The sequence below is a fragment of the Chaetodon auriga genome, chromosome 21, assembly GCF_051107435.1.
Source record: "Chaetodon auriga isolate fChaAug3 chromosome 21, fChaAug3.hap1, whole genome shotgun sequence".
In the NCBI taxonomy this organism is placed as follows: domain Eukaryota; kingdom Metazoa; phylum Chordata; class Actinopteri; order Chaetodontiformes; family Chaetodontidae; genus Chaetodon; species Chaetodon auriga.
This window is the reverse complement of record NC_135094.1, coordinates 5,321,540-5,380,710: the sequence shown is the minus strand read 5'-3', so window position 1 is coordinate 5,380,710 and position 59,171 is coordinate 5,321,540. Positions and strand designations below refer to the sequence as shown.

General features: G+C 43.7%; 4 protein-coding genes across 5 annotated transcripts; 2 read left to right on the top strand and 2 right to left on the bottom strand.

The window, feature by feature from the left end:
* Positions 1-861: 861 nt before the first annotated feature.
* LOC143340015 (F-box/LRR-repeat protein 7) lies at positions 862-24,914 on the bottom strand. Its single transcript, XM_076761601.1, has 4 exons — positions 24,513-24,914; positions 19,530-19,619; positions 3,453-4,070; positions 862-2,299 (listed from the first exon to the last, which is right to left on the bottom strand). Exons 1-4 carry the CDS (start codon positions 24,547-24,549, stop codon positions 1,563-1,565), a joined length of 1,482 nt encoding a protein of 493 aa, XP_076617716.1. The 5' UTR covers positions 24,550-24,914; the 3' UTR covers positions 862-1,562.
* A 1,900-nt stretch (positions 24,915-26,814) lies between these two features.
* On the bottom strand, positions 26,815-32,078 carry med1l (mediator complex subunit 1-like). Of its 2 annotated transcripts, none has more exons than XM_076760881.1 (17): positions 31,800-32,078; positions 31,467-31,558; positions 30,348-30,423; positions 30,217-30,271; positions 29,956-30,082; positions 29,855-29,883; positions 29,630-29,701; positions 29,448-29,522; positions 29,043-29,119; positions 28,913-28,972; positions 28,701-28,830; positions 28,463-28,587; positions 28,246-28,367; positions 27,927-28,125; positions 27,738-27,833; positions 27,416-27,518; positions 26,815-27,214 (listed from the first exon to the last, which is right to left on the bottom strand). In XM_076760881.1, exons 2-17 carry the CDS (start codon positions 31,554-31,556, stop codon positions 26,857-26,859), a joined length of 1,794 nt encoding a protein of 597 aa, XP_076616996.1. In that variant the 5' UTR covers positions 31,557-31,558; positions 31,800-32,078; the 3' UTR covers positions 26,815-26,856. The 2 variants fall into 2 exon arrangements, with proteins under 2 accessions (XP_076616996.1, XP_076616998.1); XM_076760883.1 differs by having other exon boundaries at positions 28,701-28,812; positions 31,800-31,937.
* Positions 32,079-32,108: 30 nt separating this feature from the next.
* On the top strand, positions 32,109-39,417 carry ralaa (v-ral simian leukemia viral oncogene homolog Aa (ras related)). Its single transcript, XM_076760884.1, has 5 exons — positions 32,109-32,247; positions 34,128-34,383; positions 34,518-34,726; positions 35,535-35,709; positions 35,833-39,417. The coding sequence occupies exons 2-5, from the start codon at positions 34,270-34,272 to the stop codon at positions 35,953-35,955; spliced, it is 621 nt and encodes a 206-aa protein (XP_076616999.1). The 5' UTR covers positions 32,109-32,247; positions 34,128-34,269; the 3' UTR covers positions 35,956-39,417.
* A 1,029-nt stretch (positions 39,418-40,446) lies between these two features.
* cdk13 (cyclin dependent kinase 13) lies at positions 40,447-49,396 on the top strand. The gene is made up of 14 exons (XM_076760880.1): positions 40,447-42,536; positions 43,069-43,635; positions 43,719-43,877; positions 43,980-44,119; positions 44,256-44,426; positions 44,534-44,723; positions 44,826-44,882; positions 45,003-45,104; positions 45,210-45,287; positions 45,887-46,003; positions 46,096-46,227; positions 46,318-46,514; positions 47,175-47,675; positions 47,868-49,396. Exons 1-14 carry the CDS (start codon positions 41,389-41,391, stop codon positions 48,566-48,568), a joined length of 4,260 nt encoding a protein of 1,419 aa, XP_076616995.1. The 5' UTR covers positions 40,447-41,388; the 3' UTR covers positions 48,569-49,396.
* The last annotated feature ends 9,775 nt before the right edge of the window (positions 49,397-59,171 follow it).

Genomic DNA, 59,171 nt, shown 5'->3' with positions numbered 1-59,171 from the left:
CTGTCACCTATTTAGCTGAATCATTCAGTGTGTGCGGGTAGTATTTCCTCAGAGGCAGTCCCAGTGGGTCTGTACACATTAAGGAAATCCTCGGACGTGTCTACTGATGTGTGCAGGGAAAGTTTTCCAGACTTCCTCCACAGATGCTGTGTCCTGCAGACAACTTTCCAGGTGAGACAGAGAGTAAGCAAGTCTTCAGTCTAAAGTACCACTGAGGCTGATGGGAGCCGTGGTGGATTTTTCTGTCAGCATCGATGGTTAGAACAGGTGCACGTCTGGTATTGACATGTGACACACACATATTTTATTTTTGGAAGTAGGCTGAGCTGAGACACCAGTAGTTAAAGAAAGCATCTCTGAGCTGGCATGTGGCCACGGGGGGAGGTACGTGGCAATGAGCAAAAAACACAACATAATGGTGGAAAATCTCTAAGGGAATAAAGTCAAGGAGAAGGTACCTGAGACTAAGCTCCACATGGGGAGGTGCTCAGCAAATAATACATATAATACATATACTTACCTGCTGGAGCTGAAGGTGAAGGTTTCATACAGCTGGCAGATGCCCAATTCTGGTCTCTCCAGCACTCTTAAGTAAAGATGAACCCAACTGACATTCACCAGTAGCTATAGTTTTATACAGAACCGAAAATGCAACTCTTTCCCAAACCTGCATTCAGCCAATGGCCTGAAAGCAGGAAGTACCGTTTCCACCCACACTGCCCTTAGAACCCACACACATCGATCCTAAAAGTGGAAAACGACACTTTAAATCCATGTATCCTAGATATTCCTCAGTTACCGTAATGACTCACAAACGCGCAGCAATGACTGCAATGAAGGGTCGAGGGAAAACACGGCCATGGAGGCGGATTTTGAAGAAGTTTATTGGCACAGTTATAGCAGCAATGTGTTCTTGTTTATTTTCAACGATGATCTCATAACAGTTTTTTTCTACTTAGCAGTAAAAAGTCTCGGGCTAATAGTTCATTTACGGCAAATCGGTCGACAAAATGATGACGCTTTGAGCTCAGCTGAAGTGATTGTCTGCACAGTTCCATAAAGTGCATATGCACACAACATAAAGAAAGTGAACCAGGAATATCTCAAATCACCAAATCTGCTTCAGTTGCTGCTCTGTAGCTACATTCTTAGTGGTTTAGTCTGAAGATACTTGCTGTTTATAAATAGATGAAGTAATGCATGATAATGGTTATGTTTCAGGGCCTTAAGGTGATGACCTTTACAATAAAAATATATTACAATGCTTTTAAATGGTAACTGTACCCAGTGCTCAGTGTTGTAGCATGTTGTTACACTGTGATGTTGAAAGAAGTAATATACTGACATACTGCACTTCTCTGCCTTTTTACAGATAAATACGTTAAATACATTCTATGGAAGTATTTTCATTAACAGCCACCAAGCGGATTCAAAGAGACAAATTCTGGCCAGTATTGCACACCAGTTTTTAACCAGTTCTAACACATTGGCCGCTGAGCTCTGCCATTGCAGGAATACTAGAACATCCACTTGTCAGAGGACCAGTCCCAGGACTCCCCGCCTCAGTAGAAAGCGGGGTTTGTGTGCTCGATGACACAGCGCCGGCAGTGGCGTCTGACAAACCGCAGAGCCTCTGGCGACACCTCGCAGTCCTGCACGTTGAGCAGCTGCAGCTCGCAGCAGTTGGCTGCCAGAGCTTTGAGTCCTCTGCCCGTTACGCTCTCGCAGGCTCTGAGACTCACTCGCCTCAGGCCTTGGCAGTACATCGCCAGCTGCTCCAGCCCGCTGTCCGACACAAGCGGGCACTTACCCACATCCAGGGACTTGAGTTTGGGGCAGCTCCTGGCCAAGTGGCTCAGGCCGTGGTCTGTCAGCCCCTCGCAACCCCTCGCATTCAAGTAGCGCAGTCTCGGGCAGTAGCGAGCCACGTAGCGCATGCCCACGTCAGTTATGCGGGTGCAGTGGGCCACGCTCAGGTAGCGCAGGCAGCCCTCCAGGCGGGCGACTTCACGCAGGCCAAAATCCCCTACCAAGCGGCAGTCACTGAGACTCAGCTCCCTTATTGAAGGGCAGTGGAGAGACAGGTGGCGCAAGGCTTCATCCGTCAGTCTGGTACAGCGGCGCAAATACAGATGTGTCAGGCGGGGGCAGTGGGAGGCGATAGTTCGCAAGCCCTCGTCCTCGAGGGAAAAACAGTCGGTCATGTCCAGGTAGTGAATGGAGATCTGCTGGCCATGGAGGGGGGACAGCTGGAGTGAGGCCTCTTGGGTAAGGCTGATGCACGTCACCTTGGAGCAGCCTGGAGGAGGAGGAAGCAGAGTCTGTCAGCTCAAAAACAAATTATTCCTTAAGCTTTTAGTCCAAAATTCCTACATTGAATTACATGTGAGTGCAGTGGTTTTTGAGATAGACCTGGTTTAATGTGATCTGGTCAGAGAAAATGTAGTGAAATCGCCCTTTGTTTGGTTTTCATGAACATAATAACAGCTGGTCTTAAAAAGCAAAAAACTGACACTGGACCTTTCATTTTTGAGCTAATTTCTAACTAAAAAGAGTGTGACCCACTTGATTTGTCCAATTCAGCCCACTGAGGCCTGAGATTTGCTTCATATATGAAACATTTTTCAGTGAAATGGACGGTGTACTTTGTCTCCTCCATCATTTCCATTAATAGCACATTAGGAAGGAAACTCTCAGTGGACAGCATCATTGACCATATGAGCATGTGAGCATTGTCTTAAGACAAACTTGGAAAAATGTGAACTTATCCTTTAAGACAATTTCATTCTTGAGGGTTAAACCCCATTAGGAGCAGTAGCCACTTGAGGGCGCCAGAGTGAAAGCAGCTGTGTTTGACTCCATGCATGCAGTGAGAGGCATGCAAAAGTTTGAGTGCAACAACAACTCCATGAAAACCAAAATTGTAGTCAATTTTCATGGGGAAAAAAAAATCAAGGGCAGATGTCCTGAGCAGTTAAAAAAAAAAAGACTTGATTTCATTATTCTGTGCCTTTTGAATAAAAGCCACAAGCTCTTTAAAGGTTATTTTTACAACAAAGGGCTTGCTTCCTGGTGCTAATGGTGCAGACGTTGCTCTGCCACCGGACTCCTGTCCAAGTCAATGTTATTTGTGTCGCTTCCTTAATGAAAGCAGCAGACTACTCTCCTTACTCACGTTGAGGTAAGTTCTGCTTTCAGCTAAAGAAAGTCTTTCTTCTCCCACATGGGAGCTTAAGGCTGGCAGCGCTTGTCTTGCTCCTCTAATGATTTTACCAGCTTGAGCAGAAATGACTGAGAGAGACCGAAATGAGGAATTCTTTGAGGTAAAGCCACACATGTGCATGATGTAGGGTAGCAGATACTCCTTCATAAAACTGAGTGATCATTAGCCGCCAATCAAGGTTAGATGATTGTTTCTTGCTCTAGAAGGTGACAAACATATTTCTTTTTACCTGAGAGGTTCAGGTGTTCCAGGTTGGGGCAGCGGGACACCACCTCGAACACAGCCTCATTAGAGATGTTGTAACAGCCAGCAACCTCCAGGCGACGTAGCTCCGGGCAGCACTGAGCCACCACGTGCAGCCCCCGGTCGGTGAGCCTTTTGCAGCCGTTCACCATCACCGTCTCCAGGGTCAAACACACGTTCGGCGTGTCCTGGCACAGCCGGTGGGTCAGGACCCTGATGGCACGGTCGACGTGAAGCAGCTCTCCGGTCAGCCGGACGGTGCCCCACAGCCTCGGGTCCCATGCCAGGTTGTACCAGCGGCGGCATACACGTGCACAACGGCACAACTGATTGGTGGGGAGGTGGGAGAAGATCTGCAGAAGGGAGTGATCGGGGAGGAGGTCAATGGGGGCGTGGTGGTGGCTCTTGGACTGGCGAGAGCGCGTGTGAGTGCCGGGTTGAGGGTGGACGACGGCGACGGTCTCTGCGGGCGCGGAGGAGGAGGAAGAGGAGTTGGTCTCATGGCCATTACTGGAGAGGGCAGGTGAGGAGAGAGAGGAGGACTTGGACGGCAGGATAAGACCAGGACTGGGGGTGCTGAGAGTCCGTGTGCTGGAGTCTAAACCTGAATAAAAGGAGATAAGATAGACGTGTCCAAAGACAGAAGAGAGGGACAGAATTAGTGTTTCCAGTCATGTTAATCATCTTGCAACACATCAGTCGGTACACATCAGCAAGTCGTGCAAAAGCTGAGAATGGGCCCTGAATTTTTTTGGATGGGAAGCCAACATCAGCACCATCCATGAACGTGGAGTCGACTGTTCCAGCTTCTATTCAAGGAAAAATCCTCAAGAAACATTTGTTTTTGTAATCAATGATGTTCGGCGCTTTCCAGGAATGCGGTAACTTCGCAATGAAAAGTGTGATTTAACTTTTTGCTGTACTTTCCTTAAATATGACTCACACACTTTTAATTACATTTCCCAGAATGGCTCCTGACATGTAAAAAAAACATGCCCTCAATGACTGTACTGTCATCTGCAGAGGGAGCAGCACATGGTCATCCTGTTAGTTAGTTACCACAAAGGAAAGAGTGTTGCACTTTCATAAAGTTAGGGGACTCAGATGAGACAGATTGAAAGAATTGTGGTCAAAATTACAGCAGCAGAAACTGAGATATACGGACTTTTAGGGGAAAGTTTACTTTAACAGCACATTTCATCACAGGGGAACTCAATGTGCTTCGCATTAAAGTGCGTAAAGCAACAAGTGGCATGAGATTATACTAAATAATAGGCCCTCATAGAGTCATATCTCGAAACCTTCGGATCCTACATTTCCCATAATGCAACCGACTGTCCTTTCATTAGACCCTCCCTGCCTGGCAAATCTTTTGAACTCCATGCCCCCAGTTTGTAATGCAGCTTTCTGTGAAAACGCTCTCCAAGCCCAAGCTGAGATAACCCTTGGGTTATTTTCTCAATACTTGTCAAAGCTCCTTTCAGAGCCACAGAAGACATGACACAGCTGTTTTCACAGGCTGAGCACAACTCCCCTTAAAAGACAACACCACCGATTCAGCCGAGCACAGATGCCGCAGAACGAGAGAGATCTTTTTTCCTTGTGAAACCTGGTGCCTACACCACCCACAATGCAGTTCAGTGGGTGTGTATGCTAATAGTGGCTATCCTTGAGCAGCTAGCCTCAAGCAGAGATGAGGAGCGGGCTGCACAACACAGCCACAACAGGCTTTATACAACTTTTTCCCCCTCATACGCAGTCGTGCTCCCAAAGAACTGTAAACAGACTTTGATATGTAAAATTGGTGGAGTTCCCCTTTAACCAGTGAACCGATGTTGATGTGTTAGAATGGTGGAAGGCCCCTTTAAAACACCACATGCTGTTGCTGCATTACATTCAGGACACTGTGATTAATTTCTTGCTATGACTCTTCAGTGTCGTGTTTCATTCTGAAGGACAGACACAAAATCATCTTTAGCGTTGCTGTTATTCCATTAATCTTAATCATAGCTGGAAATGACATAACGTCACATTATATTTGGCAGCTGTTTGTGGGAATAAGAAAAAGCCAAGAAAGTGGGTCAAAAGGTGCAGGCTTCAACATGACGGTGCCATAGCCACACCAGCTCTTATCACCAATGAAGAGGACTTTCCATGGATCTCGTTATCATGTTTTCTGATGTCGGGGAAAAAACGTGTCACGTTTATCTTCCCGGCATTTGGGCAGCAGTCACGGGGCCTCCACTTCTGATGAACTCTGCGGCTTCAAAGCGACCAGCTGAGGAGTTTGGTGCCGGGGCTGACAATGTACTTTTAGGCCTGTGTAAACACTGAGGCCCTCTGGACAGATGTGCGCTGATTGCCGCCACGTCTGTAGACGCAGCTGTGAGAAGCGCTGGCTGGATCCCATCACTGTGGCGTGAGACGGCGGAGGCCCCTGCCTCATAAGCCCGGGCGTCGGATCCGATTCCCGGGGTCGACCCATCACACTGGGACACTGAGTGCTCTTCTCTGATGCTATCTCTGTCTCCTCTTCACCTCCTCCAATTCGTCTTGTCCGATCTCGAGGAGTTCAATTGGACTGATAGTCATCACTAAAAGCATTTCAAGTAGTCACGAGTATGATGTCACGTACAGCTGTCCAACCACGAGTCTGCAGGCTTTGTGGTCAAAATACAAGGTGTTATTTTTCAAAATAAAGATCATTTTGTGTGTTTGAGACTAATCACTACGTGATGATAAGGTTCATTTGTTCTCAAGATGAGACTATTATTCCAAGATGAATAATAAACTAATTTGACCAAAGGGTTTCACTTATGTACTTAAAGGACCAGTGTGTTAGATTTAGTGGCACCTAGTGGTGAAGCTGCAGACTGAACACCCCTCATCTCACCCTCCCTTTCTTCTAATTTTCAGGAACCTTTTTAGGTGCTCAATAACTTCAACTTTTGACTGCAACGGTTGGACCTTCGGTTTTAATTTCCCGTAATGTTTTTGAGGTTTAAACAAAATTCCGGAGCTAAATTCCCAACAAGCCTTAAATAACAGCAAGATAAAGAGAGAAGATTAGTGAGAGTAGCTCAGCTTAATTTGCTAATTGTCTCAATGTGGTTACGTAGGAACCAACGGAAAAAGTCACTCAGCAGAACCTTGATACTTTGCAGAGAGGCCATGATTACTGCAGTGTCGCCTCATCGTGTGCCAAAACTGCAGCTGAAACCAAGCCGTCACTTTTTAATCCTCTATGGCTCTAATTTGTCTAATCCTGGTGTTTCAGATGCTGTGGAAATGCAAACAGGTGTGGGCTGAAAGTGACTTTTGTTACTTGTTTTTGAGCTGAGTTGAGCTGCCGGGCTCCTTATTTCCTGGAGCAATATTCTGGTCAAAAATATCGCCAAAATTAAGCTTACAATGTCTGTTTTGTGTTGAAACTGTCAGAAAGCGTTGAGTCAGCTCTGAGGACATAGTTTGCAGTGTTTTGATTACATTACATGTAATTGCTCTGCTACCTGCCATTCCCCTTAAACTGTGCTGCACACTGATACAATCGCACACCTACAGTTCCAGTCACATGTCGGTTAATGGATGCTTCAGGCCTGACAGTCAGCTGGTTCTACACAGCGTATGTCTGCATGCTCTTTACAAATTCACAGCGTCCTGCCTGTCATGTGGATTTGTGTGCAGGGACAGACAGCTGGGCAGTGACACCGTCCTTGCGACTGTCCGGCCGATCTGATTTCCAGGCTTTGGCTCGGTCCGCCACTGATGACATCCGCAGACTCGTCCTCTCGGGAACATGTCCACCGATTCACGGCTACTTTAAAACTCGCTCTCGTGCGCCTTAAAATTCTCACTCGAGTCCAAATTCGAGCAGAACGACGAGTCCTGCTGTCCAAAAAGCGCTGCGTGTTAATCAAACTCATTTCAGTCAGCTCACAGGAGGACGCTGGGACTTAATCATCCTTGTGTGATACGGCTGACCTCAGTTTGGGTTTCATGCATCACGTTCTTGTGGGTGGTCTGCCTGTGATTAGTTAACCTTTAAATGTGTAGGATTATTACCTTGAGGTCATCCAGCTTATCTTGGCCTTGGTTCTTTAGCTTAATACAAAGGATTTAATGGTCTGAGGTCATTATAAACACCTCATCTATTTCGAATTTCACACACCTGTCCAAATATGTCATGACAACAGTGGTGCGGGGGTTTTTATGTTTATTCAAGTACACTGCAAATATTGCAAGATTCCTGAGTTAATACCTAGTGATTGTGGATTTATCCAACATGAACTGGAACCACACACTATGCAACACAGAGCTATGCAAACAAGTGGAAATCAATGTATTTTTGCCAAATGTTCCATGCAAGTTTTTCACTAAATAACAAGAAGATTAATGACATAAGGTCACAAATCGATGCTGAAAAATCTGAATTCAAGTATCAATCCTGTGACATCACAACAAAAAGAGTTCTTGCAATGCAAAAATCACAACATCCAGCAGAAGATCAGATTTTCCACAGCGCTGTGTGCAGCCACGACACAGACACATTTCTTGAGTCATTAGCTTTGATGGATGAATGAGGCATTTCTTTATTGTCCAAATCCAAACTTTTGTGATGGATTCTGCACGCAGGAGACAACCTCATCTGCCACTGGCTAAGGAGTAACTTCCAAATTGTGTAATTACATGTGTCATTGATCAGAGCGCTCCAAGGCTGGAGAAACACAGTGCTGCTAATTAGACCACGTCCGCCCCCGTCCCCTCTCTCAGGGTCGCACCTCCACACAGCTGGTGGGCGAAGTTAAATGAAGACAGCTTTGCAATTTCTTAGTGAATTTTTGATAGATAGCACCTGGGTCTCTTTAAGGACACCCAGGTGTCATCTATCAGTGTTTTCTAGCTGAATCCAGCAGCTGTTTGCCTGATCACCACTGACGATTGATGCTGCACACACGAGAAGCACAGCGAAAGTTGCTGACAATGATCTTATGACCAAAATATTCACTTTAATTTAACATTTTTCACACTTTGTCACGTCTGGATATGAAATACATTTTTCCTTCTGGCATCTGAAGAACCTCAACTCGTTTTTCCTTTTCTTTTCTGATGCATTTGTAATCCTCATTTTCCCATATTCTCAAACAACAGACATTTGCAAAGACATACAATCTTAGCAATTAGACACACAGGCCCATCTCTATAGCGAGGCAAACACATTGTTTCAAAGCCAGCCATGCAGGCTCAGTCTAAATAAAGAGCTGTAGAGTTAAGACACAAAAAGTATGAATGCAAGTTTGCCAAGCATAGCAAAAAAAAAAAAAAAAAAAAATCAGATGAAGCATATGACTGCACCCAAGTAAGGAACAAACAATTCATGAGGCACAGAAAGCTGAAGGTGAAATCCTCAAAGCTGGAATCACATTTTACTCTGAAGTGCATACACACCTATTAAATGTAACTCTCTTTCTTACTTCTAGTATGAATACTAATATAGTGACAAACTGTGTCAGCAGAAAAGTTCACTCTGAATCTTGGAAGCAATCGTAGTAGACAAAAAAAAGCCCTCTTACTGGTTCTGTAATAGCTATTTCCATCTTGCAACTGTATCGCATGTAAGTGGCCCTTAAGTTGAGAAGTCTACTACAATTTCCAAGGACAAGAATAAACTTCATGCTTAAATTACAAGCCAACATACATGAGAAGCCATAGACATGCTATGGATGAAATCATAACAGCTACTCAGCTTGCACGATGACTGCAAACTCTATCCGCTAACAAGGACCGTCTGATACGATCGAAAGCTCCAGAATAAGGTGGTAAGTGCACCTTGAGTTAGGAGTGTGCAGCGTAAGCGTACCTGCAGCTCCAAACTCTGAGCATGAAAGAATAAATAACTGTCTTGTAGCTCTCAGTTCCTGCTGGAATCTGTATAAGTCAACCAGTGGTGTCGTGTTTTATATCTGTATCACTGCAAACCTATCATTAACAGTACAAATACCATGCAGCTGTTAAACTGCTCTTGAAGGCAGTGTAAGCGCAGATGGTGGAAGATTCAGTTTGGTTTAGGAAATCAAAGGAGAAACAGTGGAACATCTGGTCTTTAGCCTGGACAAAGAACAACGGAACAGTGGTGAAATGAAAGAGAAACTCATGCATTTTGAATGTGCATATAGCCACAGCAAGGCATACTTGGCTGAAATCATTTGCCACTAATACCCAAATCTATGCTGATCCGCAGCAGTGCTGCAGCAGGATCCCATTAACATCAACTTAGCCTTACTTCTGAGACACATCTGGATCATGCTTTGAAACCAGAAGTTTAAAGTAAATCAATCGAAGTGATCACTGAAAAGACAGGACGAAGAGCCGCAGCTGGATGTTCGGAGTGATGTCGCCTTAATGGCAAAAACCTGATGAACTTTCAAAAAAAGCTACGCACAAAAACAGATTGTCGGGAGTCATTCGAGGGCCTCTCAAAGAAAATAGGGGCAAGAGGAAAAGAAAGAGGGAAGATAAATTGGCAAAGGAGTCTGCAGACTTTACCAGAGACAGAGACAAGTGCACAGGCAGGGTCAATCCAGACTTTGACGCAGTCTGGTCATAAACTAAAGCTACAGGGATTCTTTTCAGGATCTTGCAGCGCTGTGAAGCTCTGCTAAGACCCTGTCTGGAGCTCGCAGGATTATTACTGCTGCATCTGGCAGAACAGACCAATCCATTACCTCAATGCCATTAGCCCTGTGACATGTTCCTGCTCTGCAAGCTTCGCTGTGCTCCTCCCTGCCAAGACCGTGACAGGGTGGTGTTGTGCATGTGAGGGGATCAGAGATGCTCGTTTTCTGCTAATAAGTCCGGAAATCAAATCCCATGGTTCAGCGTAAAGGAAAAAAAAAAAAAGGAAAAAGGCATCAGCTAATAAAAAAACAACCAGGCAGCAGGGACTGAAAGAGAATCAAAAGCACAATTGATTTATCAGCACTAAACTGTTACGTGCTCAACTTTTTTAAAGGGAAGCATCCGACTGAGAGGCAGAACTCCTGGGATAAAAAACATCTGTCTGTCTTGGGTTTTATTGAATACATGGAAGTTGATATTACCGTACAGTGTGGCGGCTGGGCTATCAGCAAAGCCTTCACTACAGGAAGGTCTTACGTCACTGGACAACCTGAAAGACAATAGGGCCTGCTGGTTCCTTTACAATGTGCACACTTGGACAGGAAACAGACTTCTTAGCGCCACACAACCCCCATAACTGCACTACTTCTGGACTGCAGCTATTCTCACACTCACTCAGTCTTGATATTCGGTTTTGCAGCTCGTGCAGCGACAGATTTGGACATACGTGCGCCAGAAACTATACACGACTAATTTCCTCAAGGGGGTTTTCTGCCTCTTAAAGCCCTTCTGTCAGTTCAAAAGACACAAACGACTCTGCCCTGGTTACTTTCTAAATCCTCAGCTGAGGAGGACAGCAGACGCTCAGATATCTTAAAGCCAAATTTGAAAGGCGTGATCGACTCGAAGGCACTCCTTCAAAAATGAGCATTTGTGTGTGTGTGTCTATTCATCACAGCACAAATTTTTCCAGAGCAGAGATGACAGCTCAGATCCAAAAGCAATTTGGCATCATGCAAAACTGATCCGGCCTTTGGCAAATCACTGACACTGAAGATGATGTCATTCTTTTGCAGGTTGTTAAATCAGGATGTCAAAGTCAGAGTATGAGAGTCATGTGCGTGAAACGCCTTTCTGCAGAGTTTGATCCTTTATGGCAGCAGTGTGAGAGGAGGGTCGCCGTGTGGAGCGACAGTCGTGTTAAATGACTGTGGAGGGTAACGCTGGCTCCACGCAGCACCCAGAAGAAGTGCACATCAGACAGGAATGGAAAAGCGAGCGCTGGCCTGAACGGTTGATTTGGTCGTGATGAGGAGCAAATGTAATGATCTCATGTGGTTGAAGCAACAGAACAAGGGAAGTGCTGGAACTTTTGCGGTTAGAAACTCCTGACAAGAAAAGGGTTCGCTTGAACTCAGAAAGAGGCTATTTCATCTCAACCGGTGGACCAGCCTTTAGAGGGGGGAGAAACACTCTTCGATGAGGTTTTTTGAGTAAAAACACAAAAAATTCTTGCACAGAAATCTTCTATTTTTTGTGGTTTGTAAAGACTTGAAAGGAATAATTTGAAGTTTGAGTTCTTGTGCTTTCTTGTTGAAAGTTGATAGAGAATTGGTTCCACTCTCATGTCAGTGTGCTAAAGCTACAGTTAGCAGGTGATTATCTGACGTTAGCAGACTGGAAGCAGAGGTCGAAACAGCTCATCTGGCTCTGGCCAACGCTTAAAAAACACGAGGCTAACAGGCTGCTACCTGTACCTACCGTACATTTTTCCATCTTAAATAACTGTCCTGAGAACGAAATGTCAGGGGAAACTAGCTCAGAAAGCCATTGTAACTCGTGCTAGCATGTTCTTGGCAGGCTAGCGTGTTAGCAGTTAGCCTGTCAGCTACAGTTCTTCACCACTGACACGCAGCTTAGTTTTGCTAGGCCAGTTTCAAGAGTCTCACAAGAAGGTTGCCCACCATCCAGTGAGTTTGTATTTTCAACATTCTCCCCGTAACAAATTTTATTAACGGCTGAGCCACTTAAGTGTCCCAGTACCATGATGGCTATCTGTGATCTGACACGTACGATGTTCCTGGATCAGGCCTGAAATGGAACCTGAGTCATGAAAATGGCAGAAGGTTTGATGACCAAACTTTTGAGAGCGATCTTTCTCCTGCATATGAAAGAGCCAGGTCTTAGCTTATTTGCAACCACAAATTCATTTAGTTGTTCATGGTTGAATTTAACCAACCAAGACCTCTTCGAGAACGCTTTAGATTTTCCCCTCATTTTTGTGCCATTGCAGCTTCAGCCACAACTGACACTTCCCTGCTTACGTAATGAAAGAGCCCACAGAATGAAACCAGGGGAGGGGAAGTCCAATGTGTCAGTTCAGTTGGTTCACAACTGTAGTCATATTGCCACATAAAAGCACAAAGACCCAGGTGTATCACAGTAAAAACATCATTCTGGAGCCAAAATCTTACAGGAAGCAAGCGTGCCTTTCGGCCAGGTGGCGTCTTTCCCAACTCCTGTCAAACACGCTGCTGTAGTAGAGCAGAAAAATGCGACCCTGTTGAAGAAAATGGCAAAAGCATTCAAAACAACAGGGCCGGCGCTTCCTGCCCGAGACGGAGAATGAGAAGACAGAGCAGTAATCAGAGAAGAGTTATGAGATGGGGCTCACTGAACTGCCTTCACTTCGCTTCCCCTCCTCCTCCTCCTCCTCCTCCTCCTTTGCTAAACTGCTTTCACTTGTTTTCTTTTTTCTTTTCACCGCCTTGTTCTGTGCTTTTTCGCTCAGATTTCCCTGCTCTAGGAGCGGTAGGGAGGAAGGGGGAGGAGCGAGGACAGCTGATGGAGAAAATCTGGGGAAACTAGCTTTGGCATTCTTTGCCTCTCTGTGTTCTCGCTTCACGTAGACAATTTCCATCGAGGATTAGAAGTAAAGCGCTGATATTTCTCATTGCAGTTGCTATAGGCTTGTTGAAAGACTCTTAAAATAACTGCGGGCTGCTGCTTTGTGTCCTAAGTCAAAATGGTGAAAAGCACTGCCTTCTTTTATAAATCTGACAACAATCTACACCACTATTTCTTCTAAATCCTCCCTAAGATAGTCAATCACCTGCCAAACATTCCCCTCCAAAAACAGATGCTTCATCATCGTCATCTCCGCCAATGTGAGAATTTCAGAGCTGTAGAGCAGCAGAACAAATGAGGCAGTCTTCGAAAAGACCAATTTGTGTGCCTAAAGTGAACGAAAGTGGGGGACAACTACTTAAAATCTTCTCTCCCCAGTGAAAATGTCCCAGCGACACACACAAACACCTCACTGCAGCCTCTTTCATATTTGGCACGGCAAAAGTCAACAGTGAAATACTATACATCTGCTTGAGTAAACACAAGTAAATGGGTCATCAGCGCGCGAGCTTCGTTTACAGATGGAGTGTGAGGGATCTGCTGCCTTTGGGAGGGCAGAAATATGAACATGCTGGAGACAGGAGCGTTGTGGAGGGGCTGTTTAGACTGCACGGCTGACCCTGACGCTGCCTTCGCAACAGCTAAGTGCGATTACTGTGAATTAAGACTGATCAATATTGGTAGAGTGTGTTGCTATAATGTGATTACGTTAATGGCTGTGATTCCATCATTGTCTTCTCCAGCCAAATGAAAAAACATGAGGTTTTTAGTAGCCAGAGTAATTGAGAGTGCCTGTGCGGGTGTACAGAGCATTTCGACAGCAAAGACACGGGTAACTACAACTGTGAAATTAATGTCGTGAGGCAAAAAGTAAAGTATTTCCTTCTGAAATGTAATGAAGTACAAGAGGGAAGTTGCGTATCATTAACATGGGGCCACTCTGCAGTGAAAACCACAAATTTGGTGCTTTAGACTTTTTTGACTGACTGTTTATTTTCATGTGTGAGTCCAGATTTCTCCGTCCTCTTAAAGAGTAACTTTACACCCACCCTCCGGTCGTTTGACCTTCTCACTTCGCTGCAGTGATGCACAGGTGCACTGACATGACTACTGGCTGTAGTTAGACATGTGACAGAGCACAAGTCTGACCCCACCCAAAAGGTGAAACAGGCTTTTAAACCACAGAGGGTGGTGAAACATTGCTTTTCAGCCTGTTAAGTTAGTCTTAAGTCAGTGAAGAACTTCTGTCTCACCCTTCTGGTGGTAAAAGTAATCACCCAACATTGACTTATGCTTATGACGCCATACACCGCCATGCTCCTAGCTGCTGTACCCTACCCTTCAGCTCTAACAAACCAATCATTGTTGCTCATGTAAAACATATCACCAGTGCAGGAACGTTACCGCAGACACCTTGTTTGACAAAGGTTTGAATGTACTGGATGTTCATTCAGGTGTGAAAGATCCACACAAGTTAAACCACAAATTATTGTCCACTTTACAAATCACTGCTGAAAGATAAATCCTTATCTTATGATGTGAGAATGCTTTGGTTAGGCACAAATATGACTTGGCTAGGTTAAGGAAAAGATCACAGTATTTTTCTAAGGTTTAGTCAGAATTTAGTTCAAATGACAGCTTGTTTGACATGCAAAGCTGAACAGGCGGATCCCCATGTTTACTTTTCTGCAGGATATTTTAAAACTTTCAAATTGCTAACATGCTAATCTTTAAGTCAGGGGCTTGTAAATCATCCTACATGCAGAATGAGTTGTCTTCTATTATGATAAAACGACTAATTGACGTGCCTGGTGTCCCATGATTGGGCCATACCATAATTGTGCGGTCTAATCTTGGCTTCTTGTACAGTGAGGCTGTAACGACTTAATGCAGAAAACAGAGATCTGTAAAGAAGCAGAATGTTGTACTTTGATGAACAGATGGAGAACTGCATGTAGATCATGTTTACGGTGTAATCTTTCCAGTGTTTTCTGGTGCGGACAGACAGAGTAAGACTTTCCTCCTCACTGTTATCACTGTTTCTTCGGTCCTTCAGAAAGGAAGTCAGCATGTTCATTGTTCCCACCATTCCCTGTTTCCCAGCTACCTTCCTGGTGCCTTATAAATGGGTGAAGGAGCTGACCTTGAAGCATGGCTGCTTTGACATGATCAATGCCCTCGTGAGTCTGCGTTACATCAACGGCTAAAGTTTGGCAAAGGCTCCAGCTGATACAGGACGATCAAACCGGTTTTGAAGAGTCACACAGGCCCAACATCTCAGGGTGTTGTTGGTTGAGCTCCTGCCATGTCTAAGCCACATTCCTAACGTACCCTGAGTTCGGCTGTGCCAAAGCAAACCCTTGAGGCCCAGACAGGGTCGCAGCGTAACCCCTGCTGGGAGATACTCAGTTTCATCCCACAGGAAGGATTTACTGTCCGGGACTGTGCCTTTCTGTCTGCAGCTAATAAGCAACTCAACTGGGTCAGGCCACCACAAGCCCGTCTAAATAATAAATGAAAACAGAGACACGTTGCAAAAACTTGCCAGATGACTGCCCGGCTGGGTTTGTTTTCAGGAGGAGAATGAGTGAAACTTTCTAATGTTGATTTTGTGGGAATACATGTTGGATCGGTGAAGGGAGACAGGCAATGGCCTACTTTCCATCTGTACGCTGATATTAGGGCTGGACCATATTTCAATATTATGATTTATACACTTTAAAGCCTCTATGTGTTTTGAGATGATTATAGCATCTTTCAGATTCTTCTGGGGGCATAAATTTTGATTTGCCGAAAAATGAAACAATTCTGGTTGGAACTGTTGCAGCAGTTCATTCTCAGCGGCTCTGGTTTGGATCTTACACGCGGAGCTTTAAAGGGAGATTTTGTATCTTTTGAAAGAGGAAATAACAATCTTTCTCTTATAAATGAAAAGTTGAATCCATAAGCATTAAAGCGTACTATTTTTCAATTCAGTGCACTCCAGGGTTTTGCAGATACAACCTTACTTGGTCTGGTATGACGGCATTCTTGGCTGTGTCTGACATGGGTCGATGCTCTATAACGTCAGTTGTCGTGTCAAAATATGGAAACGTGGGACGACTGGAGATGAATCATTTTGCTTCTTTGCATCAAAACAGGATTTTTTTCAGTTTTCTATTGGTGGCAGATTTGTTCGACCGAGCGAGACCAGCCGTCCGCTTTCATTCATTCAACCACCTTCTTGAAAAGGTCAGTGTTAGTGATATTTATGCATATCCAAAAACCTGTTGATATCCAAGTCTTTCATAATCTTAAACTGACGGTAAACAAACTGCAGTAAAATCCCCAACTGAGATGCATATTCTAAATGTGCTGTACACATGTCCACAGAACACTGAGTCCACTCAGACCGAATATGGAATATCCAAACAGAACATGCTGTTTACATGACCCATATCAAATGTGAACATTGTCTTTGGAACAATAGTGGAAAATTAGTGTGTATGTAAATGCGGTCGACAATCTAGGAAATGACTTTGTTGTCTTTTGTACTTTTAACTGGGAATCACAATATGTTGCTTCATAAGATAAAACCAGGAACAAAGTTGGCTGACATATGATGGGAAAAGTCCTTCATTGTCTTTCTTCTGCTATTTGGTGAACAGTTTCTTTGAAATTGTGCATAAATACATGTTACCTCAATGTATACATATACAGCGAATGATGCTTGGACTTTCCCGAAAACGTCTTGTTATATTTTGATGTTTGATATAGCGGTGAACGATCTATCTAAATAACTGTATTAGCGCAGCAGTGACTGTGCTGCAGCATGAGGACGCTGTGTAAGACCCTAACATGAATACTCCCAGTGTGTGGTGGGGAAACAGCCCAGACTGCTTCCTGATTAGTTTAGTGGACCACAGGACGAGGTGGGCAACGGCTGTGTGATCTGCCACTGTGTGTGAGTATGTGAACGCAGCTATGCATGTGTGCGTATTTGTGTGTGTATGCATGCGTGTGTGTCTTTTTAAGGAGGGGGGATTTGCCTGTGGCCGTGGTGGTTCCAGACCATGTAATTACTCCCACTTAGCATGGAGAAAAAAATAACAATTTCAGTCATAACACAGGAGGGAAATTATGGTCGGGAAGCCACTGGCCATGGTCTATGCTATATATTTCTATCTGCACAGGTTGTTCTCCAAGCAGACACATTCAGGACAATTATCAATTTCCCCAAAATACTCTGGGTGCACTTCCAGCAGCTCCTCAATGGAAGGAACCAAGTGAGTCAGCATTTCCAGCAAAGTCGAATGAGTAACGGTAATCTCCCTCGTCCGAATGCACGGTCACAGGAGGACGGTACATCCCAGGCTATATTTAGTGAGGTTAATCAGTGCATTAACCTCACTAAAACAAACTAATTGACACACATCTTGCGTGAAACCAAAAGCACATCTGATGTCTCGTTCGCCTGGCGCTTTGTTCTCTCTGCTCCTTTTCTTCTCGCTCTGAGAAACACCTTGAAATCTTCGGCTGAGTGACACTTCTAAACACAGGCTGAACTGGTATTTGTTTTCTTGTGGGCAGCTGCAAGCCACAAGAATACTACATTCATCATGCCAGAGCAAATTTAAGATTGGTGATGACAATGCATGAGAGGAACGGGCTGAGTATATATGTGTACATGCATGCAAAACAACCGGTGAGTCACCGGTGAGCTCGGAGAGAGACACAGATACCACATCACAGGCTGAGGGAGGCTGTGATAACATTTTTGATGAAAATCAATGAGTCAGCAAAGACTTCCACCGGGTTCAGGGCTTTCATTTTTACTGTCTGACTCATACTATTTCAAAATTTTCTGCCCAAAATACACTCCCAAAACCTGTTAAACCCTGTGAGATATGTAGTAAATGAGCTGTAGGATGCCATATATTGTTATTTATTAGCCAAAGCATATCCAAAAGGTGCTAATGAGTCTGCTACACAGAAATGCTTAAAGCGGCAGTAATCAATATTTTTAATAAATCAAATTATTATGTGTAACGTGAAAGGAGTCGCTTGTGTCAAATCCACAGGGAGTTAGCATCCAGCTGCGCAGCTCTACTTAGCACTTTAGCATCTTTCAGCTCAACTTCAGTTTTGTGATTGTTTTGATTCACTCTCACGCCTCTTGTCAGCCTCATTTCCAGCAGCAGGCAGGTGTTCACAGTGATAAAGCGCTAAAAATCCACTGTACACTACCGACCCAGCACCAAACAGCAGGCAGAGAGTTAGCGACTAGCTGGTGAACAAAGTGGAGCACTTAGCAGCTAAAGAGGCAGAAGTTTTTCCTCAGGAGGTGGTGGAGACCAAAAACAGAGCTAAGAGAAGAGTGAATATTAGACTGCATTTATGAAAGATGTATGTGGTGATGTTGCTCTGTGTCTGGTGGATATGAAACCAAACAACTGCTTGCTAACACATAAGCTAGGCTATAACAACATTATAAGATAATATGTTCATGCTGTGTTTCTGAGCTTGATGTGCTGCCCCCAGTGGCCAAAATGGTGCTAATGCAGGTTTAAATGTAGACTATAAAGTGATATCCTACAATAAGGTACAAATGTTTGTAACCTCAGCATTGCTTTTTCATGCCTTCTCATCTTTTTCTTTTCTGTTTAAAGGGGCTGACCCTTCTAAAACATTGCTCCATAGCACCACTAGTGGTGAAGGTGTGGATACAATTTTTATTTTAGTTAAAACAACTTTTTCCTAGAGAGCCCAAGCTCAAATTCAAGGTTTTACGAGACAGAGGAGATACTGGAGTACTTTTAAGCCATGACGTTGAGATATTTTGTTCTGTTCTTTCAAAATAAAAGAAACCTGTGCTCTGACAGATTGTTGAAACTGTATCAGACAGATCTGCATTTAAGATATCTGCTGACAGGAGGCTTCAAAAGGCATCTGTCAGCTGCAAAGTATTTTTGAACCATTACAGCGAGCATGCAGTTTACAGTCGTAACACACACACTCCTGATAAAGAGGAGTAGCTCCCTGCAGACAGTCTGCCAGGGTTGAAAGATTGCCTGGACGGGCAGGAGGCTGGGGAGACGAGAGGAGCAACAACAGCGTCTGTGCACAAGGTGAAGCTCTCTTTCCCCATTTTCACTCCCCACACCTTCTCCAGCAAAATCCCTCTCGCCCTCCTCTGTGGAGCTCACGTACCTCCCTCCCTCCCTCCCTGGCAGCGCTTTGAGCCTGATACGACCACAGTTTAGATAAGCATTCTTCCACAATGAGAAGCCAGAAGTGTTTTGTTTTTTTTTCTCTTCTTCTTCTTCTTCTTCTTCTTCTTCTCAAACAAAGCCCTCGAAATGCCTTTGGTTTCTGGGTTCTGATGGGAGCTGTGAGTTTGTTTTCAATTTAGGGTTATCCCAGGAACACGCAGGTTTCTCTCCAAAAATAGGCACTACAGAAAGTGGATGGGGAGGAAAGAGAGGGGTGGGAGGAGAAGAAGAAGAAGAGGAGGGAAAGGAGAAGGGAGGGGAGTTTGGTTAATGAGCACCAGATGCCTTACCTTCGGTGGTAGCCACATTCTTTGGAGCTTTAGTTGGTGTATGATCTGTGCTCGAACTTATGTCAGAAGAGATGCTTGAGCTCCCTTTACCTGCAGGGGAAGGAGAAGAAAAACAACTGCTGGGCCACAGTATAGAAACTCTGAGATGATAAACTGCAGTCATGACGTACCGGTTTTAGCCGTTTCATTTGAGAGAAAACTCTCTTTATGCTTAAATCTGTCTGTCACAGATAAGTTGGAATTGCACTTTGATGATGTATTAAATATGGTAAGGAGGTATTAAGTGTAAGGAAATATAAAACCCATCACTCTCTGCTTTCATGACTTTTATGTTCCTCAGTTTTGGATGAAGGGTTAGCCTTGGCCCATGCACAAAGTCTCTGCTGGTTTGTTTGAGTAAGTGTCCATTTTTTGCTATTTGGAAGAAGACTAAAGTTTCCTGAACTCCCATTCAGCCTTCCCTTCCACGGAGGACGAGAGAGGAAACACTCCTGCGCGACATGCAAGCAATCACTGTCTTTAACGAATGATTTCAATTAAATGCAGCATCAGCCGCATACTTCTTAGGTTGTGCAGTCTGCACAACTGCCACATGAAAGTGCTTTTTTATGAAGTTCAAGTGAATTTACAACTCTTACTTTATGAGCTATCCTTGTATTATTAGATTTAGGATTTGGATTTCTATACAGGAGCACAGGAGAGCTAATTTCTAAGAGATATTCTTTGAATGTGAGCCTCTGTTGCCAGAGCACAGCAGGCCTGACTGCCGTGGTGACTGCAGGCTGCCTGTGGAGTAGTTGTTTATGGCATTTCATTCCTCTGTCAGATCATAAATGCAGCTTTGTGGCTTTCCTGAGACTAAGTATTCGCCTTTCACGCAGCACGACAGGCCGAAGAGGTGTTCCCAAACAGTCACAGCCACATGCACATAGTGCAGCCACCTAAACAGACAAGACAGTCCCGAAATAAGTCCTAAATATGAAGGCTTGCGTAGGAAGGAAAAACACAACCTATGACTCCAAACTCAGCTGCACAAAAGACACATGATCACACAACAACATATAAAAGTATTTTAAACCAATGCAGCTCATATGGTATGAGCATGCATGACATTTAGTGGTGACATCACTGAGCCGGCACATCTGCTGCGGCTCCTCCACTCCCCAGAAATGACTCAGAATTTCATCAGGAGCTCGCAGATGTCAACCTGAGACCGCTTTCCTAATATCTAAGCAGAGCAGGAAGCATGAGGCTGGGTAAACACCAGCAAATGCACTTTAATATTTAGCTGGTTACAGCATTCTTTTCCTCAGCGTGAGGGACTCTGCAGGGCTCTTGGTTTGACGCATATGTGGATCTGTGCAAGGCGGATTGTTTTCTGTCTTTCATGGAAAAACAACTTTCAGAAAAGCTCCTGCTTCCTGTCTTATGCTTATATAATGTGTTGCTGCATAGCTGTGACCAGTGTGTAATTAATTGTGGAGTCACACTTGAAAACAGATGTGGACAGACCGACTGCAGAATTCTGCACTTCTAACTAAGATACTTGTCTTAGACTCCACCAAAATGATGACACCACAAATGGCCATGCTTTCCTTTGAGAAAGAAGAACACAGTGCTTTAAACAAATTCAAAAACTGAGAATATTAAAGCTACTTTAAGTTTGATATGGTCAACGTTTTCTCAGCAATTCAGTGTATTTACATTCTGCGATTACCTCACAATGTACTAGTTTTCGTTGTTTGTGGCGGAGTCCGCCATTGCCAACTATATTCATACTCCCCACCTTCGCATGAGAATGATTCAACAGAAACTGCAACGACAACTCGATTAATCAGTCTACAGAAAATTCATTTGTGACTATTTGGATTATTTATAGAAAAATGCAAATATTCTTGAGGTCCTGCTCCTCCAGTGTCAATATTTGCTGGCCTCTTTAGTCAGTCAACATTGTGTATACTAACTTCTAAGCCCCCTCTGATGCAAACCATTCACTAGGCTGCTGTGGGTGATTTTTTTTTTCCTTAGGATGGCGAAGGCACGACCCACCCAACATGCCTCTGGCTGGTAGTCATTGCCTTCATGGGATGTGTTGGTTAGGTTTATGAATGAGGACTGGTTAGTGTTGGGGTAAGAATATCAAGCTAATCAGAGGCAGAGTAGGGCAGGTCATGCCTTCACCACCCTGGGAAAAAATATCTCCTGTGGCCTGCTTTCCCTGTGGGTTTACCTCAAATAACAAGGCAAAAATAAATATGGCCTTTGGAATACTCAATTAATTAAATTAATAAGAAAGCTGACACAAACTACTCAAACAAAAAATGCGCTTCCAAGTTCATACAACCTTGCGATGCTACATCAGTGCAGTTGGGGTTAGAGAGATAAACTTGTGCATAAATCTAGAGTATGGATAGTGTAAATAATAATGAGTTGCAGCCCAAAAAACAATGTGAGTTTGTTTGGCTGCATTATAAACAGCAAACATTTACCCATCTGGAGTATTTCTGAGAGAGTAGCTTCAAATAGCCACTAGTACCTACTGGTGCCACCAGACCACTGAGGACTGAAATCTTAAGGACCATAACTTTAAGATGCAGTGCTTTTTTCAACCGAGATAAACTGTGCATTGACAACCTTGAAACCCCTGAAAAAACCCTCATCTGATGATCAATAGTGCTTATATTTGAAGTGTTTTCATATATCCCTGCACTTAAACCACAAATTGAAGCTGCATCAGTGATAAATCATATCAGGAATGTTTTCAGCATTAGTCCTCATGAGCATGCAAGCCTGATTTTAATTGGGGGAGTAAGCCATCAAAGCTCATGTTTGCACCAGTAGTTAAACTGCGCTTGGAGTTTAATGTCTGCGTTTCATGTTGTTCACCAAAGAGGTGCAACGTTGCCAAGCGTTAACCAACAGATACTCTTCTATCTTGCAATGAAAGGGAGAATGGATGCTTTGTGAATCACTAGAGATGATTACAATCTGCAGAGCCTGCATCATATTTTTCCCCCTCGTGACTGTTAACCTGAGAGTTATATATATATATATTTTAAAAAAAAAAGGTTTGCATGTTGCAAATCCATCTGCAGGAGGACTCAGATCTGCGACAGAATCCCTTCATGCACCTTAACAGGCTGGATTCCAAGGTGGAGCTGGCCCACTTTGTTATTTCTAACGTCATGAGCTCCAATCTTTTCTCTGCAGCTATTGACTTAGGAAGAGAGCACACTGGAATGTTATTTATACAAACATTTCTGCTCTGGAGGCAGGAGCAATGTCTTGGGTCGAGTCGGACCACAGTCGAACACAGTCTGAACGAGTAATGTTGAAGATGAGAACTTAGAGGCTAATATGAGGGCTGATATTCTGCACTAACTGAGCGAGGTGTAGCCGTGACTATAGCAGTGGAGGTGGAGCTCGTCAGGGCTAATTAATGCCATGGTTGGAGATTTTATCAAACTTGTGGAATGTGAGTCTTCAGATATGGATTCAGGTTTTTGTAATACCACAAATATGTTCTTTTCCACGGATTTAAGCTGCATTCCAGTTAGGTGAAACTGAACTTTCTGAATATATCTGATAGCTGTGAGATGGACAGTGAAGGTCTGCGTGGCCATCAGCTCTTCATTACTTATCAGTTTTTCAGCCTCAGAGACAAAGACTGTCCCATTATTGATATTGAGGAAATGAGCCAAAAAAGACTGTTTTCAATATTTCTTATCATTGATTATTTTCTCTAATAAATATCTGCGCCTTTGCAATACTCTGTGTATTTTCCTTATGATCAGAATCTCTGCTTTGCGAGTCAAAGTCAAGTTCATCATTTAGTCAACTTGTCCTCCAAGAAACCCTGGTTCTTTGACTCCACCCAAAGACAACAGTCAGCTGAAGAGAAGTCAAAAATACACACTGAACTCAAAGATTGCTGTTAACTTTGCAGAATAAATCATTTTTAGGTGCATCCAGTGTAAGGGACCGCCTGAGGAGCGGCTGTTTTCTTGTCAGCATGGCATCTTTTCACCAACATAGCTATTTAGTGTCTTTGCAGCGTGTCCACTCCATAGTTTTGTTTACATGAGGATCATATGGCTTTGACCAATACGCACAAAATGGCTGCCAAATCAAACAACAACAGGTTGAGGGGCTGTGGACAAAAATCCCTGGAATTGGCTCTTATCAAGATAAGAAGTGCTCACATGCCCAAACACTCCTGTCCTCTGACCCACCTCTGCCAAACCTGCAGAACACACTTTCAAAAAGCTGCCATAAAGCAGACCATTTGGAGACGAGTGATGATCTCGCTGCCCTGCCAAGTCAGCTGAGGTGATTTCTGATTGAAACTGGATCTCTGACTGCTTTAAAGCATCGCCTTTGCTTCTGACTTGAAGTCAAGAGGTTTGAGGAGAAACTGAGGCTAAAAACTCGAGAGAAGTGGCTGGAAAGAAAGCAGCTGAACTCCCTTTTGTTTCAGCTTCAAAAGTTTGTGCTGTCCTGTTACGAACTTCATCTTTAAAAGTGTTTAAAACACCACCACCAGATGTCACTCTCAGTTTTATGTGAAGAAAAGAAACGTTGCACATCTTTAAAAAGTATAAAAAGCGGTCAAATAGTGAAACGTTGCTCTCAGCTCCGAATCCTTCACACACCCTCAGAATCTGCAGATTTTTAAACGGGGTTCGGAATTAGTCCAACTCTGCACACAGAGACAACAGTGAGTGTGAGAAAATGAAACACATAAAGGGGAATAATGGCAGTTTTGAGTCGCTCCCTTAAATTAAGACAGAAATCAATGGAAGCGTCACAAACTGCTGCATTGTTTTCTGTTTTCGGCTGAGTTAGACAACAATGAGAACAATTAACGCTACCGCAGCAGCCTTTGTGGAGTCCAGTTTGATTAAAAAAAAAAAAAAGAGAGAGACTTCCTTCTATGTGGAATTCCAATAAAACGTGTTTTAAAGTCGTAATTCCAGCACTTACCCTCGCTTCCATACTGTTTTCCATTGTTCGCACCCATTTTAAAGAATACATAATCTATGCGCAAACCTCGGTTTATCAAAAGGAGTTAAATTCCAGAGAAAAGGGCAGTCTTTCCACAAAGATAGGCCAGACAGGCAGAGTTTTGTGCAGGGCCGCTAGCTCTGACTCCAAATAGTTAATCCAGATGTTGAGCAGAGGACGCCTCAGCATTACGCAAAAACCTAGAATCCGGACTCGAGCTTCCAGCGGTGCAGACTTTCTATATCTGAACATCCACAAACACACACACACAAACACACACACGCAAAAAAAATCCCGATTCGAGGAGTTTGGAGCAAAGTTTTGTGAAGTGCCCTAAATGGTAAGCAGCTGTTTATCAGGCTGAGTGCGGGCAATCACAGCGGCCAGACAAGTTTGAGAGGACGCGCAGCTCCCGTCCACTGGATCTGGATTTAAAGAGACCGCAGACCAGAGAGGAGCTGTGCATGCTTAAAAAAAGAGAAGTCAAAGAGAAGCCGAGACTGTGACTCAGATACTGTGGAATCACAACGGATTTCATTATGCAAATGCCTCGAAAAGGAGACGCACAACGCTCTGTTCTCAGTCTGCAGCTCAGACTCTGTTTACTGCGTGATGGAGTGAAGTTTATGGCAATTTAGACTTTTTTACATTCTGGAAACCAATATTGCACTTTTTACAACAGTAGTTCCCAGTTCATGATGATCAGATGATCACAAGACATAAATCAGCTATTATTATTATTATTATTATTATTATTATTATTATTATTAAGGCCACCCAGCAAAGTAGTTTTAATGAGCTCCGTCTTTACCAGCTGCAGCATTAATATATAACTTTCCTGATCCCACACTGGGAAAATTAATTAATGCATCACTAATTATAATCCAGCAGTGGTGGAAGAAGTAATCAGATCCTTTACTTCAGTATTCCTGCAAGTGTCAGGAAAATGTACTTAAAGTATAAAAAGTACTGTCCTCTGTGACTGCTATACTATGAGAAATGATTTAAAACCAATGATAATTAATAATCATCCTCACGTTTGTGAAACTGGAACCATGAAATGTTTTCTCTTACATTTTCGTTTGGCACTTGAAGGATATTTTGATGCTCATACTTCCGTACTTTTACTTCATTAACAGGGTATTTTCATTGAGGTATTGCTACTTTGACTTAAAACATGTGAGTACTTCTTCCACCACGGCCCTACAGCGGCACAACTGAAGCCATGACGTTATTTTCCATCTTATATCTCGTTCATATTTAAGTACTGTGTCATCGCAGGTGTGACTTCCACAGATTCACGCTGAACCAATGAGACACTGAGGACACATAATCTCTGAAATATTCAGAGGATATAGACACACTGAAAGAAGAGAATGGTTTGACTGCACATGTCGGAACGTTTCTATGAATAGCGGCCATACAGGTCATTGGATACTTACCAGTAAAGCCAGTGGACAAAACCAGTTGTTTGCTGTTGACAGTTGACTTATATTCTAGATACATGTTGGAGATCCTTTCTAAATGCACACAGACTACAGAGCTTCTGCAGATAACGTGGTGTTTTGGCTTATACTGACTTGCATCCTCGAATGAGATACATGGGTTAATCTAGCTCCTGCGTTTATCTCAAATCTACTATTCAAAGCAGGTCGGAGGTGACTTTTCTTTCAACGTGCAGCTAATTTAGCGTAATGGAGCTTTATGACGGCATGTTCTGCCTCTCTGATAGAACTGGGAGTTTCCATTCCCCAGAGGTATTTAACTCCTCCACTTTCACACCATTTCCTTATTGTCCAATCATTGTGTTTTAAAGAGGAAAGTCACGACACATCGCTCGCATTCCCACACAGCCGAGCCCTGCCCTTGATATTATTTATGCATCCATCCAGCCGAGCCGTTTCTTATTTTAATGTGCAGTGTGTGTTGATCTCTACTTCATTCTTACAAGCCATCAAGAATGCATCATGTACTTTAACAATGTTCGATTGGCTCACATGGTACCAATCAACCGGGCTCTTGGCTGTTTGAGAGAGGTCAAATGCCAAACCTCAAACCTTTACAGCCGGCAATCTCTGCCACACTGGAATGCATAGTAAGAAACGCTCCGGCATTCTGCGGAGGATGGAGGAGGTGGATGTGATCATGCACTTACTGAATTACCCCAAAAATAAACTCAAATGTGAGCTACACACGACATGTTTCACTCTGCTTCTGGTGTTGCGTGTGAATGAAACAGCTGCTTTACCGAAATGTTTATTAAATTCTAAAAAAGGCACATTTCAAAAAGGCTTAAATCATCTCATGTGACGCTCATACGGTTTCAGATCAGCTCTGACAGATGACCGTTCCTGGTCATCCAGTGTGGACACACACCCGCAGGGATGACTGGGTAAAGGTTGACAGCAGGACTTGTGTTTATTTCAGGAAGGAGCTCAGATTTGGCTACAGACATGGCATGGAAGGCTGAACCAGAAACGCTGAAGTCGTCCTCTGGCACAGATGTGCTCTGGGGGAACGCGGTCAAGGCGCTGCTGGTGTCGGTCACGGTGGTGCTCGAGGGAGCCGAGTGGTCATTTTCAGCCTCTGTGGTGGCTGGACGGCGGGGAGAAAGTGGGGCAGAGGTGATCTCCGCTAGCTTGCTGTGTAACGTCCTCAAGGTCACAGGAACGGACATGCACCTGAGACAGTATTTAAAAAAAGACATTAAATCCTTAAACTGCTGATTTTACATTAAAGTCAATCCATTTTATACGACTGCATGTCAAAACTATCTCAATCACGATCCAAGATGTTGATCCTACAAAAAGGAGGGAGGCCCAGAGCCACGATCCTCTTGGCTGTAAAGAAAGAAGCGGCAGACGTACGTCATGGGGCCGTACCTCATCATGACAGTGGAAATGTATTCAGCCAAAGAAGGATCCTCTATTCCCTCTCCGAACAAAGTGCAACTGATCTGACGAGAATCACGTACGTTCACCAGCACTGTGGCAAAAAAAAGAAAAAAGCACCAATTAGTCATTCAAGTTTCTATGTCATTATCTTAAAATTATACACCCCGCTGTCTAAAAAGATCCAAACCGAATCGGATAAATAAAGGCTATTGTCGTAGACTGTGAAAACCTGACATTTCTCATGTGTTGAGGCTCTCAGCTCTGTCTAAACTGACACTTCAACCTCAGGAAACACATTGTAAAAGCTCACAAACGGCGAGGGAGTCAGCGTCAGGTCGGTGGAAGGTCACGGAAAAGCTCGTCTCAGACTCCGGAAGGACTTCGAAGTGGAGGTCACAAACCGAACCTGACGTCATGAAAGCATCAGACACCGATTAATGAAATGTGTTCATTTCTCCTGCCAGCTTTGCATGCATGTCCAGTTTTAAAATTCTCCTACTTGTCCTGACATGCTGTGAAGCCAAACAGCTCCCCAGCAGAGCGTTAAAGGCGCACTGATGACGAAGCAGCTCCAGCAGGGCCGGGACATGGGCAGGGTGGGTGAAGGGAATCCTGTCCGCTGCAGCGCTTCTCTGGGCAGGCACCTCCCATGCAGCTCCAGGGAGAACATAACTGTGCATCACACCACCAGGAAGAGGCTGCACAGAACAGGCGTTCAATCATTTTACGTGGTGCACATCACCTAAGGCCTGCAGAATAATTAAGCTTGGAATTTCCTTTAGCATCGAGCTTAAAACAAGCGTGTTGAACGTGCATACCAGTGTAAAAACAGCATCCTGCTCATCCATCGACTCCTCGCGGCCGCTTGCACTTTGTGAACGGCTCATCAGAAGCTTGGGTAAGGGTGCCCACTGCAGGTCAGCATCTGGTATGATCGCATCTGTGAAAGATCAGAGGGAAAGCAGGAGAGAGCATGGGACAGAGGGAATTTTTGAACACATTTCACACAATATTTCTGGCATAAAGCTGCCTGACCTGTAATCTGTCTGAGCTTGTCCACAAAAGACACCGTCACCGGCACTGCCGGCTGCAGTTTGAGGAGAAAGCAGGCCGGCAGCGTCTCATGCGGCGCCTCACTCAGCGGCAGGAACACAGGATAGCTGCCACAGGACGGAATTTCACTATACTGAAACACCACCGGCGCTGACATTCACTGTGGGGTGTAAACTAGATCGTATCCTGTGGAGTGAGAGTTTAAACAGCAACACATTACCCCTGTGGATCCAGCTGTGGAGGCTGTGGGATCACTGACGCCATCTGAAGGTTGTGAGTCACGTCACTGACGCCTACAGTCACCTGGGCCGCCTGGACGACCGCGTCTGCCACTTCATCAAAAACAAGAGCTTCTCAGGAAATCGTTAAGGCTCTTTATGGGAATGTGTCTCATGCATTAACAGGTCTATTAGTGAAGCTTTGACATCTTACAGGAATCTGTGCTCACTTCATTTCTCGGGCTGATATAGAACTGGATAGTCAGAGGGCAATCTGAAATGATAAATTAAATATCAGCTGAAGAAACGATGTACGCATAACTTGAGTTCTGGCCTCTTGGTACCTTCTTTTCCAGCAACCAGACACCCAACCCTGCCATTGTTAATCAAGTCCACTTTGAGGTCAGAGTCCTTCGGCTCCCTGAAAGCAGAAAAACTGCTGATTCTGTTTGTTTTCGGGATGCAACAAACAATTTACAATGAATCATCTGAATGTCAATTATAAGATCCCAGGGGTCAAAGGGAGGTCCTTAAATTGCTATTTTATCCAAATTTCATTTACTATAAAACAAGCAGCAAGTCCTCATGTTTGAGAAGCTGGACCCAGGAAATATTTGGCTTTTTTCGCTTGAAAAATGACTGAAATGAGCAGATGCTGATTAATTCTGACAGATCAACAAGTCTCCTCATCGTCACAGCTCTTAATTGTAGAAGAAGTTTTCGGACATCCTTGTTTTCATGTCACTTACCTCTGTAAATGTGATATTTGCTGCAAGTCTTTCCAGAGGCACTGCAGCGACGTGAGCAATTTTAATTTGACTTCACTGAAACAAAACAAATCCAAAAAAAAAAAAAAAGACAAAAATAACAAAAATGACTGCAGGAGGCCCCAAAATTTTAAAAGGTTAAAAAATATTTTAAGAGTAGGCACTTGTCTCCAGGGATGTTATAGCGGGTGGAGAGGCCTGCCAACTTCACGGAGAACTCAGCAAAATCTTTCGACCTGTGCAAACAAAACAGCGCAATCAGCATCCCAAACTATGTATCTTTAGGTAATCATTTAAAAAGCACTGATACTTCATCTCTACAGTTCAGGGGATTAACTGTGCTGCTGGTTGCAGGCAGAATGTCAACGTAGAAATTTACCATCGCTTACCTCAGCAGCTGGAGAAGGGACTCGCTGGGCTGCAAGACAATTTCATTTCATTATCGCTCACAGTAAAAGGAGGAGTAACGTGAGCAGCGCGGTCCACTTACAGCGGGGGATCCTCCATGTGGGGCCACCTTTACGTCCTCCACGCCGCCGCACGGCAGCAACACCACCTCCAGGTAGAACAGATCTGCCGTCAGGTAGCATGTGGCCTCCGTGATGTGAAAGCCCATTCTAGGCAGGATGGAATAAGGAAGGAGATTTGTGCCAGTGCATTATATTAAAACATACATAAAGCTCTGTCATTAAAAAAAAAAATAAAGGGGCGACATCACAAGGCAACAATGCCAAAGACAGAAAAACTCTACCCTTGTTGTTTAGCAATCAGTTCCAGACGAGACTTCATGGTGTTCATGGAGGACACTGAAACATGCAGACACGCATTTACTCACAGGTAAAGTGAAATACATACAGAACTATTGGCATGTTGTTTGTTTACCATGAAACACTTCCTGGAGCCTTTCCAGGGATCTAACCAGCGGCTCACAGGGTTTGGATTCATCTCTGGATTTGTCCTATTGGGGGACAAAGGGAAGAAAAAAAAAAGAAAACAATGGAGCAGTTGTGTGGCTATGTCATCCTTGTGTAAACCGTCCTTGGTCCTCCCGGCCCATCCCATAACACACAAACTGCATGACACTATTGCAAAGGGAAGCGCTGACATCTGTCTGTGTCGCACTTTGGGAAGATCAGATTTTAAAAACCAGGGAGGCTGCGACGCTGTTGCACGCGAGTGTGTGAAAACACATTAATCTTACTGCTTCTTTTTCTGGGGAAGTCTAGTCCTGCAAAAGTCCTCTTCAGCATCACTGCTGGCAGGAAAGCCCACCACTAGCTCCAGCTGCCTCATCCCTTTTGGACCACACATCGCCTCAGACCACCATGTAATCAAGTTTACCAGACTCCAGAGACTGACCACTGCCAAGCTCCACTTGTATTAATCCAGAAGTATTATCTACCCTGCTGCTCCACCCATGACAAATCTAGAGAAAACTAACACACCCTCTCATAGCCTCAGCATACAAGTTAGCGCAGCAGTGCTAAACACACTTAAGAGCACTTTGCAGCCTTTCTGTCGAGTGAAGACATCCGAATCGATGAAGCTTTGCACATTTCCACCACTAAACATGTCGCCAAATGACACTCAAGCATACACAAGCGGAGCAGCTTACAAAGAATTGAGCATATGAGGTCAATCATTTGCAAAAGCAAATGCCTGAAGCCAAACGACTGACTGTCTCGCCAAACAGGAGAGGTGTTAAGCAGAAACAAAGCCGCAGCCACAGGGCAACCTAAAAGACAATCAAGCAACTTGAAGTGAAGTGAAACCAAGCCTCCATCAATGCACAGACTGCTGATCCCACAACAAAGACGTGTGTGTTGCAGGATGGATGATCTCATTGTCAGTGCATCACCACACCAGTTTCTGATTTGCAGCACATCATCATATTGGAGAAGCCTCCCGTGAACAAGCTTAATAACTTTTCTGAAAGCAATCATCACTTTTCTCTGTGCATAACTAGTAAGGGTGCATCTGTTTAACAGGGATTTGTCTTACCATGCATCTTCGAACGAGCTGAAATGTTTCATTCCATGTCTTCTCTGCAAATTTCAAATGCAGGTCAGAGATGATGGACTTGGACTTCATCTCTAAAGCATAAAAAAGAGGGAAATGTCAAAATATTAAAACTTAAATGTATTTGTAATAGCCTTTTCTTCAATTTTAGGCAACTTTAAAGTATACCTTTGCAGTAAACAAGCATTTTTTTAAATTATAAACAGTTACTGAGACAGTGTGTTTGCATCAAATGACAAAAATGCATGCAGTCAGTTGTGTATTTTTAAAAATATTTTACAAGAAAAAAAAACAAAACATTTAAACCAACATTACCTGACTCTGGAAAGTCTACTTCACTCTTGCTGACTTGTCAATCTCCTCCTGAACAAACGTGACGACGTTTAAACAGATGAGCCAATTAATCAATTACCTGTCATCATAATCTGTATTTTACGTTCAACCAGGAAGCGAATAACCAACGTAATTCAGAAATTAGGATTTATAACTGCAGGTATTGTTGTTTGTGAGAAATGAATGTTACAGTCACATAAAAAGTAAAACAATGTTGTCTGGTTCTCCCAGGCGGGCGGGCGTTGTCAGACGGAGCCAAGCCCACAGGACGTGCAGTCAGTCTGCTGCTAACAGCTACCAGCCGAGTCTCTGGAGTTAGCTGGGGAGCTAGCCATGAGCTAACAAGCAGCTAGCTGAGCCTTTCCATTTTGCCATCATAATTCAACATTCGCCAAACGTCTTGCCGCGGTGAACACCCTTTAAACTACCGGTAGGTGATGTTATTCACACACATGCCGCTGTTGTAACTGTTGCTGCCGGTCGCGTTTGCCCTCTTTTTACGCTGCATCTGTGATTAGCTGCTTGTTATCGCTTGCTAGCCTTTTGCCTGTGTGGTCACCCTAGCTGGCTAGCGAGGAAGCAACTGAGTTTGAAAGGATCGACCGAACATCTGTTGCTGGGTATCCGATTTTGAGGATTCGTCTTTTATGCGTTATCTGAGCCGCTGCCTTCATTTTGAACTCCCTCAAATGTTAATTAAACGTCCAAGCGACGTTAACCTGCTTGGTAGGTTAGTTAGCTTGTTAGCCACATCGCCCACTGTGGTCAGCCTGCTAGCTAGTTTACCTGCAGTTGACATGTCACCAGCTAACTTGCTATTAAGTTAATGTGATTATTACAGTATTGCGCATCGTTATTTGCGATTTCAGCCGTCTGGTGTCGTAATTAAAGGGCGAAATTGTCACTTGCTCATCTAAGAGTATAGACCATCTATTATATTCTTGACGTGCCAGTGTTAGTAACGTTTTGGAGAAGCCAATTTCATGATGTGCAGATACGTTTGTTAAGCCCGTGTGATGACACATGTAATTACAGGCACACCTGATTTTGAGGTCATCATTTAGACCTTAATACTTATTACTGCATCTCTATTCTCGTGTGTTGTTGTATTGTAAACGTTTCTTAAAGACTTTTAAGATGCCCAAAATTACTGTAAGTGTTCATGTGGATATATATGAACATCATTTTTACTGACTTTGAGAGGAGACGTGTATTATTTTACTCTGGGGTTTAAATTGTTAAGGTAAAGAGACATTTCCTTCAATACTAAATCTTAATATTGACTTTCAGTGCATGGACCCCTCTTGTTAATTTGTATAATGACCTATTGGCAGCGTTCCCATCTGTATCCCTCGTCCCCAGAGGTCTGTGTGGGCCTGCAGTAGGAAAGAGCATTAACACACACCTCAGCACATGCTGGTGTTCCCATAGTCCTCTTGGACAGTTCAGTCTGGGAAACTGACCGCTAAATCGCTTTGGCATGTGTCAGATTTTATCCACTCCTGTCAGAGTTTGGAAAATACTGCCAGATGTTACCCAGAAGCTTTTAAAAAGTTATATTTCTTTGCTAAATGGTTTCCCCAGGTTCGTCTTGGGTTAGTGGAATTCGCCTACTGTTTGTCACGGTGTACGTTGCTTACCCGTATGTCACCGATCTCGCCACAAGTGATATTTTCCTGCAGGTTGCAAATGTATTTACCATCCGGCATGTGAAAGTTGGCTGCAGAATAGCATTGCATTGACAAGGTGGCTCTTGATTTGACATTATTTATATTTCTGGCAGACCTTCTCTTAAAACTCTCTTATCCATGCAGATGTCTGACAGGAAGAATTTCTGAACAAAGAAGAACAAAATAACGTTTTTGTTTAGATGACCCAAATAATTTCTGTATATTGTGTGAGGAAACGCTGCAGTGGGTCTAATTCTTTCAGTAATTAAATCTATTTTCTGGCTTTTTTTTTGTCATTACAAAGAAAAAAGAGACAGTGCTCACATAGCTTTATTCAGGGAAATTTCATCTTTCTGTGCTCACATAGCTGCAGGGTGGAGTGATAATGAAAATACTGATTATAAAGCAGTTTCTAATGCATCCATCCAGTGCCAGTGGTCATTACCACGTTTCATATTGCCGTAGTCTTAACAAGGTTCAAAGAACAATCCTCTGTACTACATTTGTAGTAATGGCAGTTTCTCCTGGCTTCTTTTTATTGCTGTGAGACACAATGGCTGCGCAGTCTGACTCCAGAAATGGAATCTAGAGCGTCGGAAACGATGATGAAACATCTTACGATCTCTCTTTTTCTCCCCAGGAATTATCATTCGGCACTTTGTTGCAGCTGGAATCCTCAGACTGACTCTTGCGGTTTTTCATTTCGCAATCCGCTCCCTCCACCTCCGGCTCCACGTTGAACTTCCTCCCTTTTACACTCGGATCCCTCAGCACACAGAGCCATGGCAGCTGCTAAGCCAAAAGGGCAGAACTCTCTAGCCCTTCACAAAGTGATTATGGTGGGCAGTGGAGGAGTGGGGAAGTCAGCCCTCACTCTCCAGTTCATGTATGATGAGGTGAGCAACTTAGAACACAGCAGTCAAGTAACATTCACAAGTTGTTGAGGTAGGAAAGTTTCTCTTTGTTGGCATAATGGACAGCCAAGCCGACCCCGGTTGTTAAGACAAACTTGATTTTTGTTTCCTCGTAGTTTGTTGAAGACTACGAGCCCACCAAAGCAGACAGCTACAGGAAGAAAGTGGTGCTGGACGGCGAGGAGGTCCAGATTGACATCCTTGACACAGCTGGACAAGAGGACTACGCCGCCATCCGAGATAACTACTTCCGCAGTGGCGAGGGTTTCCTCTGTGTGTTTTCCATCACAGAACTGGAATCATTTGCAGCGACAGTAGACTTCAGGTCCAGAAACTTTTCATTTCCCCATCATAAGAGTTTAATGACCGTATCTATTAGACTGGAGATGTACTTGCTTTTTACCCACGCGTTCATGTAGACGCCGTTGTGAGCAGAGCTGTTCGTATACTTGTCCATGTACTTTGTGTGTCACTGGAGGTTTCCACATGAGGGAACCAGCTCAGGTGTCTGATGACAGGTGGTCAGAACATGACATCAGCACTGTGCTCACCCTGTTTTTCCAATGTTTTCCGGCGTGCAAGGACGCAACAGTCTCTGCTTGTGTCCGTTTATTTTTGCAGTTTTCCACGTCAACCTCTAAAGTTGTGCTGATTTGTCTCCAGCTGTTTGGATAAGCTTATTTATCAGTGACACATCGTATAGATGAGGGTAACTGCAGACCTGGTCTGTCTGCTTGTCTTCAAAACTTTCCACCATTGTTGTCACTGCAGACATGTCATGTGACCCCTGACCCTGTCACACCCCTGTACTACCCCACACTGCCCCTGCTGTTCATGTGCGTATTGCATCTTGTTACCGTCTAAGGACGTGTGCAACCAATGCAACAAAGGGATACGGGTTACAAGAGCCAGCCATCATGTCAACGCAGAGTTAAAAGCAATATCTCAGGCTTTAGGTCTTTTCCTCCTGTTAACGTGTGAAAAATGTCTGATGTTTTCAGATTTGGAACATCATTAAAGGCAACTACATTTTCAGTCGTTGTACCTCATTGATATACTTGAGGCAACTTTTAGCAAGCAGCAATCTGTCTGTTAATGTAATCCATGGCTGAGTGACGTTTCCTGTCTCACAGAGAGCAGATTCTGCGAGTGAAGGAGGACGAGAACGTGCCCTTTCTCTTGGTCGGGAACAAGTCAGACTTGGACGACCGACGGCAGGTCAGCGCGGATGAGGCGAAGGCGCGCGCCGAGCAGTGGGGCGTGTGCTACGTGGAGACTTCTGCCAAAACCCGTGCCAATGTCGACAAGGTACGTTTGACCAGCTGAAGATTAGCATCCGGCGCTAAACACGTCTACGTTCTTGATATTGAGCAAACAGAGAAACGTGACACCCCCCCCCCCCCCCCCCACTCTTTTGCTGTGTTTCAACAGGTGTTCTTTGACCTAATGAGAGAGATCCGGGCAAGAAAAATGGAGGACAGCAAAGAGAAGAATGGGAAGAAGAAAAGCAAAAGTTTGGCCAAGAGAATTAGAGAGAGATGCTGTATTTTATAGTGGTAAGAGAGAGCAGGATAGCTGCTTATGTACATATACATTTCTCAGACTTTTGCATTTATTTTGTGCCCATACCTGACCATGACTTTCTGTTCCTGGCTAACGGGACATCTGACCGTGTGTCAGGGAGTAGTAAGGTGGCACTCCATACACCATTTATAGCTCTAACTTTTTATGTGCTGACACTCCAAATAATTTATGTACTCTCTCTCTCTCTCTCTCTCTCACTCTGACCACATTACAGAGTGTAATAAATGGATGGTGTTTTAATTTAGGCCTAAGCTTGACAAAGAGGCTGAGCCGTGAAATGTTCCAAAACCTTTCATTGTAAAGTTTGGTGTGTATAATATATTCAGACAACTGTGCAGTTCAACAGAAAAGATGAAAAGGAAGGTGTCAGAGCCGAGGTTTGAACGGGGAAGATGTAACTGGAGTTTGGGTCGGAGACGGAAGTGGGCAGACTCAGCAGCGTAGTGTCAACCCAGAATTCATCAAGTGCCACTGAGGAAATGTACATTGCACTGGTGAAACTATGAAATATTTTAACTGAACGATTGTTGCGTTAACTAAGTCAGAGCCGAAATTTGATGCCATTCCCATTTGTCGTTTTACGCCTCACTTTTACTACGTGGTTTTGAACACTTGTTTTTATCTGTGAAGTCAGACTTTTCTTTTCTCCTCTCATCGTATCGACCGGTGGAAGATGAGCGCACTAACGTTTCCTTTTTCTTTCCCCTTCGCGTCACTTTGTTGAGTCCTCTCAAATGCACAAACGACATTGATCATTACCCTTAAATCTGTGAGGGATTTTACACTTGAACTTTTTTCAAATCTAACATTTCAGAAATTTTACCTCGCTCGGCTAATGACATTCATTGCCTTTGCTTTGTTTTTTGTTTCAAAGGAATCCCTGGTGCTCTGATAAAAGGCGATTCCACAACACTACATCCTTTACATGCTGTTTTGAACGCAGCTTTAAGTTGGTAAAATAAATAGCTTCCGGTCATGTAAAGATTTCTTTTGCCAATTTTACTTTTCCTGGCTCAGACTTTTAATCACCAACCTTGTGTTCCCCTCTTTTTTTTTTCTACTTAAATGTATTTCTTAATATTAATTTAAGTGGGAATAAATTAAAGGGTAGATTAATTTTAGGGCATAAAATATGAAAAAATTAATGCAGGCATGACAGAAATAAGGTGGTACCTGTCCAAAAAGGTTGCTGTCAGTCACCAAAGAAAAATGCTAGCTAGTACAAACAAGTGCCCACTTATTACTGGAAATGACAACTTGCTATAGTGAGCATGAAAAGTAAGCACTGCAGTGTTTGTGGCAAAGCTGAGGGGGAGCTTAAACAGTTTCAGTCTGAATGGCCTGGGAAAGAAACGCAGGGTTATGAGAGATTTAATAATTGATGTACAGTGCATCACTGTTGCCTCTCTGTCCATTGTGAATGTGAATAATCCCTGAACCCTTCCTGTTTGCCTGTAACCGTAGGCTGCCGATGATGTGCGGACTTTAGAGGTCATTGACATTCTGCTTTGTTTACCTTTGTGTCAGGCTACCCGGTGTTTTAAAGCTGTAGTTAAATCTTAATGAATTCCCTCATCTGTTCATCGGATCAAGTGATACTTTCACTGGCAATTGAGGATTGAAGCAGTGTAAGAAGAAATTGGCAAAATGAGAAAGCTATACATGATTATAGACCAAAACACACTGTGAAATCTGACCCTCCATTCTCTTAGTTTCCCTTTATGACTGAGCCACTCAATTTTCTAACCACAAAGCTTATAACTTATTTAAGATAATTTATTATTTTGATTTTTTAAAGACAACCGTCCAGACGTTGTTGCCACATTTCAGTCTGATCCAGTTTAAGTCATTCAGCAGGAGAGTGAAAGTGTGTGAACAGCAGCTGCTCACCATTTACACTGAAGGAGCTCCTCAGCCAATAGGACGCCCAACGCTGGAGTCTATGCAAATATGATTGTTGTAATTGCAAAGAGGAAGAGAATACGAAACTTGGAAACTATTCAAAACATTGTCAGTGTCCATGAACTGCTGTTAACAAGACTGAGAGCGGTAGAAGCATTTAAGCTGTTCAGAGGTCTGACCACAGCTCAGAAAACCCAACATCAGTCAAAGATTGTGAATCGTTTTGTATTTCAGAAATACTTAAAGGGCCAGTGTGTAGGATTTAGGGGATCCACAGGCAGAAATTTAACATAATACACATAGGCATGTTTTCATTAGTGTATAATCACCTGAGGATAAGAATTGTTGTTTTCATTAGCTTAGAATGAGCTCTGGGAGCAGGTCCTCTTCTACGGAGTCCGCCATGTTGCACCGCCATGTTTCTACTATAGCCCAGAACGGACAAATCAAACACTGGCTCAAGAGAGCGCCTTTTGCGTATTTAGCATCCAGTGTATTTCCCTTAGACGCTTGGACAGGAAGGGGAAGGGGGGGGGGGGTCAGTTGGTTGCAGTCTGCAACCTCACCACTAGATGCCACTAAGTCCTGCACACTGGTCCTTTCACGTTGTCTCGTTGATTCCCTCGAACACTAAAGAATCCCTGGCTTTGATTACGAGCTTCTTTTTTCTTCTGTCATATGTTTCAGCGTCTCCGTTGTACAAAAAGACAGTGATGCAAAAGAATGTCTGTGATATTTCTTCCGAACTGAAAAGCACACAGTGGAGAGAGTTGGAGTTAAAAGATGGGAGGGTGAGATGGAATATATGAGGTGAATTTGCACCCAAAGTGTTAGCACGCCATGGCATCAGAATGTTTGGAAAGTAGTTTGGGTCAATATGTTCCAAGGGCTAACCTCCAGTACACCGAACCACGACTGAAGCACCCCTGAAGGTTGAAGCGACGGGCACAGAAACTGACACAGTGTGAGAATCACAGTCTGTGAAGGCATCCCTTCCTCAGCTTCTAGCCATTACATTAACTGCTGTGTCTTCATCGTGGAGGATTGCAGAAGCTACTATAAAGTGACCACCATCGTGCTTGCTTACTCTTAACATTGGCTTAACACCGTGTAATTCTTGTTTCAGTGCTTTTCAGAAGCATACTCATAATTATTCTACTTTTTCTCTTTGTCTTCACGTATAATTTATTAGACTTGATGGGCCAGATATTTTCAGCGGGGTTGAAGGGGTGATACTAAAACAGATATTTGTGTGAAAGCTATGAGCAAACTGTCCTACTGGGTATTCAAATAACCTGTTTTGCCTTTTATATAAATACCCTTGGAATAAAAAAAAATAGGTATCTATGTCTTTGATTGGATGGTTGTATGTATGCCATCAATTAAATGTTTCCTTCATGTTTACTTATTTTGAACATAACCACTAATGTAGCCTATCTGTTTGTGAATGCAAGAGGTGACGCTTACATTTCAATTCATTTTTTGTGAGTTATTTGGAAATGGCAAATAAAGTGGATATTACTAATAATATTTTCCAAATGTATCCAGATGTTCTTTGTGTGAGGGTCGATGTCTTGGCCTGGATTGTTGTCTCATATCCCACCTGCAGACCCACCTGATTGTGATTTTGAACGCCACAGGAACCGTGAATTTAAAGAATTACATACCGTTGTTTACACTATCGAAGCAGTGAGCCCTTTAATGTGATATCTTTTCACTTTATTGATGACTTTTCTTATGACTTCTCCTCAAATTTGACATGTTTGTAGGCAGTTTTTAAAGACAGAATTTGGCTGCATTCAAGTGTTCTTGTTGCACTACAGTGTGTCCAAGCACAGACAGCCTATCTCTGAGTTTGCAGTCACGCTGGTTCTGTGTGCTGCGTATATGGTCCTCCTGATGGGTGGTTATGCCAATATGTTGGAGGAGGACAACAGCAAGTATTGATTTACCATAGTACAGACGTGGATCTACTGCAGTTGCTGTATGTTGTTTCATAACCGTGGAACTTCAGCGTTGAAAACATGGCATTTACAGCCCAAATTTAGACTACTGGCAACGCCCTTTGATTGGTGAAATCAGTATATAATTGACAACATGTGCACAGCTTTAATATAAAGTCATTTTATGATTATCCAGATCATGTGAGGTGGGTTTTTAAAAAATAGATGTGAAAGACAAACTGAAAGAGGAGGTGGGGGAGTAAACTTCGATTTGATCATTGAAGGTATTTCTCACATTATACAAATGCAATTTTCCTAAAATACTGAATGTCTTTCTCTGTAGTATATAGTGTAGCAGAGGCACAGCAGCAGTGTTTCACGCGTTTTCGGTTTGAGAGAATTAAATCAGATAATTCCTGAATTAATGTCTAGGAAGCCAGTTTTCACACTGTCGACTGTGTGGATCATTAGAAAGAAGAGACAACTTTTTGTCTTAATGTTTGTTTGGTGTTGTATTTTGAAGGTAGGGGTTTCCCTTGGCGGTGACGTAACCACTGATCTGGATTACGCATACGGGTATCATTGGTTGACACCGACGCACAAGGCCTGTAGTTTGAAAGCTGTCTGGGCCCAGGCGAGTAGCCACATTGCGAACAAAGTTACAATATTTTGAAATAAATTCAAGGAATTGTAGAGCCAATTTGCCCGGGAATACGTTTGCTTGTTTTGGACCATGCGGCGGTAGGAGGGGGCGACTACCCGGCAGGATACGTGGGAGCAGACGTGTTTTTTAATAGCATTGTTTTATTGCATCTTGACTGAGTTGCATTGAACTCCACGCAAGGAGAAAAGAAAGCTAGTTGGCTAAGGTGCTAGCGGCTAGCTAGCTAGCTAGGTAGCGGCGGCTATTCAGCCAACTCGCGTGCTATTCACTTCCTTGTTGCACACTGGACTGTGATGGAAGGCGAGAAGAAGTTTGTGAGAGGGAGACGGAGTTTTTTACTTCCACTTTAACAACGTCTGGTCGATGGATGTACATGCTTGCACGAAGTGCAACATTTCCGAAGAACTGGATTTTAAATTTAGGAGCGCTTTGGGCCTGTGCTTTGACCATGAAATGGAATGTCTAGCTGGACACAGTTAGCTGTTGAAGGCTAACGTTAGCTGGCTAAAACCGACTACCATTAGCTTGCAAATCTGGGAGATGTCCGTCCTGGAGCACAATGGTTGAGTACAGACTGGCTCTATAACTAAACACCATATTGTGGATTTTATGTAACGGAATCTACAGGCACCAAGTGTCATGAACCGTCTGGGGTAACTCACTTTTTCTGGAACCTCAAACGAACTAGCTTTGTAATGCTAATGTTAGGCTTGTGATTTAGCTAGCTAGCTGGCTGGCAGTTTAATTGTGAATTTGCTGTTACGTTAGCTAACTAGCCTGTTACAAAGCTAGCCCAATGTTGTGTTCCACGACACAACAAGGGACATAGAGTAGGTTAAGTATATATTATAAAGATAATTCTCAACGTGGCTATAGCATTTATTTTGTAGATAAATGCCTAATTCAGAGGTGCTTCGCGAGGGTCGGGGACGGAGCCCCTCTGCACAGAGAAATGCTAACAGGCAGGACAGGCGTAGTAAACCAGGCAGCGGTGCTGCTCAACGAGACAGACACCGTGAGAAGAGGCGATCATCGGTTTCTAGGAGAAAGAAACGCAGGCAGGCCAAGGAAAGAGACTTATGGCATACCGGTACAACAGGAGATCCCGACAATGACCGAAAAAGCACTTTTGAAAAAGAGGCTGAACTTCGGACATTGGTAGAGTATGATGACGTGAGCTCCCAGTCAGAGCGATTTTCTGGGAGCCCCTCTCCTAAACTTGACCCCCGTGCTGACAGGCTCTCAGTAGACCGACTCAGTGATGTTGACTTTGGTGACTATAATGGACCAGTATCCCCAGACAGAAGCCACCCGAGAGAAAAGGAGGGAGTATGCATTGGCAAGGATGAACAAACGAGAGGACCATCAGAGAGGAGCAAGCAAGAGAAGGAGCTAAGCAGGAAAAAGGACCGCCAGAGCCGTGAGAGAGACTCCTCAAAGGCTAGGAGTGGAAGTAGCCTCAGTGGCTCTAAAAATCACAGAGACACTACAAGGAGCAGTGACAGAAATGGCAAAAAGACATCTACATCTCAGTCCTCGCAGTCTGCAGAAAAGAGGGATTCAAAAAGACACAGAAGTAAAACAAGATCTGAAAAAGAGCCCCCATCTGCATACAGAGATGCTCCACAATCTTACAGAGATGACCGTGAAGACCTCAGGGCATACAGGAGAAGTCCTGGTTTCAAAGCAGAAAGTCCCTATGGGACATCATATTCATATAGCTACCAGTCTCCTGGTGGTTATACCCAGCTAATATCGAGAAGAAGTCCGACGTACGGGAGTAAAAGACTCTCTCCCAGTTCCACATATTACAGTCGGGATGTTGATGTGTATGGGGCGTATGGTATGCCAAAGTCACCCAGTTCATACTCCAGCAACAAAAGGAAGCGATCCCCTGTGAGCCCAGTGAACTGGCGCAGGTCCCCAAGTTATGGTCGACACAGTCCATATGAACAAGGAGAGTTCGGTTCAAGTCCTTATGGAAACCGCAGGAGATCACGGAGTCCATACAGAAAGTCTCTGAGCCCAAGTCCAGATGTCAGGTGAGTTCTTATAAAGCTACTAGCAGGATGATGTGTTTTTCAATTGTCGGCTGTATGGTAGTTGTGTGGTGGATTAATAAGATGGTTTATAATAAGCAAGCTGCTTCATGTCTGTCGGTGTGGGTTTATGTTGGAATTTTGCATCTTGATAAAATATTTATTACCAAATTAAAAAAAAAGCCGGCCATTGATTGTCTACAACGTTGGTTGTAAGTTTTCACACTTTGAAATAATTGTGCAACGAAGAGGGCAAAGTTTTAACAGTTGTTTTTATGAAGGCCTCACGTTTTCTTTCAGTATTTGCTGCCTTTCTTTCGCAAAGGTCCTGCATGTGACATTGTGTAATTTGTAGAATGAATTTCATAACTCGCTTTCTTTGCTTTTACGTTTCAGTTCATGGCACGGCATTCTTTAAATTTACACATCCTCTAGATTTTTTTTATCTCATGCAAATAAATACAACTGTACACAAAGTTTGTAATATAATGTAAAAGCAATATCTAATAAGGTCTCCATGTTGCTTTCTTTCCAGGCGATCTGCTAGGTCACGTAGCAGAAGTCCGTATTCATCTTCAAGGCATTCACGTTCTCGCAGCCGGCACCGCCACTCTCGCTCCCGCAGTCGCCCCTCTAGCCTCTCACCAAGCACACTCACCTTCAAAACCAGTCTTGCTGCTGAACTCAGTAAGCAGAAAAAGGCTAAAGCTGCAGAAGCAGCTGCCAAAGCCAAGACCTCCAGCAACACATCTACTCCAACCAAGGGTCCCTCATCTGCTCACCAGCCCAGCCCCAAGTCCAATCCCTCATCCAGAAAGGGTCGCCCTCCCTCTCCACCACAACCGGAGAAAGGCCCTAGAACCCCCACATCAAGCCAGCCTCAGTCCCCCTCCGACAAGTCATCCAAGAGGACCACTGACCACCAGACCAGCAGGGACAGAGAGGGAAAGGGGAAAGATGACTCTGTTCATCGGGATAAAAGGAAAGCACCAGCATCTGGACAGAGCAAAGACAAGGAGCGAGCCACTGGTCCACTCAACTCAGCTCTGTCATCCCTACCATTGCCCCAAACAGTTATTGAGCACACAGATAAAGGAGAAAGGTATGGGTGTGTTTCTGTGCTAATTGACCATAATTTTTATGCACCGTTACACTTCTGCTTATTTCCTACATTTCCCTACACAGCTTGAAGGACAGCTCGCTCTCAGGGAAGAAGAAGTCAGAGAGAAAGGCACGTCAGCTTCTTACTGACCTGCCTCTGCCCCCTGAACTTCTTGGTGGCACGTCTTCCCCGCACAGCCCGCCTGAAGATAAAAAGTCACAAACGCTTCGCCGAAGACCTAAGTACGTTACCACGTATTTAGAGAACCATACCGTCTTCTCTTCTGCCATCGTTTGCTGTATATTCACTTTGCTTCCATTGAAATATTTTCTTTTTGTTCCTAGAATATGTGGCCCAAGATACGGTGAGATTAAGGAAACTGAGATAGATTGGGGCAAACGCTGCGTGGACAAGTTCGAGATCATTGGAATCACAGGAGAAGGCACCTATGGTCAGGTGTACAAGGCTAAAGACAAAGACACTGGTGAGTGTTTTGAAGTGTTAATTCATAAACCCTCATCAACAGTGTTCTTTACAGGTGAAATAAGAGAAGGTGGTGGTGATAATCTCCTGTTTTCAGAGTTCGTGGGTAGTTCTAACACTCTTCTTGTATGTCATAGCTGAAATGGTGGCACTGAAGAAGGTTCGACTGGACAATGAAAAGGAGGGCTTCCCAATCACAGCCATCAGAGAGATTAAGATTTTGCGACAACTGAACCACAAGAGCATCATAAACATGAAGGAGATTGTCACAGACAAGGAAGACGCTCTGGATTTCAAGAACGATAAAGGTACATTATGTTTTTGCTCGCACTGGCTCCATGATCCCGCCACACAACATCGATTTATTTAATAAGCGATCTTTTATGGTGACTAAATCTTCATTCTTTCATCTCAGGCGCTTTCTATCTTGTATTTGAATACATGGACCATGACCTGATGGGTTTGCTCGAGTCTGGCCTGGTCCATTTCAACGAGAGTCACATCAAGTCTTTCATGCGACAGTTGCTGGAGGGCCTCGATTACTGCCACAAGAAGAACTTTCTGCACAGAGACATCAAGTGCTCCAATATTCTACTCAATAACAAGTGAGTCCTGACAATCACAGGATGAACAGTTTCTATGTTTTATTACGTAGTCGCACCCTTTTCCCCCAACTTCCTTTAATCTGTTGTTTCCTTCCTAATCAGAGGTCAAATAAAGCTCGCAGACTTTGGTCTTGCTCGGCTGTATAACTCTGAAGAGAGGTGAGCTGCCGATGTTCTTTGCAGATATAGACCACACCTGTTAATTTTCATAATTACACCCACTCTTGTGTGTGATAATACTATCCAACATGCCCTCTTCTCTTTTGTTCTCACCTTCAGTCGTCCGTACACCAATAAAGTAATTACACTGTGGTACCGTCCCCCAGAGTTACTTCTGGGAGAAGAGAGGTACACGCCAGCCATTGACGTGTGGAGCTGTGGGTAAGAGCACGCTTGAGATTGACTTACGTTTACTTGATTATCTGCCCAGTTAATATTTTTTCTGTCAGTGTAATGATGAATTGTTTCTTGGTTTGTCCGTCACAGATGCATTCTTGGAGAACTGTTCACAAAGAAACCGATTTTTCAAGCTAATCAGGAGCTTGCCCAGTTAGAGCTTATCAGGTAAGCTTCTGCAAAACTTTCAAAAATGTTGAAAATTTAGATTTAGTTCTGAACCCGACTGATTCCCACACAGTGGTGCACCCGTGTCAGCCAGAAACATATACCAAGAATGGGTTTCCGCTCTCTGAAACAGGAAGAGAACGCGTTCAGTCGTCTCAGTTGACTATAGTGCTACGCAGCTATAAGATGTGTTTTGATTAACAGGCCTCACTTCTTTTGTCATGACTGCCTTTGTTAGAGGAAATGTGAAGGTGGTGATTAATTCTGTGGAGGCAGCCCGCCTCTGCTGTGAAAATCTCTGAATGTTTGCAGAGATCTTTCTGTGCTGTGGCATAAGATGGAAAAAAAAAACACAACTGTATCTTCTCACTTTCTCATTTACTCTCATTTCCTCGCTTTATTTAATCGCTTGGTGGGAGTGAGGGAGGAGAGAAAATAAGCTCTAGTGAAGGTAGATGTGACGACCTTTAACAAAACGAGTCAGGCCTGTTCTCTGGGCGTTGTCAGAAGCCATTGTAGTTCATGGAGTTCATCGCCATTGATTGATATGTCCATACATTGCTGCGTTCTGCCTAAAAAAATGAATTTCTGTCTTTTAGCCGAATATGTGGCAGCCCATGCCCTGCTGTCTGGCCAGATGTCATAAAACTTCCCTTCTTCAACACCATGAAACCAAAGAAACAGTACAGGAGACGGCTAAGAGAGGAGTTTGCTTTGTAAGTTAATGTATATGATTTCTAATTGGATATTTAAGGACTGGCTTCCCTAGTCGTGCGTTATACTGAAATCTTGTGTTTCTGTTGTTCAGCATCCCTCCATCTGCCCTGGACCTGTTTGACCACATGTTAAATTTGGACCCCAGCAAACGCTGCACAGCTGAACAAGCGTTAGGCAGCGAGTTCCTCAAGGATGTAGACCCAGACAAGATGCCCCCACCAGAGTATGTTTTGCGTCATGCGACATGTTTATCACCAGGATTACAACATTCTTCATGTTTTCTCGCCATGTTTAACCCTCTCCATCTCTCCAGTCTCCCTCTGTGGCAGGACTGTCATGAGCTGTGGAGTAAGAAACGTCGGCGACAGAAGCAGATACCAGAGGAACTGGCGGCCCCCAAGGCGCCACGTAAAGAGCTGGGTCTTGACGACAGTCGCAGCAACACTCCCCAGGGGTTCCCTGCTCCTGGGGGTATCAAAGCCCAGAATGCAGCAGCTTCTGTACTACTGGGTGAGTTTAACTACTATTTGTATTTGTGCTGTGTAATAGATTGTCAGTCACTGGTAACACACTTTGAATTGTAGTTACCTGCATGAGAGGTTCTATGCATCATGATTTGAGTGGGATACAAATATCCAAAACACGTACAACTGGTGTACATGAGAAATGGTTAACTCTATGTTGCAGGTTGAAGCATGAATGTGAAATCACTAGAATTTAGTTGGACTTCTCAGTAACCCTCTAACTCTTACGGTTAATGCATTTCTCTTATATCTTCTGAAGGTTATGAGAAGACGTGTGCATAGACCACACACTCGACCACACTGAACTCTGTTTGACCTTGTTCTCATGATGAATCATCTTGGTCTGGTGGATCTGTAGTCTAACTTGTCAAACTTGTTTTCATTTTTACATTCATTTCACGTGATAGTGATCATTTGTGCCATTGTAATTGGCATTAACGTAGCTTTAAAAAAATGTTACAGCTCGTTGTGACATGCACTACCTTTTTCCGTGACAAAATATTTTAAACTGGACATTCCAGTCTGTGAAAATCTCCACAAGACGCCAGTAAATTAACCTTAACTTTCAAATATGTCATCCCAGATATGTGTTCCCAAGCTGAAGAATGAACCTCCATGCTCAGGTTGGTTTTCTGTCTTTTTACAGACCCAAAGGGTCCAAACTCTCAGTTAACCCAGGAGCAGCTGGCAGTCCTCCTGAACTTCCTCGGTCAGCCCACGAGTGCCGTCAACACGGCCCAGTTTGTCCAGTCCATGAGCTCAAAGGTCAATCAGGAAACACTGCAGCAGCTTTCCAAAGCCCTAGCTCCCACTGACCCAGCTGAGCCTCCTCCTCAACCCGCATCCACCAAGCCCCCCCAGCCCGCTGCTCCTGCAGGAGTGCCCCGTACACCCCCAATGCCCAAGCCTCCCTCGCCACCCATGTCTGCGCCGCCGGGTATTCCAGAAGGAGAAGCAGCAGCAGCCACACAGACAGCCATGACGATGCTGCTGGCTCAGCTCCTCCAGGCTCAGCAGGGTCAGAGGCAGGAACCAAGTGACGGTGGAGAAGGAGCAGAGAGTACGGTCCCGGCAGGAGGAGCGCCAGGGGGGCAGCCTCCACCTCCAGAGGTCAAACAGCCTCCAGAGCCCAGCCCAGTCTCGCCAGGTAACCTTCATGGTAACCTTCATTTGTCAATCTCCTCAGTGAGACAGCTGAACGTAGAGTGGAATACCTCCTCCTGCAAGCGAAGAAATGTTTTTTCCCTTTATTTTGTTTTAAAAAGTTTATAACTGAGAAAATAAAACAATAAGAGATAATTTCAATACCTAATATGACGTTATAATTTCTGTCTTTCAGTGTCTGAAGTTGGTGGAGTGTCCATCCTGCCTCCAGACCAGAGACCACCTGAGCCTCCAGAGCCTCCTCCACACGCTGACCTGGACTACCGCCAGCCCCCACCTGAGCCCAAGACTGGCCACGCTCCCCCAATTGCCTCTGCAGGTGGAAGCGATGGAGGGAGACCCCCAGAGCCAGACTACCCACCTCTTCCCACTGCAGAGGGGCCTGGATATGGGGGAGACTATAGCCATCCACCCCCTCCGCCCTTCACTCCTGCAGGGTTTGGAGATGGTTACATGGGTCATATGTTGGGTGGAGGCCTGCCACCTCACGCTCTGAGAGAAGTGTTTAGTGGACCAGGCCAGGCTGCTGGCTCCTCGTCTTCTGCAGGCGTTCTGGCCCCGGCCCACCCAGACCCCTTCCCTCCAGGTGCTGGGGCCACTGGGCCCAGCAGCATGGTGTTCACTGGGGACAAGGACCACCGTTTTAAGTACAATCACAGCCCCTTACCTGTGGAGGGACAGCCTAACCCCAGTGCAATCCACCTGTACAACCACGCCATGGCGAGAAAGGATGGTGTACCTCCTCCCCCACCCATCCCAGCACCAGGACAACCCTGGGGCTCCCCCTCCCAAGTCGGGGCTCCACCACTGCCCCTCGGCTTTGTCCCACATGTGAACTCAACAGCAACAATCAGAGGACGGGGCCTGCCTTTCTGAAAGACTGGAAATGCAAAATTTTGTGACGGTGGACAAAAAGGCTTGCAGGCTCAGTTTTGAGCCTGAAGCCTCTCAGGCCAGATCAGACGGATCTGGAGATGCACACTCAGTTTGTAATAACTTAAATCTGTGTAAGGCATTGTATTCCTCCTCAATCTGGAATGTGGAGTATGTTGCAGAAGGACAGCTGAATAACACCGGAGGAGCTTTTCTTGCTCATACCATTTTCATATTTTTTTGTAATCTATTCTGCTGTCTTTTAAATTAAACTTTTACCTTTTTTGAGTGTACATTTATCAGGCTGGGTAAATTTTAAACCTCTACCTTAGCCTTTCTGTAATTGCTCCAGGGCAAAGTAGTATTAATGTTTTGCACTACTGACTGAAGTAGGCGGAAACTATTTTAGCTATGAAAGGAAATGGATGATGTGCTTTGTCTGCACAATTAGGAATATGACCAGTAATGTAGTGTCCTCTTTTTTATGGCCATGATTATGTTGAAACAATGATGGCTCAGTTGAATGGGTTGATGGCTTAGGTATCAGCACAGGGAGCTATTTGAGGAAAAGGACTGTTAGTTCCAGAGAGACTGGTAGCACTTGGACGACTGCAGCAAATCTGATGGGACATCATGCAGAAAGGCTGTTTTCACTTTTAAATTCCACATGCCTTTTTGCCAATAGGTGTTGTAAAACCACGAGCAAAACAAAAACACACATAACCCAAGTTCAGTTCAGAAAGGAAACAATGTCTTTTTTTTGTACTAAAATGATTTTGTCCCCCTTCCTTCTCCTTTGGCAAATGTTTATTAAAGAAATGCCAACAACGCATCATTGTCTGCTTAATTACTGCAAGGATTGTTCTCTCAGTTACATGTCCTTTCCTCAGTGGTGGATGTGGTGACTTCACACACCACTGGATGGCAGTGTCACGTCAAGCTTCACCACACTCGCTGACCTGCAGTGTGCTCTCATTCCAACACATGAGTATGGTTTCTGTGATGCAGACTGACATTCAGTGCTGCAACTGTAGGCAAACGTACTCGCTTGAAAGGCCCACTCAAAACCAACCGACCTTAGCAGCCATGATTACCGCCGAGTCTCAACACTCAGAATGTATATGCCATTCACAGAGGTGACAAACTCCTTGAGAAAGCCAGTATAATACAAATGGACATTTTGGTTGTATTTGTGGCACGAAAAACTTTATCTTGAGATAAGATGCTGCTGCGTCTGCCTTGAAAGCCTCAGCAATGCTGACCTGGCAAAGGAGATTGCAGCACACGTCACGTTTCAGACAACTAAGACAACCTCGAACAGCGATACAGAGCAGCGCGACTGTCAGGAAAGAAAGGGAATGTTCCAGTAGCTGACAGCTCCCGGTGGGCTCCATCTTCAAGCACTTGAACCCATGCTTTGAACTTAATGGAAAACAGTTTTTCAGAGATCACAGACCAGTCCCCCTCAATGCTCCCTCATAATGCCAACTTTGATATGAATGTCTCTGGATGTCAGTGGACCTTTTTGCACATCAAGTTCACATGAAATGGTTTTTCCAGTGCTGAAGAAACGCTGCCTGTTTAATATCCGTAAGAACATTTCGTAATGTACACCAACACATACCCAGATAAAGATAAAACATTATTCCTTTCCTATCAGGTTCAGTTGAATCCCTTTTTAAAAGCTCCACATCCTCAAGACACTTAATTATGCCACATTCAGTAGGATCCAAGGGCAAGGACTTGTACTATAAATATTCAGATGCCAGGGATTTCCATTTAAACAGACATTTAAAGCTGCTTAACTGACCTTAAACGCTATAACACACTACGTAGGGCAGTGGATTTATAACAAACCTGATGCACAAACCATACTGGAGGCGCCAATGGCGGAAGCGTCGTCCATTGAAGATATTCTGCATGCAGCTGAACAAAGAGACACACATCTGTCGTTTGTTTTACCCATCGTATCCACATCTGAATTTACCCCACGTCACATCGCTGGTGATGAAAAAGTGATTATCTCAGAGGGGTTCCGTTCTGCAAAGCTAATTCAGAACGTGGATGGCAGCTAGTCTGTGATTAATACGGCGTGGATGATGGATTGCTGAAAATTTACGGTAGCCTCAGTGAGGCCGGTGGCGTCGCATGTTTTTGTGCGAGTGATTGAAACAAGTGCAATTTAAAGGGAAGATGAGGAGGAGACAGGAAAGGTAGCCACAGCACTCGTCACAGTTTGGTAAATCTATATTTAAGCAGGGCTTTAGTCGAGCTTTTAAAAAGACAAAATCCTACTTGAGGAAAAAAACATGGCACTGGGCCTGCCCGTGGACGCGATTTAGCCTTTGAGGTCATGTTTAAGTTAAAGGCGGATTTGGCAGAATAGGGCAGAAATAGAATATAATGCTTGTTTTTGCCATTACCGGTTGAAAAACCACTCACTGTCTACAGGTAATTACTCATAATCACCCAGAATAGAAACCAACATTAGGCTTTTTAAACTCTAACAATGATGACGAGCAGCAGCAGTCGGCTAACTTAGCGTAGAATGAAAACAGGGGAAACAGTCCGCAGATGATAAAATTTGCTAAATTAACGTGTTATATCTTGTTTGTTATATCCATACAAAAATATAAGAGTAAAAACTTTGGACAAAGCCAGGCTGCTGTTCCTCCTTTTCCAGTATTTGTACCAAGCTAAGCTAACCGGCTGCTAGCGCTAGCTTCATATTCACCGTACAGGCTACAGAGTGGTTCAATCTTCTCTTCAGCGACAAAGCAAATAAGCATGTTTTCCCAAATTATTCCTTTAATTGAAGCCATATGATGCTATCTTCATGGCTGCCGCATTCAAATAATTGGAAATATTCTATTTATGCATCATTTCAGGCACATTTACTCCAAATTTCCCAAAACCGCTCGTGATTCAAATAGACTTCTGTCAGTTTGAGTAATGCTTTGCTGCAGCCGGCAGGGCTTACGAGGTTAACTCACATTTAAGATTAAGAAACTCCACCTGGACTGGGAATAAGGCCAGTGGGGATGTTTCAGCTCTGTGTTTTTTCTGCTTCTTTAAAAGCTACTTCAGAAATGTCAGACAAAAATAACAAATGCAGATGGGATGAATATTTTCATGGTGAATGTGGTTTCAGAGAGGGGCACACAACAACCACACTGACAGGAAAATTGGCAAAAAGGAAAAAAAAAAAAAAAAAAAAAAGCAATGCAAAAATGTCTCATCACATAATTGGTCACAGTGTGATCCCACTTTCCTGCTGCATGACAGTGTTTACTAAGTCCTGGTACTTCCTCTTATTCTGCCCCTCACAAACACACACACACACACACACACACACACACACACACACACACACACACACACACACACCAATTTGTGTTACTGGACTTGTGAAGGCCTCAGATTGTCTGTGTTCATTCATTAACTAAACCCTCAGCCTCTGAAAAGTGTGAGAGTCAGCAAAATGACACACACACTTAACTCGAACACACATGGTGCGCACACACACACACACAAACGCACCCTTTGTTTCCATCACTTGTGAGGACATGACATAGACTTCCATTCATCTGCTGGAGACTTAACCCAAGTCTTCACTCTGAAATTTAATGATTAACGTCAAGGGGTCCAGCATTTTGGTCCCTGGGAAGATGTCGGCTCCCACACTGTGAATGGGGGTGCGCAGAACACACACACACACACACACACGCACACACACACGCACACACACACACACACACACACACACACACACAGTCTCAATCTGCACTTCCCAGCTGAGGCACAGCGTGGCGCTAAAGGACTGGAAAGCGGACGATGAAAATGAGAAGCATCTCAATCCATCAAATTTCATAGAACTTGCAAAACTGAAAATTAGGACCAAGATGTACTTTTCATCCTTGAACCACCTCTTGTAAATATGGACACATGCCCATTAACAGCGAGGCCTGACCAGCAGAGCTGACGGAGTGAATTCACTCCTGCTCGAGGCCTTCAGTGGACGAGGCAGCCGGCGGAGGCTTGAGGACTTTTAACTTCTTTAGCTGCTGGCTCTCGTCGCTAGTGGAGTACAGCCAGTTTCATTATGATCCGCAAGCTTATCACATTTGGATAATCAGAGATTTAGCTGGACTTGAGCTTGTTAACTCATTACGGTTCCAAGGTGGCTTGAGGAGAGGAAGAGGCGCTACCTGTGCTAACAGTTGACAGTCGGATGGGGAGGGAAAATAATTAGGAGTTAAGGATGATTTATTGAAGAATTAATGTGCTGACTTTGGATTAACCTTTGAGATTTTGCAGTAACTGAACCATAATGTGACCCACAGTGCATCAGTGCGCCTTGGGCCATACTGCTCCTTGAAGAGGTGAGTCAGCTGAACTAATGGCTGTTTAATGGCCACTGGTCAGACCTTGTTTTCTTTGTGTGTGTGTGTGTGTGTGTTTTTTCAGGAAGCGAAGAGAAAAGACATGCAGCTGACATTTTTAGATAATGTTTTGTTTGCAATTTTTTGGTTTTTCTCTCTGAGTGATTTCCTCCCAAGGCTTCGTTCAAAGCAGTTAATTAAAATGTGAAATCTAAAAGTAGTGGCAGCGAAACAATAGTTGTGCAGTCTTCCACATGCATGCACAGCAAAACTTTCATGGTGTCAGTAATTACGCCTGCTGCATATTACTTAAGCTTAGGTAGAATACCGATCATTAGCGTCACTACATTACAGGGTGTTAATCTCTCCTAATGAGCGGTTTCTTTTTAAAGATTCAGCATTAACTGTGCAGTTTCAGAGATGGTGATTTACCTAATATTCTCCGAATGAGGGAATCCTTCAGAGCCGATCAATCATGATGGAGTGTTAAAGGGCAGCTCCTCCACCCTGCTGCTGTGTATCAGCTCTGTGCATTCAGCAGCAGGGTGACACAAAGGTTACGCTGCACTGACCTTTATTGTGCTATTGTCACACACAGTGGTGGATGTGGCCTCCGGTGAGTGAAACCATCACATTACAGAAAGATCATGTGTTGGATCTCAATGACTGTCAGCATGGCTATCGATAGCCGATGGCGCAATCGAACTATTCACTCAGGCACAAATTCGAGGTACTTCAGTAATTTCTTTTCATGCTTCTTTATACTGCAACTCTTGGCTTTAGTTACTAGTTACTTTACAAAGTAATAGATTTTTTGTCACTTGTTTTCCATGTACTTTACATTTATATTCATTTATTTCTAATAAGTTTGAGGTTTGGTTGGGACAAAACAAACATTGTTTGTCAAAGTCAAGACAATAGTGATGCCTTCATGATCAATGGAATCAGTACAACACAAACATCCTGCTTATACATGAGTGCATGAGTGATGATAATACCCTGATATACTATATAATAGTATTATTTTCTGTATAAAGTACTTTTACTCCAGTACAGGATCTGAATACTTCCTCCATCACTGTCAGTAGCCACACTTGCTGTGAAACTGCTGATTTCCTGTCTGCAGTGTTTTTATGAGGAGGAGAATCAGCCAAATTATGCACAAATTACACACACACACGCACACACACACACACACACACACACACGCACGCACACACGTATTACTCATCAGATGCACATGTTCATCACAGTGTTTCCTCTCTTGCACTGTTAGACGTGGCCTCACCTTCTCCCTGACATCCCCATTAACTCTAACCATGAAGACAAAGGGCACTCCAATCATTTACAGCAGATATGACCCATAAATGTCATGCTCAGCCTCGCTTCACACCTTACCTTTGACATGTAAGGTCAGGCTCGAGTAAGTCATTACAGAAGTGAATCTGGCCCTGCCAATCTGCACCACACGTCCTGACCCCCAGACTTGTTTTAGAAGGGCACATCAGAGCTGAAGTTGTTAGAGAGCAGTCATTCAGAAAGTCTGACTGCACGAAGCTTAAACAGACGAACGCTTCTGCAGACCCACTTGTTTTATGTTTGCACTGAGAGCTGTTTGTGCTTTACAAGTGTAAAGAATATTAATTAACGAGCAGGATGCTCGTGTTGAGCTCTGATATGCTGTTATGTGCATCTTTTTACTCCTCTGTTTCTACTCATACACAAACACACATATGCTTTTGGTCAACACAAAGGAGGCACCCTACGTGAACAAATGTTAGCATTTGAATGCAACACAACTACTGTATGCTGCAGAATTAATGGTCGGTTCATTTATGCTTTGTGTTGAGATTTGTGTTGAGGCTCACGTTCTGTTTGAATAAGTCATTACACTGAATATTTAAAGCCAGAGTACGAAACTTGTACTGAACAGCTGCCATTGTGGCCACAATTACAGGATAATGGCACATTGAATTTCCCTAAAACCCCGATTCTAAGAAAGCTGGGACGCTGTGTAAAACATAAATAAAACAGAATAACTTGCTAATCTTTTTTGACATAGACTCAACTGAAAACAGCACAAAAACAATATATTTCATGTTCTCCCTCATCAGCTTCACTGATTTCTGTAAATATCTGCTTATTCTGAATTTGAAGCAGCAACACATTTCAAAGACTGGGAAAGATGTGGAACGCTCCAAAAACACCTGTTTGGAACATTCCACAGGTAAACAGGTTGATTGGTAACAGGTGATAGTATCATGATTGGGTATGAAAGGGGCATCCTGGAAAGACTCAGTCGTTCACAAGCAAGGGTGGAGCGAGGTTCAGCACTTTGTGAGCACATGATTGGATAATAGATATTACTACATGAGCTGAGGAACACTTAATGATTTCGTTCAGTTTTTATTTACACTTTACACAACGTCCCAACTTTTATGGAATCAAGGTCGTACATGAGTCATCATTAAGTTATCTGAATGAACAACTTTAGAGTGTTCATAAAGTCAGCAAACTGACTCAGTAATGTCATTCATGTAACAACAACAACATCTAAAGAAGGCTAATACTCACGAACATTAGCCACTATAAGAAACTGGTCCTAATAGACAAAGTAAGGCTGTAGCAGTGAAAGCCTTCAGTGTATTGAATTGAGCAAACGTGAACTTTATTGCCAATGCATTTTAACCTTTCACTCACAAGAGTAAGATTGTGCTGTTCAATCTTCCAGAAGATGCTGTACATGTTCTAGCTTTAATTACTGCTGTGTTGGAGCAGCGGCATTTCAAATTCTGATTAAAAAGGAACGGCCCCGCTCATTGTCAGCTCAAGGAAAGAGACGGACTATTCTGTCATTTGATTGTTCGGGACTTTCAAGGCTGCTTTGCCCTGTTTTATTATTTTGTGTTTTTTTTGTTGTCGTTTTGATAAGAAATTCTTTTCCATCATGTTTTCTGTCAACTTCTTTTCTGCGTGGCTTTTTATTTCTCTCTATCCTTCTGTCATCCTCTTCACATCAAAACCGTTTAGTCATATGTTTGTTAGTAGTCATCAGTGGGTTAATAAAAGAAGCAGCAGTAGCCGCGGCCGTGGCTGGTCTGTGTATTCATTAGTCATCTTGTAATTGCATGTTTTTAAAAGGATTATGGTGGACAATGTTTGCAGAGTGAACGGCGTAATGCCAGTAAATCCCCTGCTTTATGCCATGTAAAATCTCTTATCTCCAAGGTGAAACAAAGCTAGATGATCTGTGACAAAGGGGACAACTGTTTTTATAACGCAACTTCCCACACATTATGGCTGTCCGAGCCGTAGCAAAAACAATCTCCGGAGCCATTAATGTAAATTGCGTAAGCAAACACAGCCGCTTTTCCATAAATGTGGAGAGAAATATGAAATCAAGCGTGAAATGTGAGAGTTGCAATCCAGAGAATTATTGTGACTAAAATTGAAATAGCGTGGGGGGATGGATACAAAACAGGCAACCACTTTGACGTGCGTAAAGGTCGATAAGTCAATAAGACATCTTGTTTATGATTCATTGCTGCACTGTAGATTAAGCCTTGCCCAAATGCTGCACACTCTGTGCTCAGCAGTTCTGTTTGCCGCGCTGCAAAACCTTGACACTGCACTGGAAGGCGCAGCAGATATTTATACAGTAAGTGCACAGTACATCTTGTTCTACAGCTTGCTTCTCCGCCGGCTCCTGCAGAAACATACTGTTCCCATGTTGAGTTTTGAGTGTTACTTCAATGTGAGTATGGTGCAGATGAAATGCTGACATCTTCCTGTGCAAACAACCTGTCAGAGAACAACATTCCAAGTCACAACACATATTTACCTGGAGGGGAGAACTCACCCCACTCGCTCTTGAACCCATCAGGATGAAGAAATAAAACAGCTGGTTGTCTGTGGAAAGAATCGAATACAAAAGCCACGTTTAGGGAATATTCCATCACGCCATTAGGAGGAATGTAAATACATAATGGCTGATGTTCTGCTCATGCATTTGACAGGTAAAAAAGCAATGTGGTGATTAAAGGTGGAGATATTTGGACTTGTGGGCCCAAATTTGGGTAAAGCTCAAAAAGCCATGGATCCACACATCTTTCAATCTCCACACCCTGAGCTGGAGCACTGTTTGTCTTTCAGACTGTCTGCCAGAAAGCCTTTGGGAAATCATGTGGCGTAACACAAAGAGTGCCAAAGTCCACATGGGGAAGACGTTACGGTGGATGAATGCGTTAAACATAAGACCGTCAGGAGAAACCGTAAGTTAATGTTGAGTTATTATATTCTCCTTTTTTATTATTATGAGTCAACATTTGGTTAGATTCAGGCAACAAAACGATTTGAATGCAAAAGGTTTGCATTCAAATCGACTGTTTCACCGCATTAACCAGATCTTAGAATGGCTTTCTGACAGAAAGCTTTCTGCCAGAAAGCTTTCTGTCAGAAAGGCTGACTTCTCCCATGTGCCAGCTGTGACACAGGATTTCTGTTAACACTTTGTGGTCATTTGAGTGATTTTTCACACTGAATTAACAGACAGAGGATGTCATACAGCTGTTTTAACACAGTGTAGTATTCCATATGACTAGTAGATTGAGTTTGGCACGCGCTCCTTAGGGGGCACGATTCCCAGATTTCCCAGTGGAAATGAGTCTCGCATTCATCCCTTTTCCTGAGAGACAAGGATGAATCTTGAAGACAGATTGGTTATCTAATTAAGGCTCCCACATGCAGCTGTTATGGTAGATATATTTATCCTTTAAGAGTTGGTTGGTTGACATATTGGATTTCCCTCAGATTAGTCAAAGTCAAGACGTGTGATGTTAAAAATGATCCACATTCACACACTTAGCTGGTAAATTTTCACTCAGAAAACAGAATCTAAAAAAAAAGTGTTTTTTTTTTTTTTTTTTTGGAGCAACTGCTCCAACCTCATTATGTTTGCTGGTGAATCATGCAGCAGTAGAGGCTTATGAGTTTAGGTTGCAGGTAAATGACTGCCCCTGGGTTGGTCTTTGATTATGGAGGCCCACTTAAAGCAGAATAATTAAAGGCAGGAGAATATAAAAAGGCATCCCTACAGTGTCCTTGTTCTTTTTAATTATACCCTGGAAGTCACAGGATATTTTGTATTTCTTGGTAAACTATGTTTCTTTTCACTACTAGAGACCCGATTCGATTTGGCATTTCAGTGGTTAAGTATATCGGGCATATTCCCAATTTATCTGAAGTTCTGGTGCATGTTGGCAGTCTGTTGGACTGATGAATGTTCTCTTCTGAATCCCAAATATCCTCCTCCATCTTTAAAGCTGTCGAAAGTTATTGGTACCAGTGAGGCTGGAGGGGTGAACGCTGTCTGCCCTTATTACTGAAGCTGTTTTTTTTTTCATGAAACAAAATGTCCTCATTTGCATCCTTTGTCACCCGTGGGTTCAAAAAGTACATTTATGGTACTCATGGTTTAACTTTGAACAGAAACTCTGCCAGTATCAACCCAGTCTTCTCTGTGGATGAAAGTCAAACAATAAAAACACCAAGCTGTTTTCATTCAGGCAGGAAATAACTGAATATGTACTGTACGTTCCATCCACACCACAGTGCAAACAGGGAATTGACTGCTTCCATAACCTCAATAGTAATCTTAGCAACTATAGCCACAGCAGGCCTGTCAAACACAGGATTTCAGTGCTGAAGCCATGTGCATGGGGCTGTATTAACAGTAATATTTGGCATTTTACAAAAGCAACAGCTTTAAACAAACCTCAAACATGGATGTTCATCTTGCAAATGGTACAAATTACAAGGATCTGTGTTTATATGCTCTAATGAAGCAGACATTAACATGTCAGGCTAACGAGCTACCAGTAACAGAGCCGTGCTTAGCGAATGGTGGAGGGCATAACTCGGCTCTTAGCTGTTGGCTGTACCTCGAGTCTTGAGCCGATGTTTAAGGGAGAAACTTGATACCAAAGCAGAATCAGATGTTAGAACAAAATAAAGAAGCATCTTTTAAAGTTGATGTCTTTTGGAAACAACTCAAACTACTCCCTCTCAAGTTGCTGTGTATCGATTGCGAGACCTTTGTGGTCATCAGCTCAAATACTCTCTTGATTCTTATTCACAGCACCGGGAGATTTGCTGTCTGTTGCTGTAACGTTCCCCGGCTTCAGGCTCAGATGAAGATTGATAGCATCCAGATACATATTTCTCAA

What these genes read in the sequence shown, in the direction of transcription:
- cdk13 (XM_076760880.1), top strand. Translation starts at nt 41,389, where the DNA reads ATGCCTAATTCAGAGGTGCTTCGCGAGGGTCGGGGACGGAGCCCCTCT. An exon ending in CTAAGAGAGGAGTTTGCTTT is followed by an intron (nt 46,004 to 46,095) that starts GTAAGTTAATGT and finishes TCTGTTGTTCAG; the next exon opens with CATCCCTCCATCTGCCCTGG. An exon ending in AGCAGCTTCTGTACTACTGG is followed by an intron (nt 46,515 to 47,174) that starts GTGAGTTTAACT and finishes GTCTTTTTACAG; the next exon opens with ACCCAAAGGGTCCAAACTCT.
- LOC143340015 (XM_076761601.1), bottom strand. Translation starts at nt 24,549, where the DNA reads ATGGGTGCGAACAATGGAAAACAGTATGGAAGCGAGG. An exon ending in AAAACAGTATGGAAGCGAGG is followed by an intron (nt 19,620 to 24,512) that starts GTAAGTGCTGGA and finishes CTTCCCCTGCAG; the next exon opens with GTAAAGGGAGCTCAAGCATC. An exon ending in GAATGTGGCTACCACCGAAG is followed by an intron (nt 4,071 to 19,529) that starts GTAAGGCATCTG and finishes CCTTTTATTCAG; the next exon opens with GTTTAGACTCCAGCACACGG.
- med1l (XM_076760881.1), bottom strand. Translation starts at nt 31,556, where the DNA reads ATGAAGTCCAAGTCCATCATCTCTGACCTGCATTTGAAATTTGCAGAG. An exon ending in CAAATATCACATTTACAGAG is followed by an intron (nt 29,120 to 29,447) that starts GTAAGTGACATG and finishes TTCTGCTTTCAG; the next exon opens with GGAGCCGAAGGACTCTGACC. An exon ending in TGAAGTGAGCACAGATTCCT is followed by an intron (nt 28,831 to 28,912) that starts GTAAGATGTCAA and finishes TTTCCTGAGAAG; the next exon opens with CTCTTGTTTTTGATGAAGTG.
- ralaa (XM_076760884.1), top strand. Translation starts at nt 34,270, where the DNA reads ATGGCAGCTGCTAAGCCAAAAGGGCAGAACTCTCTAGCCCTTCACAAA. An exon ending in TCCAGTTCATGTATGATGAG is followed by an intron (nt 34,384 to 34,517) that starts GTGAGCAACTTA and finishes GTTTCCTCGTAG; the next exon opens with TTTGTTGAAGACTACGAGCC. An exon ending in CCCGTGCCAATGTCGACAAG is followed by an intron (nt 35,710 to 35,832) that starts GTACGTTTGACC and finishes GTGTTTCAACAG; the next exon opens with GTGTTCTTTGACCTAATGAG.